Source organism: Triticum aestivum, chromosome 3D, assembly GCF_018294505.1.
Source record: "Triticum aestivum cultivar Chinese Spring chromosome 3D, IWGSC CS RefSeq v2.1, whole genome shotgun sequence".
In the NCBI taxonomy this organism is placed as follows: Eukaryota; Viridiplantae; Streptophyta; class Magnoliopsida; order Poales; family Poaceae; genus Triticum; species Triticum aestivum.
In genome coordinates, this window is record NC_057802.1 from 597214552 (window position 1) to 597286640 (window position 72089).

A 72089-nucleotide genomic window follows, 5' to 3' on the forward strand; every position below is an offset into this window, starting at 1 on the left:
CAACTAGGAGCCCAATGATCAGGATCCCCACACACATGACAAACACCTTTCTTTTTGTCACTCTTCTTCTTGAAGTTCGTGTGTTGTACAACCTTGTTCTTCCCATCAAACTTTGCTTTACCATGAAACTTGCCCTTGTTCTTGAACTTGTGGGACTGGAAGTTTTTCTTCTGTACCAGATTGGCACTAGATCCTCCCTCAATACCTCGAGCACGTGTGTCCTTTCCTCTCGCCTTTTCTTCCACATCAAGAGTACCAATGAGATCCGGAACGGAAAACTCCTGTCTCTTATGCTTCAGTAAGGTAGCAAAGTTCCTCCACGAAGGAGGAAGCTTAGTGATGATACCCCCGGCAACAAACTTGTCCGATAGCATGCAATTGAAGTGCTCAAGTTCTCTAGCAAATGACTGTATCTCATGAGCCTGCTCCACCACGGAGCGCTCTTCAGTCATCCTGTAATCATAGAATTGCTCCATGATGTACAGCTCAGTGCCGGCATCCGAGACCCCAAACATGGCCTCGAGTGCGTCCCACATATCTTTTCCATTATCAATTGACGCATACGCATCAACTATGTTCTCACAAAGAACACTCAAGAGAGCAGCCTTAAACAGAGTATCCATTTTCTGAAAAGCTTGTTCCTGCTGGGAATTAAGCTCCCCTTCAGGTTTGCCAAGAGTGGCGTCATAGCAACTCATGGTTTGAAACCATAAGACTGCTCTCACGCGCCACCTCTTTTAGTGGATACCCTCAAACATAGGAGGTCTCATGGAAGCAGCAAAACCACTTGGGGTAAAATTGCCTATTATAAGGTTTTTGGATTGTTGGAAATATGAGCAATTTACCAAATGATTTTATTAACAGAAATATTAGACAAAGCATTACTAATATAACAGTGACAAAACTAGTCATGCGATCTGACTGAGAGAAGGTAAATAACATCTGCATATAGGAACTGTAACCAAGTTTCTCTAGAGAAGACAATAGGACAAGTTTCATATATGAACCTAACAAATCTAGGCCAAACAACAGAACAAGGAACTGTAGCAGGACCTAATAGAAAGGGGAAGAACACATACGGGGCAGCAACAGCAGAAACACTGGACTTGGGGTCGGTGTCCTCGCCTGCCATGTCGTCGAGGAAGTCGTGGACGTCGGGGAAGAAGTCGTCATCGGGGAAGTAGTCGTCGGCGACCGGATCGTCCGTGATGAAGCAGCCAGTAGTCGCGCTGAGCGCTCCCCAAAAACCTTATCACCCTTCTCCCGTACAGGACTCAAAAGATGCGGTTTCGGAGGCCTACTGTCCCAACGTGCGGCGCACGCTGCAAGTCGGGATAGGGAAGATCGTAGCAGCAGCGCAATGCTCGGGAACTTTGTGGCGAGAGGAAGAGGATCTTCTGGTGTGTCTCTCTGGAGAGGAGCGACCTCTCTTATATAGGCACAGGAGAAGGACGCGAACAGGCTGCGATGGGAGGTGAAGCAACGGAGGGAGACGAAGCGAAGAGGCAGCACGCGAAGAGGTGCGCCGTTCATATTTAGTCTCCACTACAGCAAAATGTTTCAGCTCCCGTGCGCCGTATACCCGTTGTGCGTGGCAAAAATTTAGACATCGGCTCGGCTCATTCCCGCAACCCGGGGCGCGTCGTGATGAGGCGAGGCATGGCGTGGCGTGGCGTGGCGTGGCGTGGCGTGGCGTGCCGTGGCGAGGCGGGCGGCGGCGGAGGAGCGCGCGTGGATGTCCCTCTTGTTCTCATGCTCATACATGTGGGGAAAGAACCTCCCTTATAAAGAGGTCCAACTCCCTCTAAACTAGCAATGTGGGACTAAACTTTTGTAGTGTCCCTTGCCTTGCACGAATGGGCTAAGTGGGCCTGTAGGATTTATTAGGAATTTCTGAAATTGTTATTGGGCTAGCTCATAAATAGATAAAATTCCAGCAATCCCCCACCAGATCCTAGAGGCACATAGAATTTGCCTTTAGTTCCAAAACACTGTTTTATATACCGGTACTGCAGTGGAGACTGTTAAGTTGAACTTCCACCTAGAACTCTATGCTACACTAGTAAGCAACTTGAACAGTGGAATGGGCCTTGAACTGCAAGTTTTCTGCGAATCTAGCTTCACACAAAGCCTTGACCGATACTAGGCTACCGTGTGTCTTCCCCGCGGGTGGAGCTTATGCGTCATACTCCGAGACCTGTCATGAGTTTACTAGAGAGAACCCTACTCTCATAGATTGCGACGTTTAACAATTAGACTCATATAGGTGCGTTCTTCAAAAGATGTTCTGCAGGACAACATCCCTGCTTAAATGAGCCACTTAGGACACATTAAGATATACATCAACCTGACTGTTGGAAATATGCCCTAGAGGCAATAATAAAATGGTTATTATTGCATTTCCTTGTTCATGATAATTGTCTATTTTTCATGCTATAATTGTATTAACTGGAAACTGTATTACATGTGTGAATACATAGACCACAACATGTCCCCAGTAAGCCTCTAGTTGACTAGCTCGTTGATCAATAGATGGTTATGGTTTCCTGACCATGGACATTGGATGTCATTGATAACGGGATCACATCATTAGGAGAATGATGTGATGGACAAGACCCAATCCTAAGCATAGCACAAGATCGTGTAGTTCGTTTGCTAAGAGCTTTTCTAATGTCAAGTATCATTTCCTTAGACCATGAGATTGTGCAACTCCCGGATACCGTAGGAGTGCTTTGGGTGTACCAAACGTCACAACGTAACTGGATGGCTATAAAGGTGCACTACAGGTATCTCCGAAAGTGTCTGTTGGGTTGGCACGAATCGAGACTGGGATTTGTCACTCCGTATGACGGAGAGGTATCTCTGGGCCCACTCGGTAATGCATCATCATAATGAGCTCAATGTGACTAAGGAGTTAGCCACGGGATCATGCGTTATGGAACGAGTAAAAAGACTTGCCGGTAACGAGATTGAATGAGGTATTGGGATACCTATGATCGAATCTCAGGCAAGTAACATACCGATAGACAAAGGGAATTGTATACGGGATTGATTGAATCCCCGACATCGTGGTTCATCCGATGAGATCATCGTGGAACATGTGGAAGCCAACATGGGTATCCAGATCCCACTGTTGGTTATTGGCCGGAGAACGTCTCGGTCATGTCTGCATGGTTCCCGAACCCGTAGGGTCTACACACTTAAGGTTCGGTGATGCTAGAGTTGTTATGGGAAATAGTATGTGGATACCGAAGGTTGTTCGGAGTCCCGGATGAGATCCCGGACATGACGAGGAGCTCCAGAATGGTCCGGAGGTGAAGATCCGTATATTGGACGAAGGGTATTGGAGTCCGGAATTGTTCCGGGGGTACCAGGCTATGGCCAGCATGTCCGAAAGGGGTTTCAGAGGCCCCGACAAGCGTTGGGGGGCCCTATGGGCCAAGGGGAAGGGGCAAACCAGCCCACTAAGGGGCTGTGCGCCCCTCCCAACCCCTCTCACGTAACCAGGAGAGGTGGGGCGCCACCCCTAGGGCAGCCGCCCCTCCCGGCTTGGGGGGCAAGTTTCCTAGGGGGTGGGGGCGCCCAAACCCATCTAGGGTTTCCCCTGGCCGCCTCCTCCTCCTCTAGATCCATCTAGAGGGGCCGGCCCCCTCTCCCCTTCCCCTTATATATAGTGAGGGGGTGGGAGGGCAGCCGCAACCCCTGGCAAGGCGCAGCCCTCTCCTCCTCCAATCCTCCTCCTCCTCCGTAGTGCTTAGCGAAGCTCTGCCGGAGAACCACGAGCTCCATCGCCACCATGCCGTCGTGCTGCTGGAGTTCTCCCTCAGCTTCTCCTCTCCCCTTGCTGGATCAAGAAGGAGGAGACGTCCCCGGGCTGTACGTGTGTTGAACGCGGAGGCGCCGTCCGTTCGGCGCTAGATCGGATCTTCCGCGATTTGAATCGCCGCGAGTACGACTCCATCAACCGCATTCTTGTAACGCTTCCGCTTAGCGATCTTCAAGGGTATGAAGATGCACTCCCTCTCTCTCGTTGCTAGCATCTCCTAGATTGATCTTGGTGACACATAGGAAAATTTTGAATTATTGCTACGTTCCCCAACAGTGGCATCATGAGCTAGGTCTATGCGTAGATTCTATGCATGAGTAGAACACAAAGTAGTTGTGGGCGATGATTTGTTAAATTTGCTTACCGTTACTTGTCTTATCTTGATTCGGCGGCATTGTGGGATGAAGCGGCCCGGACCGACCTTACACGTACACTTACGTGAGACAGGTTCCACCGACTGACATGCACTTGATGCATAAGGTGGCTAGCGGGTGTCTGTCTCTCCCACTTTAGTCGGATCGGATTCGATGAAGAGGGTCCTTACGAAGGGTAAATAGAAATTGGCATATCACCGTTGTGGCTTTTGCGTAGGTAAGAAACGTTCTCGCTAGAAACCCATATCAGCCACGTAAAACATGCAACAACAATTAGAGGACGGCTAACTTGTTTTTGCAGGGTATGCTATGTGATGTGATATGGCCAAAAGGATGTGATGAATTATATATATGTGATGTATGAGACTGATCATGTTCTTGTAATAGGAATCATGACTTGCATGTCGATGAGTATGACAACCGGCAGGAACCATAGGAGTTGTCTTAATTTATTGTATGACCTGCGTGTCAATGAAAAACGCCATGTAATTGCTTTACTTTATTGCTAACCGTTAGCCATATTAGTAGAAGTAATAGTTGGCGAGACAACTTCATGAAGACACGATGATGTAGATCATGATGATGGAGATCATGGTGTCATGCCGGTGACGAAGGTGATCATGCCGCGCCTCGAAGATGGAGATCAAAGGCGCAAGATGATATTGGCCATATCATGTCACTTTATGATTTGCATGTGATGTTTGTCATGTTTACATCTTATTTTCTTAGAACGATGGTAGCATAAATAAGAAGATCCCTCACTAAAATTTCAAGAGATGTGTTCCCCCTAACTGTGCACCGTTGCAAAGGTTCGTTGTTTCGAAGCACCACGTGATGATCGGGTGTGATAGATTCTAACGTTCGCATACAACGGGTGTAAGCCAGATTTACACATGCGAAACACTTAGGTTGACTTGACCAGCCTAGCATGTACAGACATGGCCTCGGAACACATGAGACCGAAAGGTCGAACATGAGTCGTATTGTAGATACGATCAACATGGAGATGTTCACCGTTGATGACTAGTCCGTCTCACGTGATGATCGGACACGGTCTAGTCGATTCGGATCATGTATCACTTAGATGACTAGAGGGATGTCTATCTAAGTGGGAGTTCATTAAATAATCAGATGAACTTAATTATCATGAACATAGTCAAAAGGTCTTTGCAAATTATGTCATAGCTTACGCTTTAGTTCTACTGTTTAAGATATGTTCCTAGAGAAAATTTAGTTGAAAGTTGATAGTAGCAATTATGCGGACTGGGTCCGTATGCTGAGGATTGTCCTCATTGCTGCACAAAAGGCTTATGTCCTTAATGCACCGCTTGGTGTGTTGAACCTCGAGCGTCGTCTGTAGATGTTGCCAAACATCTGACATACACGTTTTGATGACTACGTGATAGTTCAATGCGTAATGCTAACGGTTTAAAATTGTGGCACCAAAGACGTTTTTGAAACGTCGCAGAACATATGAGATGTTCCAAAGACTGAAATTGGGATTTCAGACTAGTGCCCACGTCAAGAGGTATGAGACCTCTGACAAGTTTCTTAAGCCTGCAAACTAAGGGAGAAAAGCTCAATCGTTGAGCATGTGCTCAGATTGTCTGAGTACTACAATCTCTTGAATCGAGTGGGAGTTAATCTTCCAGATGAGACAGTGATGGTTCTCCATAGTCACTGCCACCAAGCTATTAGAGCTCCGTGATGAACTATAACATATCAGGGATAGACATGATGATCCTTGAGCAACTCGCGATGTTTGACACCGCGAAAGTAGAAATCAAGTAGGAGCATCAATTGTTGATGGTTAGTAAAACCACTAGTTTCAAGAAGGGCAAGGGAAAGAAGGGGTACTTCATGAAACGGCAAATCAGTTGCTGCTCTAGTGAAGAAACCCAAGGTTGAACCCAAACCCGAGACTAAGTGCTTCTGTAATGAGGGGAACGGTCACTGAAGCAGAACTACCCTAGATACTTGGTAGATGAGAAGGCAGGCAAGGTCGACATAAGTATTTTGGATATACGTTATATTAATGTGTACTTTACTAGTACTCCTAGTAGCACTAGGGTATTAGATACCGGTTCGGTTGCTAAGTGTTGGTAACTCGAAATAAAAAGCTACGGAATAAATGGAGACTAGCTAAAGGTGAGATGACGATATGTGTTGGAAGTGTTTCCAAGGTTGATGTGATCAAGCATCGCATGCTCCCTCTACCATCGAGATTGGTGTTAAACCTAAATAATTGTTATTTGGTGTTTGCGTTGAGCATAGACATGATTGGATTATGTTTATCGCAATACAGTTATTCATTTAAGGAGAATAATGGTTACTCTGTCTATTTGAATAATACCTTCAATGGTCTTGCACCTAAAATGAATGGTTTATTGAATCTCGATCGTAGTGATACACATGTTCATGCCAAAAGATATAAGATAGTAATGATAGTACCACATACTTGTGGCACTGGCACTTGAGTCATATTGGTATAAAATGCATGAAGAAGCTCCATGTTGATGGATCTTTGGACTCACTCGTTTTTGAAAAGATTGAGACATGCGAACCATGTCTATTAGTATATATGCATGAAGAAAGTCCATACAGATGGATTGTTTGGACTCACTTGATTTTGAATCACTTGAGACATGCAAATCATACCACATGGGCAAGATGATTGAAAGGCCTCGTTTTCAGTAAGATGGAACAAGAAAGCAACTTGTTGGAAGTAATACATTTTGATGTGTGCAGTCCAATGAGTGATGAGGCATGTAGTGTATATCGTTATGTTCTTACTTCACAGATGATTTGAGTAGATGCTGAGTATATTTACTTGATGAAACACAAGTCTGAATTATTGAAAGGTTCAAGTAATTTCAGAGTGAAGTTGAAGATCGTCGTGACAAGAGGATAAAATGTCTGTGATATAATCATAGAGATGAATATCTGAGTTACGAGTTTGGCACACAATTAAGACATTGTGGAAATTGTTTCACAATAATACTGCGTGGAACACCATAGTGTGATGGTGTGTCCGAACATCATAACTGCACCCTATTGGATATAGTGCATACCATGATGTCTCTTATCGAATACCACTATCGTTTATGGGCTAGGCATTAGAGACAACCGCATTCACTTTAAATAGGGCACCACGCAATTCCATTGAGACGACACCGTATGAACTATGGTTTAGAGAAACCTAAGCTGTCGTTTCTTAAAAGTTTGGGGCTGCGACGCTTATGTGAAAAAGTTTCAGGCTGATAAGCTCGAACCCAAAGCGGATAAATGCATCTTCATAGAATACCCAAAACAGTTGGGTATACCTCCTATTTCAGATCTGGAAGCAAAAGTGATTGTTTCTAGAAACGGGTCCTTTCTCGAGGAAAAGTTTCTCTCAAAAGAATTGAGTGGGAGGATGGTGGAGACTTGATGAGGTTATTAAACCATGACTTCAACTAGTGTGTAGCAGGGCACAGGAAGTTGTTCCTGTGGCACCTACACCAATTGAAGTGGAAGCTTATGATAGTGATCATGAAACTTCGGATCAAGTCACTACCAAACCTCGTAGGTCGACAAGGATGCGTACTACTTCAGAGTGGTACACAATCCTGTCTTGGAAGTCATGTTGCTAGACAACAATGAACCTACGAGCTATGGAGAAGCGATGGTGGGCCCGGACTTCGACGAATGGCTCGAGGCCATAAAATCCGAGAGAGGATCCATGTATAAAAACAAAGTATAGACTTTGGAAGAACTACTTGATGGTCGTAAGGCTGTTGGGTGCAGATGGATTTTAAAAGGAAGACAGACAATGATGGTAAGTGTCACCATTAAGAAAGCTCGACTTGTCGTTAAGATGTTTTCCGACAAGTTCAAGGAGTTGACTACGATGAGATTTTCTCACTCGTAGCGATGCTAAGAGTTTGTTGGAATTATATTAGCAGTTACTGCATTATTTATGAAATCTTGCAGATAGGATGTCAAAAACATTGTTTCCTCGACGATTTTCTTGAGGAAAGGTTGTATGTGATACAACCAGAAGGTTTTGTCAATCCTGAAAGATGCTAACAAGTATGCAAAGCTCCAGCAATCCTTCTAAGGACTGGAGTAAGCATCTTGGAGTTAGAATGTACGCTTTGATGAGATGATCAAAGATTTTGGGTTTTTACAAAGTTTATGAGAAACTTGTATTTCCAAAGAAGTGAGTGGGAGCACTATAGATTTTTGATGAGTATATGTTGTTAACATATTGTTGATCAGAAATGATGTAGAATTTCTGGAAAGCATACAGGGTTATTTGAAAAGTGTTTTTCAATAGAAAACCTGGATTAAGCTACTTGAACATTGAGCATCAAGATCTATAAGGATAGATAAAAAATGCTTAATAGTACTTTCAAATGAATACATACCGTGACAATATTTTGAAGGAGTTCAAAATAGATCAGCAAAGAAGGAGTTCTTGGCTGTGTTACAAGGTGTGAGTATTGAGTAAGACTCAAGGCCTGACCATGGCAGAAGAGAGAGAAAGGACGAAGGTCGTCCCCTATGCTTTGGACGTAGGCTCTACAGTATGCTATGCTGTGTACCGCACCTGAAGTGTGCCTTGCCATGAATTAGTCAAGGGGTACAAGAGTGATCCAGGAATGGATCACATGACAGCGGTCGAACTTATCCTTAGTAACTAGTGGACTAAGGAATTTTCTCGATTATGGAGGTGGTAAAAGAGTTTGTCGTAAAGGGTTACGTCGATGCAAACTTTGACATTAATCCGGATGACTCTGAGTAGTAAACCGGATTCGTATAGTAGAGAAGTTATTTGGAATAGCTCCAAGTAGCGCGTGGTAGCTGCATCTACAAGATGACATAGAGATTTGTAAAGCACACACGGACCTGAAAGGTTCAGACCCGTTGACTAATAACCTCTCTCACAAGCGAGATATGAACAAACCCCATGGGTGTTGGATTCATTACAATCACATAGTGATGTGAACTAGATTATTGACTCTAGTGCAAGTGGGAGACTGTTGGAAATATGCCCTAGAGGCAATAATAAAATGGTTATTATTGCATTTCCTTGTTCATGATAATTGTCTATTGTTCATGCTATAATTGTATTAACTGGAAACCGTATTACATGTGTGAATACATAGACCACAACATGTCCCTAGTAAGCCTCTAGTTGACTAGCTCATTGATCAATAGATGGTTATGGTTTCCTGACCATGGACATTGGATGTCATTGATAACGGGATCACATCATTAGGAGAATGATGTGACGGACAAGACCCAATCCTAAGCATATCACAAGATCGTGTAGTTCGTTTGCTAAGAGCTTTTCTAATGTCAAGTATCATTTCCTTAGACCATGAGATTGTGCAACTCCCGGATACCGTAGGAGTGCTTTGGGTGTATCAAACGTCACAACGTAACTGGGTGGCTATAAAGGTGCACTACAGGTATCTCCGAAAGTGTCTGTTGGGTTGACACGAATCGAGACTGGGATTTGTCACTCCGTATGACGGAGAGGTATCTCTGAGCCCACTCGGTAATGCATCATCATAATGATCTCAATGTGGCTAAGGAGTTAGCTACGGGATCATGCGTTACGGAACAAGTAAAGAGACTTGCCGGTAACGAGATTGAACGAGGTATTGGGATACCGACGATCGAATCTCGGGCAGGTAACATACCGATAGACAAAGGGAATTGTATACGGGATTGATTGAATCCCTGACATCGTGCTTCATCCGATGAGATCATCGTGGAACATGTGGGAGCCAACATGGGTATCCAGATCCCGCTGTTGGTCATTGGCCGGAGAACGTCTCGGTCATGTCTGCATGGTTCCCGAACCCGTAGGGCCTACACACTTAAGGTTCAGTGACGCTAGAGTTGTTATGGGAAATAGTATGTGGTTACCGAAGGTTGTTCGGAGTCCCGGATGAGATCCCGGACATGACGAGGAGCTCCAGAATGGTCTGGAGGTGAAGATCGGTATATTGGACGAAGGGTATTGGAGTCCGGAATTGTTCCGGGGGTACCAGGCTATGGCCAGCATGTCCGAAAGGGGTTTCGGAGGCCCCGGCAAGCGTTGGGGGGCCTTATGGGCCAAGGGGAAGGGGCAAACCAGCCCACTAAGGGGCTGTGCGCCCCTCCCAACCCCTCTCACGTAACCAGGAGAGGTGGGGGCGCCACCCCTAGGGCAGCCGCCCCTCCCGGCTTGGGGGGCAAGTTTCCTAGGGGGTGGGGGCGCCCAAACCCATATGGGGTTTCCCCTGGCCGCCGCCTCCTCCTCTAGATCCATCTAGAGGGGCCGACCCCCTCTCCCCTTCCCCTTATATATAGTGAGGGTGGGAGGGCAGCCGCAACCCCTGGAAAGGCGCAGCCCTCTCCTCCTCCGTAGTGCTTAGCGAAGCTCTGCCGGAGAACCACGAGCTCCATCACCACCATGTCGTCGTGCTGCTGGAGTTCTCCCTCAACTTCTCCTCTCCCCTCGCTGGATCAAGAAGGAGGAGACGTTCCCGGGCTGTACGTGTGTTGAACGCGGAGGCGCCGTCCGTTCGGCGCTAGATCGGATCTTCCGCGATTTGAACCGCCGCGAGTACGACTCCATCAACCGCGTTCTTGTAACGCTTCCGCTTAGCGATCTTCAAGGGTATGAAGATGCACTCCCTCTCTCTTGTTGCTAGCATCTCCTAGATTGATCTTGATGACACGTAGGAAAATTTTGAATTATTGCTGCGATCCCCAACACCGACTTCATGTTATCCTTTGAGCTGCTCACTTTCGTGATCACAGTTTGATTGTAGAAATTCATAAGGACACCCGGTACAAGTTTCTCAACAACCGGCAAGTCATTCAAGAGCCGGCGAAGCCAATCTGCTTCGACCGTAGCTATATCTAGTGTTGTGAGTTCTGCTTCCGTTGTTGACCTCGTTAAGATGGTCTGCTTGCAAGACTTCCAAGAAACAGCGCCACCTCCATGACTGAATACATAACCGCTCGTGGCCTTTATCTCATCAGCATCTGAGATCCAGTTTGAGTCACTATACCCCAAGCACCTTTGGGTGCCCGGTGTAGTGAATTCCATAATTTGCAGTGCCTTTCAAATAACGCAAAACTCTCTCTAGAGCTTTCCAATGCACATCTCCTGGTTTTGAGACAAACCGGCTCAGTTTGCTAACAGCAAAAGAGATGTCAGGTCTTGTAGCACTGACTAAGTACATAAGCGAGCCAATGATGTGAGAATATTTCAATTGGTCTCTAGCAATTCTTCGATTCATTCGAAGCAACACACTAGCATCATATGGTGTTGGAGAGGGCTTGCAGTCACTATAGCCAAAGCGACTCAACATCTTTTCCACATAGTGAGATTGAAGCAATGTAATCCCACCATCATCGTCTCTCAACAACTTGATGTTCAGAATGACATCAGCCACTCCTTGACCTCCTTAATAACATTCAGATTTGTTCCGAAAATCAGTATGTCATCAACATACAAGCAAAGGATAACTCCCTCGCCCCCACCATGGCGATAGTACACACATTTGTCAGCCTCGTTTACAACAAAGCCTGCAGCTGTTAAAGTTCTTTTAAACTTCTCATGCCACTGTTTAGGTGCTTGCTTGAGTCCATACAAAGACTTCAGCAACTTGCACACTTTTCCTTCCTGACCATCTAGTACAAACCCATCTGGTTGTTCCATATAAATTTCCTCGTCCAACTCTCCATTTAGGAAAGCAGTCTTAACATCCATTTGATGAACGAGAAGACCATGTGAGGCAGCTAGTGAAAGTAGAACTCGAATAGTGGTCAGTCGAGCCACGGGTGAGTAAGTATCAAAGAAGTCTTCACCTTCCTTTTGGGTATAACCCTTAGCCACGAGCCGAGCCTTTTACTTTTCAATAGTACCATCAGGCCTAAGCTTCTTCTTGAATACCATTTTCATCCTATAGGTTTGCACCCATAAGGACGATCAGTTATCTCCCAAGTTTCATTCGCCAAGATGGAATCCATCTCGCTACGAACCGCTTCCTTCCAGTAGTCAGCATCTTCAGATGCATAGGCCTCTGAAATAGAACTGGGAGTGTCATCTATGAGATACACAAGAAAATCATCACCAAAGGACTTTGCAGTCCTCTGTCTCTTGCTCCTAGTAGGAACTTCATTGTTCTCCTCCACAGGACTTTCAAAGTGTTCCATCGAAATGACAGGTTTGGTAATTGTAACTGGTTCCTGATTCGATGAACTAGGCATCTCCTGATTAGACGAGGTAGCCATATCCTTCATGGGAAAGATATCTTCAAAGAAAGTCGCATCATTCGACTCTATGATCGTACCGACATGCATGTCAGGTACCTCTTATTTTACAACCAAGAATCTATAACCAATGCTATGAAAAGCATATCCCAGGAAAACACAATCCACGGTCTTTGGTCCAAGCTTGCGCTTCTTTGGAATTTGGGACATTGACTTTCGCCAAACAACCCTAGGTTCATAGATAAGAGAGTTTTAATATTTTCTTCTCCCATCCTCGAATGGAGTTATCTCTTTATTCTTTGTGGGAACTCAGTTTAGGACATGACATGCAGTCAATATCGCCTCCCCCACCATGCCTTGGAGAGACCCGATGTGTCTAACATGGCGTTAACCAAATCAGTTAGAGTACGGTTCTTTCTTTCGGCCACCCCATTTGACTGAGGTGAATAGGGAGACGTCCTCTCATGGATTATACCATGTTCCGCACAAAAAGCATCAAATTCATTGGAAAAATACCCTCCACCACGGTCGGACCTATGCCTCTTGATTTTCCGATCAAGTTGGTTTTCCAATCCAGCTTTATAGATCTTGAAAAAGTTCAAAGCCTCATCCATAGATTTCAGAAGATACACACGACAGTATCTAGTGGAGTCATCAATTAACGTCATGAAATATTTCTTTTCACCTTTTGTCAAAGCACCATTCATTTCACATAGATCTGAATGTATGAGCTCTAGTGGTGCAAGGTTTCTCGTTTCCGCAGTCGTGTGAGACTTACGAGGTTGCTTAGCTTGCACACAAACTTGACACTTAGATCCCTTGACAGTGGTGAAACTAGGGATTAAGTTCAACTATGCTAGTCGCGACATGCAACCAAAATTAACATGACAAAGACGTGAATGCCACACATTTGATTCACTATTGTTGCAAACATGATTATCAACTTTATTGCAAACGTCTGATAAGGATAAACGAAGCAGGCCTCCTGACTCATAGCCTTTACCAACAAAAGTTCCATACTTGGATATTACAAATTTATTCGACTCAAAGACAAGCTTGCAGCCATCTCTACACAGAAGAGATCCGCTAACAAGATTTTTATTGACGGAGGGGACATAATGCACGTTCTTCAGCCGCACGATCTTCCCCGAAGTAAACTTCAGATCGACCGTGCCAACACCACGAACAGAAACACTTGAACTGTTGCCCATCAGCACGGTTGAAGTCCCTGTGGTCTGATAAGACGAAAACATGGAAATATCACCGCATACATGCACATTAGCACCCGTGTCAATCAACCAATCAGGAGAATGACATACTGAAAGAATAGTGGGAAATATACCATACCCAGCATCCTTCATGTCAGTGTCTCCAATGACAACATTAGCGGTCTTGCCGCCTTTCCCAGGATGATGCTTGTCATAGCGATTAGGGCAACTAGGAGCCCAATGATCAGGATCCCCACACACATGACAAACACCTTTCTTTTTGTCACTCTTCTTCTTGAAGTTCGTGTGTTGTACAGCCTTGTTCTTCCCATCAAACTTTGCTTTACCATCAAACTTGCCCTTGTTCTTGAACTTGTGGGACTGGAAGTTTTTCTTCTGTACCAGATTGGCACTAGATCCTCCCTCAATACCTCGAGCACGTATGTCCTTTCCTCTCGCCTTTTCTTCCACATCAAGAGTACCAATGAGATCCGGAACGGAAAACTCCTGTCTCTTATGCTTCAGTAAGGTAGCAAAGTTCCTCCACGAAGGAGGAAGCTTAGTGATGATACCCCGGCAACAAACTTGTCCGGTAGCATGCAATTGAAGTGCTCGTGTTCTCTAGCAAATGACTGTAATTCATGAGCCCGCTCAACCACGGAGCGCTCTTCAGTCATGCCGCAATCATAGAATTGCTCCATGATGTACAACTCAGTGCCGGCATCCGAGACCCCAAACTTGGCCTCGAGTGCGTCCCACATATCTTTTCCATTATCAATTGACGCATACGCATCAACTATGTTCTCACCAAGAACACTCAAGAGAGCAGCCTTAAATAGAGTATCCATTTTCTGAAAAGCTTGTTCCTGTTGGGCATCAAGCTCCCCTTCAGGTTTGCCAAGAGTGGCGTCATAGCAACTCATGATTTGAAACCATAAGACTGCTCTCACGCACCATCTCTTATAGTGGATACCCTCAAACATAGGAGGTCTCATGGAAGCAGCAAAACCACTTGGGGTAAAATTGCCTATTATAAGGTTTTTGGATTGTTGGAAATATGAGCAATTTACCAAATGATTTTATTAACAGAAATATTAGATAAAGCATGACTAATATAACAGTGACAAAACTAATCATGCGATCTGACTGAGAGAAGGTAAATAACATCTGCATATAGGAACTGTAACCAAGTTTCTGTAGAGCAGACAGTAGGACGAGTTTCATATATGAAGTAGGACCTAACAAATCTAGGCCAAACAACAGAACAAGGAACTGTAGCAGGACCTCTAATAGAAAGGGGAAGAACACGTACGGGGCAGCAACAACAGAAGCGTTGGACTTGGGGTCGGTGTCCTCGCCTGCCATGTCGTCGAGGAAGTCGTGGACGTCGGGGAAGAAGTCGTCGGCGACCGGATCGTCCGTGATGAAGCAGCCAGTAGTCGCACTGAGCGCTCCCCAAAAACCTTATCACCCTTCTCCCGTACAGGACTTAAAAGATGCGGTTTCGGAGGCCTACTGTCCCAACGTGCGGTGCACGCCGCAAGTCGGGATAGGGAAGATCGTAGCAGCAGCGCAATGCTCAGGAACTTTGTGGCAAGAGGAAGAGGATCTTCTAGTGTGTCTCTCTGGAGAGGAGCGACCTCTCTTATATAGGCACAACGGAGGGAGACAAAGTGAACAGGCAGCAAAACGTTTCAGCTCCCGTGTGACCGTTCGTATACCCGTCGTGCGTGGCAAAAAATTTAGACATCGGCTCATTCCCGCAACCCGCGTCGTGGCGAGGCGGGCGACAGAGGAGGAGCGCGCGCGGATGTCCTTGTTTTCATGCTCATACATGTGGGGAAAGAACCTCCCTTATAAAGAGGTCCAACTCCCTCTAAACTAGCAATGTGGGACTAAACTTTTGTAGTGTCCCTTGCCTTGCACGAATGGGCTAAGTGGGCCTCTAGAATTTATTAGGAATTTCTGAAATTGTTATTGGGCTGGCCCATAAATAGATAAAATTCCATCATCAACTCATATGTAAATTTCTTTCATATTTTGCATGCGGTGATGTTGAGCGAGTTGCAGGTTGTCTTACGTATATAAATATTTCGTACCATGCCTATAGGTGTTATTTTCCTACACATGTGAAATTTTTACACCATTGCAAAAAAAAAGAGCCACATCATGCATTCATGCTCTTTTATCTTTTATTCTATAGTGCAAAAAACATTTCACCGAAGTTAAAAAGTCACTGAAGGTACCTAAATAGTCGATCGCCACTAACTCTAATTCTTCCAACATGCATCGTTCTATATTATCAAATGTGCCATGTCATCATTCACTGAATCTATTTTGTAGCACATGCATACCCCAATTTAATTTTCCCATCTTCAATAGTCTAGGGTACATGCATACTCTTTCTTCACACATAACTACTTTTGAACATAACAGTTTTTGATTTAGATTATTTCATTTGTACAAAATTACAAAAATTAATCTTTAACATCCGCAACAACGCGCACGAAAGTCACCTAGTCACTATAAATTTTCTATCTTTTGCGTAAAGGATCAAATCTATTATAGAAGTTTATCGGGTGTACAGAACATCTCAAATATAATAAAAATTATACAGTGATTCCCACGACTGGATGATCACTATTGCCGCCAGAACGAGCCGTCGACGCTTCGCTGTCCCCGCTTCCCTACCGGAGCCGACTTGACCTTGTCGATGATAGCCACGAAGTCTTCGTGCATGTTCCTCTAAGGACCATCGCCCTGGATCCGTAGTCATCGCCGTTGAACCCTTGCATAGATCTGAACCACCTGACACCAAATCTCGTCACATGACGAGAAACCCAAACCTCACCGTCCCAACAAGACGACAGGAATCTACGTCGGAGCTCCGTCGACTACGTCCAAATGGACGAACTCGAGAATGATCGAAATCCGAAAGACAAACTCAAAGAAGAAGCGCTGTCATCTCACTTTCTTCTCAGTTCTTGTGCTCTATTCTATAGCAGATCTGGCATTCGGCTTCTACTCCCTCCGTTTGAGAATGTAGATTTTTTTTTAACACTATACTAATGTCAAAAAACATCGTAGACGGAGGGAGTATTCTATAGCAGATCTGGACCACGAAACTTTGATCGGATGGTTCACAATCACTTCCTTCGCGGTTCGAACAATTCGCCCGAGACGAGACGGGGATGCCTCCGCGGGCGCCGCCGCCGGCGGCGTTCCCGTCCCTGGACGCCTACTACCTCCACCACCTCCGCTCCTGCTCGACGCCGCGCCACGCCGCCGCCGTCCACGCCCACGTCGTCCGTGCCCACCCCTTCCCTTCCCTCTTCCTCCGCAACACGCTCCTCGCCGCGTACTGCCGCCTCGGCGGCCCCGCGCGCCGCCTGCTCGACGAAATGCCCCGCGCCAACGCCGTCTCCTTCAACCTCCTCATCGACGCCTACTCCCGCTCCGGACAGGCAGACGCCTCTCTCGAGACCTTCACGCGCGCTCGCCATTCCGTGGGCGTCAAGGCCGACCGGTTCACGTACGCGGCCGCGCTCGCCGCGTGCTCGCGGGCCGGGCGCCTGAGGGAGGGCAAGGCCGTGCACGCGCTGGCCGTCCTCGAGGGGCTCACCGGGGGCGTGTTCGTCTCCAACTCGCTCGTTAGCATGTACGCCAGGTGTGGCGACATGGGCCAGGCGAGGCGGGTGTTTGACGCCGCCCAGGAGCGGGACGACGTCTCGTGGAACGCGCTGGTCTCTGGCTACGTGCGTGCTGGCGCGCATGATGACATGCTCAGGGTGTTTGCTCTGATGCGCCGTTCTGGGATTGGCTTGAATTCTTTCGCTCTTGGCAGTGTCATCAAGTGCTGCGCTGGCAGCGATGACTCTGTGAGGGATATTGCCGCGGCCGTTCATGGGTGCGTGGTGAAGGCTGGGTTGGACTCCGACGTGTTTCTTGCGAGCGCGATGGTTGACATGTATGCCAAGAAGGGCGCATTGAGTGAAGCTGTTGCGCTCTTCAAGTCGGTGCATGATCCCAATGTGGTTGTGTTCAATGCCATGATTGCGGGGCTGTGTCGTGATGGGGCTGCTGTCGGTATGGATGTCCTGAGAGAAGCGCTATGTCTGTATTCCGAGGTGCAGAGTCAAGGAATGGAGCCTACCGAGTTCACATTCTCCAGCGTCATAAGAGCTTGTAACTTGGCAGGTGACCTTGAATTCGGAAAACAGATACACGGGCAAGTGATCAAGTACTGTTTCCAGGGAGATGACTTCATTGGGAGCCCACTCATTGACCTGTACTTCAACTCTGGCTGCATGGAAGATGGGTTCAGGTGTTTCAGATCTCTTCCGAAGCAAGATGTCGTCACGTGGACAGCGATGATTTCTGGGTGTGTTCAGAATGAGCTTTTCGAGAGGGCACTGACCCTGTTCCATGAATTATTAGCTGCTGGACTGAAACCTGACCCTTTCACTATATCGACAGTGATGAATGCTTGTGCCAGTTTGGCTGTTGCAAGGACTGGTGAGCAGATTCAGTGCTTTGCCACAAAATCTGGATTTGGTCGGTTCACTGCCATTGGAAACTCCTGCATACATATGTATGCTAGATCAGGGGATGTTGATGCTGCAGTCCGGAGGTTTCAGGAGATGGAATTACACGATGTTGTGTCTTGGTCTGCTATAATATCAAGCCATGCACAGCATGGCTGTGCTAGGGAGGCTTTACGGTTTTTCAGTGAAATGGTAGATGCAAAGGTGGTGCCAAATGAGATTACTTTTCTCGGTGTCCTTACTGCATGTAGCCATGGAGGATTGGTTGATGAGGGACTCAGGTATGTCTCTGTAATTTTCAATGATTCATACAGACATCTTGATCTGAAAAAGAATAACTGTACATGGGTCGAACTTTGAGATCTTTTGTGTTGCTGGAGTGCGTCTTACTGTCTTGTAGTAGAGTTATACTTGTTCGGTTGTTCCTCATTTGTCCATTCCTTTCATGGTCTCATGCAGGTATTACGAAATCATGCAAGAGGAATACGCGTTGAGCCCAACCATCAAGCATTGCACATGTGTTGTCGACCTTCTTGGTCGAGCTGGGAGACTAGGTGATGCTGAGGCTTTTATAAGGGATTCAATCTTCCATGATGAACCTGTCATCTGGCGGTCTTTGCTAGCATCATGTCGTATCCATCGAGACATGGAGAGAGGTCAACTTGTTGCAGATAGGATAATGGAACTACAACCCAGTTCCTCAGCATCCTATGTAAATCTCTACAACATTTACCTGGATGCTGGGGAGCTCTCCCTAGCTTCAAAAATTAGAGATGTGATGAAAGAGCGAGGCGTGAAGAAAGAACCTGGTCTGAGTTGGATTGAACTAAGGTCTGGGGTTCACTCTTTTGTTGCCGGTGACAAGTCCCATCCAGAGAGCAACACAATATACTCGAAACTGGCAGAGATGCTTTCCAAGATTGATAAACTGACAGCCACTGATACTTCCGGCACAAAGTCAGATGACATCACTAGAAACGAGCAAAGTTGGATGAATTGGCACAGTGAGAAACTAGCTGTGGCATTAGGATTAATTCATTTACCGCAGCCAGCACCTATACGAGTAATGAAGAACTTGAGAGTCTGCCGTGACTGCCATTTAGCTATGAAATTGATATCGAAGAGTGAAAACAGAGAAATAATCTTGAGAGATGCGATTCGCTTCCACCACTTCAGAGATGGCTCATGTTCTTGTGCGGATTACTGGTAGTGGCTACTATGCTAGTGCAGTGGTTCCGAAGGTGAATCCTTGAAGATAAACCTGACACGTTGGCATACCTATTGAGTTACCACAGTTAGGAGTGAAAAAACATTTTTCAGCAGAGGCCCAGGGAACGTAAACTTCTGAAGCTTTATAGCCTATAAGTTATTCAGGGTGTACGGTGCCAGTGTGGTGTTCTGATTCTTTAAAAAATAGTTCTCTGTATTGCTTTGCTCCCATTTAGGATTAAAATCTGTAGGTGCTTGCGATGATTTAATCCTATTACATTTCTGCCAGCAGGAAGAAAGGCGCCTTCAACTCCTCAAAAGCGGCCTCCTCCAAACTGAATGGTTGAGTCCACTGAACCATCTCCAAGGAATCGGGCTGATTCTCCAATTCGTCATTGACCAGATCCATCCCCTGCTAGGCATGTTGACAGAAGACCAGTATCTCCAATCAGAAGATGTTCTCTCCTTCACCGCCTACAAGGCATACGTCGCCAATGCGGTGAGTTTTAGAAATTTCATTCTTGTATCTAGGGTATTGTAATATACGGAGGACTTGCTGACAGTAGTCTCGCAATTGCCACCTAGGTGGGTTTGTGGCAGCTCACCACCTCGTAGATACTCACCTGGGCCTCTTAGAAGGTGGTAAGTCAATATAAGCTTGTTTTATTACTTGAGTTTCTTGTATAGATCGCTTATGTGCAATCTGTGTACCTTGTCCAGGAATACAATAAGTATGCTATACATGGTTTGAGACCTCTGTATACTACAGTATAATTTACTCTGGTCTGATGTGTGCCATGTGGCAGGAAGCATTACCTTCAGTTACGGACAGCATTGCCTTGCCATGTTTTTACTTCACTATACAATTTTGCTCATGATCATGTCATTATTGTGTAAGAGCTTATTGCTAATACCTGGACATTTGGATGGGCAAGTCCATTACCATGTGCCAGTTATCTTGGTTTGCTAATTGTTTCACAGTTTTCTGTGTGTTGGCCAATTGGTGCTGTTCTTGTGTTGTGTCAGAAGGGCGTAGTTAACTTATCTTGCTTTTTCTTGCGGGTGGAACTTATCTTGCTTTTATTAGCTGGTTAAGGAGATTGACGAGCCCTTCGAGAAGGTCACCACCACCACCTCCTCCAAGTCGTCATAGTCGCTCCCCTCCTCTTCACTCGCACCAGATCAATTTCTCCATATAGGTAATGAAATTGTTGCTGCCTCTCTGCCTTGTAATTTTTTTGTTTTTGAACAGACTCTGCCTTGTAAATCTTCCAACGGAGCCCATCTCCTTTTGTAAATGATATACCTAATTCTCTCCATGGTAGCAGAACCAGAGGACTTCCTACACTGGGGCTGGCGTGGAATGTGAGATTCATCCAAGTCTGCATCACCCAGTCCTCCGAGGAAGGTGAGTGCAACATGTGTAGCGGTTTGTCTGGGAAAACAGGAGTATTGAATGCTTGCTTGTGTTTTGTTGGTCATGCGATGCGACCTTAGAGAGCATCAAGGAGCCGCAATCCTAGAAGGCCAGTGACTCTTTCTGGTTTTCTCGTGTTTTACAAGAATAAAATAAAACACACCAATGTATGTATCTACGGATCTTGAAAGAATTGTTTTTCTTCTGAAACTAGAAGGAGCATCTCAAGCGACAGTGGGAGTAGCAGCGCCCACCTTCCCGGAGGCATAGGTACTCGAAGGAAACTTGGGGCAAACTGGGGATATCCCGGCCCAAAACAGGCCTGCTAAATGGCTCCGTGGGGATATTTTTACAGTCTTGTTGAAGTTACTAACAGCAAAGTACTCAAAATAAATGATGCAAACTTATGGAAGTCGTAGACCAGCTGACATGCAATGAATACAACTACTGGTTTCTTCAGCAACAAAGAGTTGATGGAGGGGTTAATACTGCATGACACAAGCATGGTATAGGCTGCATAATGGCAAGATATCATGTCCTTATAAATTCAACCGCCCAGGACAAAACTTTGTATCCAAGTCCCAAATGGTTACTATAGGAACAGAGCAAAATAGGACTCTTAAATGACAGAAAATGGACATTGCCAAACTTGTACAAAGTATACAACGCACAAAATAATCCAAGGATCAACGACAAATGCACAGAACTGGGAAAGAAACTGGACGTGAATGCATTGTTTAGTGAGCAAGTGGAAAAATATAATAAAGAAAATAGTTCATGACAGCAAATCTAGTTGTTCTGACGCCATACTAAAGAGCACATTATATACAGTATCGCTTAATAATTAGTAGTTGTCATTCACCAGAAAGTTTGGAAACAGTAAACAACTAAGAATGTGAAATGGAAAGTATGATAAGAATACAGAGGCAAAAGAGTCGTGTTCAATCGTGACATATATAAATAAGCAGCAGGATGAGTGTAACATAGACATGTTAATTGGTAAGTACTCATGAGAATTACCCAGTGGTGCTAATTACGGTTCAGTATACTACTCCTTCAGGACACCATGCAGAAAATTTAGCACAGACTAAACAACATCAATGAGCACATTCTTCTTCTCAAAGAAAAGTGTGAATTGTTATAGCATAGATCATAACTGTTTCCAAACAACAATGAGGGCCATAAAAGGTCCAACCTAGTGTAGCTTATACATGTAAATAGAAAAAGAAGAAAGCATCACAGCGACTACATACCTTATTCTTCGTGTTTTTTGATAGTTGATCCCGGACATCTCGTTCTTCCAAATAAAATGTGAAACCAAACAAAAACAATTCAGCTTCAGTGTTCATCGATGTGGCGGTGGCTATATTGTTTGTATGCCATAATTAAGTGAATCTCGGCAAACAATCATCTAATTAGCTAACAAAAAATGTCCAAAAAACTAGCAAGCAAAATTACATGGCTATATGTTCTTAGCAACAGGAGGGGAGCATTTAAAATCTAGAAATGAAGTGAATGTTTGCACCTAGTCAGAAAAGGAGCATCCCACTTTTCTCTAATCTCGTAACTAAATAACATCAATGTAGCTATATGGATTGAGCTCCTCAAAGTTCAATCCATAACAATTTAGTTTAAACATGGATCGGTTCAATTCTATCAGTCATCCAAATTGCTTAGGACATTGTTATTCTAATTGTTGATGAAGAATTCTGCGAGATACTATAAAACAAAGAAGTATTCTAACTGTTGATGAAGAATTTTGCGAAATACTATAAAACAAAGAAGCTAGCATAGAGCTTTGGAAGGGCCATATCCATGCTCTCAACTATAGTAACTTCATTTACCGAATGGGACCATGATAATGGAAGGATGGGACCGTGCTCTTTACAAATGGACCTCATAACAACAGCAAGACCAAAGCAAAAGCGCACTCAAAGTGCCTTGCACTAGTATTCAGAATATGACCCTGGAGAAATCATATGCATGGATGTTAGAGCTGGTATGGCATGATATCCAGGAAGCAAACTAACTCAAATAGCAACAAATAAAGATTAATAAATGCTACCGGCATGTTTCCAACCTAAGTGCGCTTCCGAGATTCTAGGAAAGATAAAACATCAAAATCGAAACCACTACTGATGAGATTTTATCAGATGCAACACCCCAAACACACTGTACTAAGCACACAAAAAGACAACTACATCAGGAAATTGGCGAGCAAATACATCTTGAGCAGAAAAATTAACTGTAAATTGAGTCGAATATGTCAGCGACCTGCAAGCTATGTGACAAACTGTCCGGAAACCTCGTCCAGCTGATGCTGGTGTATTCTTATATGTTAGCAAATGCATAAAAAAAGTTGCTCATCCATTGCAGACGTGCAACAAAAATTAAATACTTCACCAGGCACTTCACGAGCATAGAAAAAAAAGAATATGTAGCTCAATCACTCCAGAAACTACTGGACTCCTGATCATAATATTCAACAAAGATGCAGACAAAAAAAATAAGAACCTTGTTGGAGTTACACACATGATTAAACAAAGTAAGGGGAGGAAGAGATTAGAACTCACCTTGCCCCGAGGAAGGGGAGGGACACCAAGGACCGCTGGAGGTGGAAGATGTGGTTGAAGAGGAGGACGCTTGTGCCTTCCCCAGTTGCTTTCCTCATTATTTACGAAGCTAGCAAGCGAAATCTTGACAGTCACCAACGTGTCACCATGAAGGAAGAACAAGAAGGATGACTCAAAAACATAATAACAACCATGAACTCCACTGCGCACCAATGGAAGATATGCTTCAACAAGTAAATATTGACCATTCTTTTCCAATAACATAGTACTCAATCAACTCTCCTCCAGAAAAGTACTTCAAAGAGAACAAACCAATGATGACCAAGAACTAAATGATGATAAATTAATTTATGGAAAGTGTGAACCTTCGTTCTATAAACATGAGACGGGTGCCATTGAACCCCTAGGATGCAAGAAACATAAATCAATAACTATACATACAGTTCTTATTCTTTTTTTTATTTTTGCCAGAACATACAGCTCTTTTCAATAACCATATATACAGTACACACATAATTGTTTAAAGACCCACACCATAATTCAAACACATTTTTCTTTCCTTCGTCTGATCATGCTACTATAACGAATGAAAGAGGGGACAGGTCCCCAGGGGAAATAGCAATACAGCTATAGGAAATAAAGTAACACAATGGAGAAAGCAAGCTTTGTGAGAGAATTTACCCTAACATCTTAATACTTCAAGGTTTTAACAAAAGAAAAACATATAGTCTAGGAATAAATGGACTAAAGGAGTATAGGAGGGGAGTGAAGCGATCATATCAATTTAAGTGCTTCAGAATCACCAGTATAAGAAAACATTGATGCCCATTACTACATACTGATCGTGGACAGCTCCTTGCCTTCTCTTATCGGATCACCAACATCTAGATTTTGAGCTGCAACATCATATACAGGGCACGAGCAGAAGCAAAAACAAAAGGAGATATGATGCTTCTTCTGATCTTCTCTACCACTTTCAAGCCCTTAGTATATATTTAACACACTTGACAACTCATTTGGAATATTCTGTTCACATATCGAATGTTCCAAATAGATATGATCAACAGAATATTCAGAAAATAAAGAGATTACCTGTGGATATTCTGACAATGGTCTACAGCTCTGGGTTCAGATTAACATATTGATACTGCTGGAAATGTTAAAACTGGCATTAAAAGGTGGAACTAAGGTTGACTTTGTCTCACATTGGCTAAAACCTCTCACGTACTATGAGTTGGGTTAGGAATAGAGAAGACAACGGATACCACGCTTGCAAATTGTTGCCTGCTAGTACCTAAACTCTGAAACCTATAGCACATATATAGATTCTGAATGCTCATGAGATGATCTTTTCCCATTCTGCATGTGTCAAGTGTTCCCCCAACTAACCGTGTGACGATCTATTGTCTGACATAACCTCACAGCTGTTGGTGTCAACTTAATTTGGATAGTTATACAATTGCCACCGTTCATCTGTGAAGGTAAATAACTGTTTTTTCTCTTATGATGCTTCAGATAAACACCATGGTCAGCTTTCTAGCAAACGAAGATTACCTACAAAAGGACATCAGGGTAAAGCCAGACCTTGATGGCCTGGGTGCTTGGGGATATCGGTTGTTGACTATGAGCTGCCCAAGAACGTGGTTGCTCTCGGTCACCCTGTCAAGAACCAAGCTGGCATGAATCCGCCTCCTGTTGAGCGATGGCGAAGAGGAAAAGGCGAAGGGCAAGCAAGGGGCTGAGCCTTTGGCATGGAAGAAAGAGAGAGATCTCACCACCTCAAACTCTTATGCTCGTCGATGAGCCGTCCTCTGCTGCTCCGCCTTGAGCACCTCGAGCTCCCCTTTTGTCTCTGTCCTCTCACCTTCCCGAGCAGATCCATCTCATCCCACCATCTCTCGTCCTCCCTTGTTTGGCCATCAAGGTCACCATCTGCTTCTCTATCATCCCACGCCGGCATCGAGGGTGGGTGGCTGAATCAGGAAGCGGAGATGAGGCGGGAGGGGAGGCGACCGCCACCACCGCTCCTCCCCTTCGCGTTTTTCCTCCTCCCGCATAGGATCCTTGGCTTCATGACGGTGTTTGGCTCGAGATGGGGGAGCGGCGGCTCCATGGCGGCGGCTGGCTCGAGGTGGGGGAGCGGAGGCTGGCTCGAGGCGGGGGAGCGGTGGACGCGGCGTCTGTAGCGGTGAGCAGAGGGGAGAAGCGGGCGCGGCGGCGGTAGGGGAGGGGGTTGGGTCGCGGGGAAGATGCGGGTTAGGTCATGGGGAGACGCAGGCACTTTTTTCCTGTCGTGAGCGGAGGACGCGGCGAGCAGAGGGGAGAAGAGGGCGCGGCGGCGGCAAGGGAGGAGGCGGGGTCACGGGGGAGATGCGTGAAGGAAATATGCCCTAGAGGCAATAATAAAGTTGTTATTTTATATTTCCTTATATCATGATAAATGTTTATTATTCATGCTAGAATTGTATTAACCGGAAACTTGATACATGTGTGGATACGTAGACAAAACAGTGTCCGTAGTAAGCCTCTACTAGACTAGCTCGTTAATCAAAGATGGTTAAGTTTCCTAACCATAGGCATGTGTTGTCATTTGATGAACGGGATCACATCATTAGGAGAATGATGTGATGGACAAGACCCATCCGTGAGCTTAGCATAATGATCGTTAAGTTTTATTGCTATTGCTTTCTTCATGACTTATACATGTTCCTTTGACTATGAGATTATGCAACTCCCGGATACCGGAGGAATACCTTGTGTGCTATCAAACATCAAATGTAACTGGGTGATTATAAAGATGCTCTACAGGTATCTCCGAAGGTGTTTGTTGGGTTGGCATAGATCGAGATTAGGATTTGTTACTCCGAGTATCGGAGAGGTATCTCTGGGCCCTCTCGGTAATACACATCATGATAAGCCTTGCAAGCAATGTGACTAATGAGTTAGTTACGAGATGATGTATTACGGAACGAGTAAAGAGACTTGCTAGTAACGAGATTGAACTAGGTATGAAGATACCGACAATCGAATCTTGGGCAAGTAACATACCGATGACAAAGGGAATAACGTATGCTGTCATTGCAGTTCGACCGATAAAGATCTTCGTAGAATATGTGGGAGCCAATATGAGCATCCAGGTTCCGCTATTGGTTATTGACCGGAGAGGTGTCTCGGTCATGTCTACATAGTTCTCGAACCCGTAGGGTCCGCACGCTTAACGTTCGATAATGATTTGTATTATGAGTTATGTGTTTTGGTGACCGAAGATTGTTCGGAGTCCCAGACGAGATCACGGACATGACGAGGAGTCTCGAAATGGTTGAGAGGTAAAGATTGATATATTGATGATAGTATTCGGACACCGGAAGTGTTCCGGAATGTATCGGGTATGTATCGGAGTACCGGGGGAGTAGTGGGCCATAGGTGGGAGGCAAGGCAGCCCACAAGGGGTGGCGTGCACCCCCCAAGGGAGGAGTCTAAATTGGACTAGGGGAGGGGGCGACCCCCCTTTCCTTCTCCTTCTCCCTCTCCTTCCCCCTTTCCCCTCCGATAAAAGGAAGGGGGGGGGGGGCGAATTGGACTAGGAGTCCAAGTGGGACTCCCCCCACTTGGCACGCCCCTAGGCCAGCCTCCTCCCCTCTCCCTCCTTTATATACGGGGGCGAGGGGGCACCTCTAAGGCACATCAATTGTTCTTAGTCGTGTGCGGTGCCCCCTCCACTGTTTACTCCTCCGGTCATATTATCATAGTGCTTAGGCGAAGCCCTGCATGGATAACTTCACCATCACCGTCACCACGCTGTCGTGCTGACGGAACTCTCCCTCGACACTTTGCTGGATCAAGAGTTCGAGGGACGTCATCGAGCTGAACGTGTGCAAAACTCGGAGGTGCCATAAGTTCGGTACTTGATCGGTTGAATCGAGAAGATGTTCGACTACATCAACCGCGTTAAACTAATGCTTCCGCTTTCGGTCTACGAGGGTACGTGGACACACTCTTCCCCTCTCTTTGCTATGCATCTCCTAGATAGATCTTGCGTGAGCGTAGGATTTTTTTTTGAAATTGCATGCTACGTTTCCCAACAGTGGCATCCGAGCCAGGTCTATGCGTAGATGATATGCATGAGTAGAACACAAAGAGTTGTGGGCGGTGATAGTCATACTGCTTACCACCAACGTCTTATTTTGATTCGGCGGTATTGTTGGATGAAGCGGCCCGTATCAACCTTACATGACCATGTTCATGAGACCGGTTCCACCGACAGACATGCAACTAGTTTTGCATAAAGGTGGCTAGCGGGTGTCTGTTTCTTCAACTTTAGTTGAATCGGATTTGACTACGGCCGGTCCTTGTCGAAGGTTAAAACAACAAACTTGACGAAACACCGTTGTGGTTTTGATGCGTAGGTAAGAACGGTTCTTACTAGAAGCCCGTAGCAGCCACGTAAAACTTGCAACAACAAAGTAGAGGACGTCTAACTTGTTTTTGCAGGGCATGTTGTGATGTGATATGGTCAAGACATGATGTGATATACGTTGTTGTATGAGATGATCATGTTTTGTAAAAGTTATCGGCAACTGGCAGGAGCCTTATGGTTGTCGCTTTATTGTATGAAATGCAAACGCCATGTAATTGTTTTACTTTATCATTATGCGTTAGCGATAGTTGTAGAAGCAATAGTTGGCGAGACGACCACGACGCTATGATGGAGATCAAGGTGTCAAGCCGGTGACGATGGAGATCATGACGGTGCTTTGGAGATGGAGATCAAAGGCACAAGATGATGATGTCCATATCATGTCACATATTTTTGATTGCATGTGATGTTTATCTTTTATCCATCTTATTTTGCTTAGTACAGCAGTAGCATTATAATATGACCCCTTACTAAAATTTCAAGGTATAAGTGTTCTCCCTGAGTATGCACCGTTGCGACAGTTCATCGTGCCGAGACACCACGTGATGATCGGGTGTGATAAGCTCTACATTCACATACAATGGGTGCAAGACAGTTTTGCAGATGCTGAATACTCAGGTTAAACTTGACGAGCCTAGCATGTACAAACATGGCCTCGAAACACTGGAGACCGAAAGGTCGAGCGTGAATCATATAGTAGATATGATCAACATAGAGATGTTCACCATTGAAAACTACTCCATCTCACGTGATGATCAGACATGGTTTAGTTGATTTGGATCACGTGATCATTTAGATGACTCGAGGAATGTCTATCTAAGTGGGAGTTCTTAAGTAATATGGTTAATTGCAATGTAGCTCCCCGTTTATTTTTTGATATGTTCCTAGAGAAAAATAAGTTGAAAGATGATAGTAGCAATGATGCGGACTGGATCCGTGATCTGAGAATTATCCTCATTGCTGCACAAAAGAATTATGTCCTTGATGCACCACTAGGCGACAGACCTATTGCAGGAGCAGATGCAGACGTTATGAATGTTTGACAAGCTCGGTATGATGACTACTTGATAGTTTAGTGCGCCATGATTTACGGCTTAGAGCCGGGACTTCAAAAATGTTTTGAACGCCACGGAGCATATAAGATGTTCCAAGAGTTGAAATTGGTATTTCAGACTCATGCCTGTGTCGAGAGGTATGAGACCTCTGACAAATACTTTGCCTACAAGATGGAGGAGAATAGCTCAACCAGTGAGCATGTGCTCAGAATGTCTGGGGTACTACAATCGCTTGAATCAAGTGGGAGTTAATCTTCCAGATAAGATAGTGATTGACAAATTTCTCTAGTCATTATCACCAAGCTACTAGAACTTCGTGATGAACTATAATATGCAAGGGATGACGAAAATGATTCCCGAGCTCTTGGCGATGCTGAAATCGGCGAAGGTAGAAATCAAGAATGAGCATCAAGTGTTGATGGCTGACAAGAAAGAAAGGGAACTTCTAGAAGAATAGCAAGCAAGTTGCCACTCCCGTAAAGAAGCCCAAAGCTGGACCCAAGCCTGAAACTGAGTGCTTATATTGCAAAGGAAATGGTCACTGGAAGTGGAACTGCCCCAAACATTTGGCGGATAAGAAGGATGGCAAAGTGAACAAAGGTATATTTGATATACAGAGTATTTTGTACCTTACTAGTTTTCGTAGTAGCCCCTAGGTATTTGATACTAGTTCAGTTGCTAAGATTAGTAACTCGAAACAGGAGTTACAGAATGAACAGAGACTAGTTAAGGGTGAGGTGACGATGTGTGTTGGAAGTGATTCCAAGGTTGATAAGATCACCATCGCACACTCCCTCTACCTTCTGGATTAGTGTTGAACCTAAATAAATGTTATTTGGTGTTTGCGTTGAGCATGAATATGATTGGATCATGTTTATTGCAATACGGTTATTCATTTAAGTCAGAGAATAATTGTTGTTCTGTTTACATGAATAAAACCTTCTATGGTCATACACCCAATGTAAATGGTTTATTGAATATCGATCGTAGTGATACACATATTCATAATATTGATGCCAAAAGATGCAAAGTTGATAATGATAGTGCAACATATTTGTGGCACTGCCGTTTAGGTCATATTGGTGTAAAGCGCATGAAGAAACTCCATGCGGATGAACTTTTGGAATCACTTGATTATGAATCATTTGATGCTTGCGAACCATGCTTCATGGGCAAGATGACTAAAACTCCGTTCTCCGGAACAATGGAGCGAGCTACTGACTTACTGGAAATAATACATACCGATGTATGCGGTCCAATGAGTGTTGAGGCTTGTGGTGGGTATCGTTATTTTCTGACCTTCACAGATGATTTGAGCAGATATGGGTATATCTACTTAATGAAACACAAGTCTGAAACATTTGAAAAGTTCAAAGAATTTTAGAGTGAAGTGGAGAATCATCGTAACAAGAAAATAAAGTTTCTACGATCTGATCGCGGAGGCGAATATTTGAGTTATGATTTTGGCCATCATTTGAAACAATGTGGAATAATTTCACAACTCACGCCACCTGGAACACCACAGCGTAATGGTGTGTCCGAATGTCGTAACCGTACTTCATTAGATATGGTGCGATCTATGATGTCTCTTACCGTTTTATCACTATGGTTTTGGGGTTATGCATTAGAGACAATTGCATTCACTTTAAATAGGGCACCGTCTAAATCCGTTGAGACGACACTGTATGAACTGTGGTTTGACAAGAAACCTAAGCCGTCGTTTCTTAAAGTTTGGGGTTGTGATGCTTATGTGAAAAAGCTTCAACCTGATAAGCTCGAACCCAAATCAGAGAAGTGCGTCTTCATAGGATACCCAAAAGAGACTGCTGGGTACACCTTCCATCACAGATCCGAAGGCAAGATCTTTGTTGCTAAGAATGGATCCTTTCTAGAGAAGGAGTTTCTCTCGAAAGAAGTAAGTGGGAGGAAAGTAGAACTTGATGAGGTAATTGTACCTTCTCTCGAATTGGAAAGTAGCTCATCACAGAAAACCGTTCCTGTTGGGGATATAACTATTTGATATGACCCGCCCAAGAGGGGCCGGGTTATATCTATGAATATTCTTGAAGCCCAAGACCAAGGTTGAAGATGGCGGTTCAGTAAGGGCCCAAAGACCAGAGGCGACTTAAGGCCCGTAGAGATAAACTGCCATATGTACATGACTTGTATTGTAAGGCAAGAATAGTTAGAGACCGAGCCGGACACTGTTTATGAGCCGGCCGGGACTCTGTGAGCCGCTGGGCGTCGACCTCTGTATATAAAGGGACGACCCGACGGCGGTTCAGGGCAGGTAACATCAGATCGAGAGCTAGGTCAAGCGATCCTGCTCCCTGGTAATCGAGTCATAAGCAATCCCACTCAAAGCTGGATCGTAGGCTTTTACCTTGACCGTAAGGGGCCGAACCAGTATAAACCCCGTGTCCTTTGTCCGGACTAACCCCTTTAAGCTTCCTAGTTGCGATGGCTCCACGACTAAGTCCTTTCACTAGGACATCTGACGTGAAAATTCCATGATAGTTGGCACCCACCGTGGGGCCAGCGCACGGTGGATTTGAGTTCTTGAAGGGAAGCTTCGAAGGGCTCAAGGGATACGCTGTGGGCCGGATGACCAAGAGTCGTCGCGGCAAGCTCTACATCGACGATGCAGGCTGGGGCCCCGACGCCGGCTCAATTGAGTACGGGTACCGGGTCCCCTTCGGCGGAATTCACGTTTTCGTCGGCAAGATCGGCGAGCCGGGCCCTGAGCCGGACATCTGCACCGACCTCGTCGAGATGGCTCAGTGTGCGAGACCCACCCGGGCTCTGCCTGCCGTGAAGCATGCCTTCGTGGGATGCATCCACGGAGGACTCTCTGAAGGATCTGCATCCGGCGGTGAGACGGCCATCTATTCTGATGGTGAGTCGTCCACGGGTGAGACGGATTCGTTGTATCAACTGCAAGACGGCGGGCTTGGGGGCTGTTCCGATGGCAGCAGTATTCCGGATCTCCTTGAGCCGCCGAACAGGGTCGGGATCTTCATGGCTGGCACGCAACCTATTCAAGACTCCACAACTGCGGCAGCAATAATCTCCGGGTCAGCAGCAGCCAGGGCAGGAGGCCCTGTGCGCTCACCGGCTCAGGTACTGATGGATCTCACGGATAAGATGACCGCTCTGTTGACTGCCGCGGTCAACCCGGCGGATCAAGCTCAACATGATGCGGAAGTGGCGCAGTTAAAACTAGATATAGTGCAGGCTAAGGAAGATCTGGCGGCGGAAGATGTCAGGATGACCGCAGAGCAGGCAGCTCTGGACGCTCAGGCTCAGCGGATTCAGGCGCAGACTTTCCGGCTCACGATGGATCAGAACGCGTCCAATGAGGTCATGAGGAGAAGATACCAGAAGACTCAGTCTCGGCTCCCTCCGGTTTATGATCCTCGAAACCTCTTCCATACACCCGGTGCAGGGCCCAGTAACCCGCCGGAGACAGACCGGGTTGCGGCACCCAGGGCTGGAACGCCGGTTCAACCACGTATGATGGAGCCTCCCCGGATGAATACTGCTCCACCTCAGTATGTACCAACACCACCAGGTCATTTTTCTAACCCGTTGGAGAACATGATCGCTGCGGCGGCACGATTGGTGGCTCTCCCAGTGGAGGGCGACTCTCCGACGGCGGTTGAAACCCGCAGGGTCAGAGAACTTCTTCAGACGGCTTTAGCACAGCAAGAGGCGTACTCATATAGCTGGGAAAGAATTCATTCAACCCCTCGTCCAAGCCGGAGCCCGAGTTATAGCAGGCACATGGACTCAGTGGCCGTTTCAAGCAACGCCCGGCGCCGTAACCAGCCAGACGGGCATGACCCAGCGCGCGGTGGAGCTCTTAATTTGGTTGATCAGGACAGAATACGTCAAGAGGCTCAGCGGGCGGCTAAGCAGGCGGCTTACCAACCTTTTCCGGTTTATCCGACGACTTCTATTGAGGCAGGCGCGACCACCAGGACCGGAGGTGTCCCCTGTCTGGTGCCAGCTCTGCGTAACGAGCGTTTACCCAAGGATTTCAAAGGGCCCAGAAAAGTGCCTAATTATACGGCCGACTTACAGCCGGGGGCGTGGATTGAAAGCTACGAGATGGCTATGGAGTTACTGGAGGTCAGTGACGCTGTGATGGCCAAGTACTTCACCATGATGTTGGATGGGACTGCCCGCACTTGGTTGAAGGGGCTGCCGCCTAATTCCATCGGTTCATGGGCAGAGTTAAAAACCCGGTTCCTTCAGAACTTCAAAGATACATGCAAGCAGCCCATGTCAATTGTGGATTTGACTAATTGCAAGCAGGAAGAGGGTGAGTCCACGACCCATTGGGTGCGCCGGGTCAAGGCTATAATACATTCGTCTGATAAGATGGATGCCGGCTCTGCAGTCTTAATGTTGGAGAAAAATTGCCGTTTTTACCTCTGAAGATGAAGTTAGGGCGGCTCAAGCGCGATTGTAATGACATGGGTCAGCTGATGGCGGCTCTGGTCAAGTATGCCGACTCTGATAGTACCAAGGATCCCGAGTCTGATGATGAAAAGACAGGGAAGGGAAAAAAGAATGGCAACGGCAAGGGCCCTCAGCATAACTCGGCAAATCAAGGAGGTAATAAACGTAAGGCTGATGGTAGCTTGGAATTTGTGGCTAACACCAATGCGCAGGGCAACAATCAACGACGTAAGGGGAGACCACCTCCCCGGTCCGGCGGGTCGATCCCCACGCTTGAGCAGTTACTGAATGAGCCCTGTCCAAGGCATGGCACTCAGCAGAAGCCGGCCAGTCATCTATGGAAGGACTGTATGATCATGAAGGCTTTCAAGAATTCCAACATGTTCGACGGTAATCATGGGCAGGGCGGCGGCTCTGGTGGCAGCGGTTTTCATGGCCCGGGCGGTGGTTTAAATTCCAATTTTCAAAATTCTCAAGGTAATCAAGGTGGTCATAACCAGCAATCTGGACAGGGAGGTCAGCAACAGCAGCAGGGTGGATACCAGAGTCATCCAAAGCAGCTGAATAGTGGACAATATCATGTGTTTACCACTAGTTTGTGCAAACGAGATCAGAAGCCTCATAAGAGGGCTGTAAATGCTGTTGAGCCGGCAGGTCCGCGTTATTTAAGATGGTCTGAGCAGCCTATTCTATGGAGTAGGGAAGGTCACCCTCCCCGGGTTGACAATCCGGGTCACTTGGCCTTGGTGGTGGCCCCTCAGGTTGGTGGATATAAGTTCACTAAAGTACTCATGGATGGAGGCAGTAGCATCAACATCCTCTATTATGAGACTTTCCGCCGCATGGGTTTGACTGATAAAAATCTCAAGACTTCTAACACTGTTTTTCATGGAGTGGTTCCCGGTAAGTCGGCATACCCAATGGGTAAGATTGAGCTGGAAGTAGCTTTTGGAGATGAACATGATTCCAGGGCTGAGAAGTTAACCTTTGAGGTGGTCAAAATCAGGAGTCCGTATCACGCCTTGTTTGGACGGCCGGCTTATGCCAAGTTCATGGCGCGACCGTGTTATGTTTATTTGTAGCTCAAGATGCCAGGTCATAAGGGTACTATCACAGTGCATGGGAGCCGGAAGATAGCCTTGGAATGTGAGGAAGGCGATGCTGCTTATGCTGAATCTGTTTGTGCGACAGAAGAGTTGAAGTTCTACAAGGACAATGTTGACCCGACAGATATGACGTCTTTGAAAAAGCCAACCACAGAGCATGAGCCGGTAATGAAGTTTAAGTCGGCCGATGATACTAAGCTTTTTGACTTTGTTCCAGGCGATTCATCTAAACAGTTCAGTATCAGTGCCAATCTGGATCCCAAATAGGAAAACACGCTCATCGAGTTCATCCGTGAGAACCTGGACATCTTTGCATGGAAGCCTTCTGACATGCCGGGTGTATCGAGAGAACTCGCTGAGCACACTCTTAATATTGATCCGAAATTTAAGCCGGTCAAGCAGTTTCTTCGGCGGTTCAATGAGGAGAGGCGTAAGGCCATTGGTGAGGAAGTAGCCCGGCTCTTGGCGGCCGGGTTCATTGTTGAAGTTTTTCATCCAGAGTGGTTGGCTAACCCGGTGCTTGTGCTTAAGAAGAACGACACTTGCGTATGTGTGTGGATTATATGGACTTAAACAAAGCTTGTCCGGCTGATCCCTTCGCTCTCCCTCGTATTGATCAAATTATTGATGCTACAGCGGGTTGTGAGCGTTTGAGATTTTTGGATGCTTACTCTGGTTATCATCAGATCAAGATGGCAGTTAAGGACCAGGAGAAGACGGCGTTCATTACTCCGTTTGGAGCCTTCTGCCATGTGTCTATGCCTTTTGGGCTCAAGAGTGCCCAGGCGACTTACCAGCGGTGCGTGCAGAATTGTCTTCATAATCAGATTGGGCGCAATGTTCATGCTTATGTGGACGACATTGTGGTGAAATCCAAAGAGAAGGAGACCTTGATAGATGATCTGAAGGAGACCTTTGATAATCTTCAGGTCTACAAGATGATGCTTAACCCAGCCAAGTGTGTTTTTGGCGTGCCTGCAGGCAAGCTTTTGGGTTTTCTGGTTTCTAACAGGGGCATCGAGGCTAACCCAGAGAAGATCAAGGCAATCACCTCTCTGGCCAAGCCGGCGTGCATCAATGATGTTCAGCGTTTGGCGGGTCGTATCGCTGCTCTAAGCCGGTTAGGTGAGAAGGCTATACCACTGTATCAAATGATGAAGAAAACAGATAATTTCGTCTGGAGTGATGCTGCTAACGCTGCCTTTGAAGATTTGATGAGACAACTAGATGAGCCCCCGGTCCTTGCTGCTCCCATTGATAAGGAGCCATTATTATTATATGTGGCTGCTAACACGCAGGCTGTCTGTGTGGCCATCGTGGTGGAGCGCAAGGAGGCTGGCAAAGAGCATCCGGTTCAACGGCCGGTTTATTATATCAGTGAGGTGCTTATAGAGTCCAAGCAAAGGTATCCACATTGGTAGAAACTCGTTTATGGGGTATTCATGGCAAGCCGGAAGCTTAAGCAATATTTCCAGGGTCATCCCATCACCGTGGTCAGTTCTGCTCCTTTAGGAGATATCATTCAAAACAGAGAAGCCACAGGACGAGTCGCCAAGTGGGCCATTGAACTTGGGCCTCATGGTTTAGAGTATGTACCACGCACTGCTATCAAGTCTCAAGCACTGGTGGACTTCATCAACGATTGGACGGAACTGCAGATGCCTGAAGAGAAGCTAGACAACACGTATTGGACTATTCACTTTGATGGGTCCAGGCAATTGGAGGGCTCGGGGGCTGGAGTTGTTTTAGCTTCCCCTCGACGTGATAAATTTTGTTATGTGCTACGGTTGATATTTCCTTGTACTAACAATGCAGCTAAGTATGAGGCCTTACTCCATGGTCTTCGGATGGCTAAGGAGATGAGCTTAAGCCGGGTAAGGTGCTTTGGTGACTCAGATTTGGTGGCTCAACAAGTATCATGCAAGTGGGATTCCAAGGATCCTCTCATGGCGGCTTATCACCGTGAAGTTGATGCCATTGCTGGACATTTCAAGGGTTACCAGGTGGAGCATATTGACCGCAGAAAGAACGAGGCGGCTGATGCCTTAAGCCGGCTGGGCTCTCAGCGTAAGCCGGTGCCGCCTAATACTTTCTTGGATATTTTGCATAACCCTTCTGTCAAGTTACCTACAGAGGAAGACTTGGCTGTGCCTGACCAGGAAGCACAATTGGTGGCGGCTCTTCACGTTATCCCAGATTGGACAGTGCCATACTTGGCTTACATGACCCGGGGAGAATTGCCTGAGGATGAAACCTTGGCCAGGCAGATAACCCGACGGTCTAAGTCAATGACAATTGCCAATGGCGAGTTACACCATCGCAGTGTCCACTACAAAAAAAATACACTTCCGTGATGATACGTGTTTGTCACAGTAGGTCACGTTTTTTGTCATGCATGTACATCCATGACAAATTTATGACAGAATCAAGATAGTCATACCTGTGCTGTCGTAGAAGTGTTCCATGACATTACCAAAATTATCATCACGGAAGTGTTCACTTCCATGACGATAAATCGCGCGTCACAGAAGTGCTTTCGTCAAGGGTGACCGACACGTGGCATCCACCATAACGGAACGCCGTTAAGCTATCGGGTCGGGTTTTGGATCCGATAACCCGTTAACAGCCCCGACCAATGGGGATTTTCCACGTGTAAAATCATCATTGGCTGGAGGAAACACGTGTCGGCTCATCGTTGGGACAGATGTCATCCACCCATTGGACAGAAGGCGCATATGATACGTCAACACGTGGCACGGCCCAACAGAGGCCCATTCCTGTGAAAGGCCGGTCCGTTTGACTTGGTCAAAAGGTGGCGAGCCGGCCCATGGAAAGCCTGTTAACGGCCTGTTCGCATATAGCCCATTTACAGCCCGCTAACCCAAGGCCCGTTACGCCCTATCCGAATTAGGCCCAATAGCGTCATCTGGGCCATCCAATATGATTCCAGCCCGTTTTCACTTCTGGCCCATGTATGGCCCATGACGTCTTTCGGCCCATATGAGGTCCTATGTAACTCTTGGCCTATTAACGGCCCGTGGTGAAACTGGCCCGTAATGAACAGTGTATCACTTTACACCCATTAACGGCCCGTGGTGAAACTGGCCCGTAATGAACAGTGTATCACTTTATACCCATTAATGGCCCGTTATTCTGTTGGGCCATTTCCAGCCCATGTTATCTTTCGGCCTTCTTAGAGCCCATTTATTCTTGGGCTATTTTCCAGCATTCGTTTACTTACGACCCGTTACTGTCATTTTCTGCTTGTGGGCCAAATTCAGCCCGTGGTTACAGTCGGCCCGTTTGTGGTCCGTTAATACGCTGGGCCGTTTTCATAGCGTCATCAAATACGGCCTATTAACAATGGCCCGTTATGGTCGGCCCATGAATGGACGATTCCAACTCTAGCCCGTTTACGGCCATAATGCGGCCTGTTATTGGCCCATGTTTGGCCAATCGATCATACGGCCCGTATAAGGCCCATTGAAGATACGACCCGTAGAAGGCCCATTGTTTCTACGACCCGTAGAAGGCCCATTGTTTCTACGGCCCGTAGAAGGCCTACTGTTTCTACGGCCCGTAGAAGGCCCACTGGTTCTACGGCCCGTAGGGGGCCCAATGTCACTACAGTAAATATTAGCCCATGGTTATTGTGGCCTAGTTTTAAAAAATACGTTATTGCAGCCACTAGCAAACCGCGGAAAAAGAACTGCACTGACTACAAGCAAACAAATAAACAGGACAACAAGGAAATAAATAAGCAAGCAACTTATGCTAGGCTATCACGGCTATTACACATATTACATCCACTGGGCATCAAAGTTCGCCACCAGTGCAAATATAGGGAACAAAGCAGCATATAAACGCCGCAGCAAAACAAGTCCAGAACTGAAACCACTTCAGAAGAGTTCAAGAAACAATATCCATGGTACCCATAATGCTGGCAAGATGCTTAGCAAGCTTATTAACTTTCTCTTGTTTGGCGCTTAAATCCTCCAGCGCTTGCTGTTGCACAAGAAAGTATGCATCTAAATTCTGCAGGGACTTCCTCAGTCCTTCGGCTTCTTGCCGCAGCACAGCTGACTGATGCCTTTCAGCTTGTAGCTGAGACTGAAGAAGCCGAAGTGATTCAGACAGCGAGTTCGAAGAGCTTGTGCCAGCGGTACTGGCCAGTAACTCGAACACTACATCAATGCAGGACTGTGGGGTTTTCTCACTGTCTACAAGATCGTTTTTATCACCTTTCTTGGAGACCAACAGGGTTGTCTCACTATCTTGAACCTTATCTGCATTACTTTCTCTACCATTGCATAGTGGGGTGCTCTTCTCCAATATTCTGTTTGCATACTACAAGAGAAACAAGCAGACACATCACAGGTTTATCTTGTAGTATACGAAACTCATTTTGGTAAACCGGTTCAGTAGTAAGGTGGACAGGATAACAGCATGAAACAAACATATATATATGTACTATGGTCACTGTATTGTCCATATCATTCTAGTTTATGTTCCCTAATCAAGATAGAGACACAGTTCAACTCATATATTTTTAAGACACAACAGCATAGACAGAATATAAGTGTGAGAAACTACACAGCATTGGCAGCACTTGTAATGTGCATCACATGAGAACATACCTGTTTATACAACTTAAACTGAAATCAACATAGAGCAACAAGTTAGAACAACAATCCAGTTAAACAAATAGGTTTAAAACATACCTGTTGCGCCATTGGAGTTTCAATTGGATCCGTCAAATTCGAATGTAGTTGGTATGAGTAAATACAGTGATGCAACAACAAAGGAGTATGGACCATAGCTACGGAATCTGACCTGAGAACAGTTGCTCTTCTGCTTTAAACGTGGAGTTTGGGTTAGCTGTGGTGGTCTTCGTGCTTTGGGCACTGCAGTAGCTTTACAAACTGCTCGTGTGGGGGTACTCTGTGGTGGACATGGTGCTTTGTCAACTATAAGTGGGTTACTATCCGCTGGGGTTGCGGTTAGATGGGTTGTAGCTGGTTCTCTGCCCAACGGTGTAAGTGTGCAATCTGGAAGAGTCTCGATTATGTGTGGTGGGGCTAGTTTGTGGGTCAGTACAACCATGGTTCTATCTGCATCGAAGGGTAGCACTGTCTTTTGTGAAGAACGGGTTTTTGCTCCCTTAGATACTGCCATCACCCCCTCCAATTCAAATGGCTGATAAACAAGAAAATAAATTGAACGTACATACAGTGTATGATAGACAGATGTGGTAATTCACATATATGTTGTCTAACCAAACAGGACAGCATGACACAATTTCACATATATGATGCGTAACTAAACAGGATAGCATGACACAGTTTCAGATATATGATGGATAACTTAACAGGATATAATGGCATAATTCAACATATGATGAGTACCTAAACAGGATGACATGAGAAAACTATATGATGTCTTTCTAAAATAGGTTGGGATGAAATAATTCACATACATGTTGTCTAAGTATACAGGATGGCATGATATAATTGACATAATTGATTCATATACTAAGCAGCTGGCACTCGCATGTATGATCTCTAAACTAAGCAGATAGAATTCAATATTGTGCATATGATGTCTAAACTAAGCAATGCAAGACAACATATGCATCATATGAGAAATATAAACATTGCAACTTAGAGCATACACCTCAGGTGGGATATAGGACTGGTCATCTGTCTCTGAATCCTCCTCTGAGGAGCTCCCTGTAACCATCGAGATATATGCTTCAACAGGTACCATTGCCTGCTCTGAAGACCTTGTTTTCACTCCAGATTTTTCCATAACCGACTCAAATGGCTAATACACATGAAGAGTAGTTCAATATACACAGATTGTCGACAAATGGAATACGCAATGAAAAAAAGATGGCATGAGATAATTCACATATATGATGCCTGGCTCCATGGCGGTGCATAATTCACATATATGATAACTGGCTGAAAAACATGGCATTGCATAATTCACATATCTGATATAGAAAGCAAATAGGAGGCATTCACACAAAGCATGTCTAATCTAAGCAGATGGCATGGCAATGCAAGACACCATATGCATGATATGAGCAATATAACCCAGCCAAGTTAGAGCATGCACCTCGGGGGGGGGGGGATATGACTGGTCATCTCTCTCGGAATCCTCCTCTGAGAAGCTATCTGTAACCAGCAAGAAATCTGCATCGACAGGTAGCACTGACTGCTCAGAAGACCTTGTTTTCACTCCAGATTTTCCCATGACCGACTCAAATGGCTGATGCACAGGAAGAGTAGATGAATGTATAAACATTGTTGACAAATGGAATACATTATGGAAAAAAATATGGCACAATACAATTCACATATACGATGACTGGCTAAACAGGATGGCATTGCATGATTCAAGTATATGATGCCTGGCTAAAGAAGATGGCATTGCATAATTCCCATATACTCCCTCCGTTCCTAAATATTTGTCTTTTTAGAGATTTCAAATGGACTACCACATATGGATGCATATAGACATATTTTAGAGTGTAGATTCACTCATTTTGGTCCGTATGTAGTCACTTGTTGAAATATCTAAAAAGACAAATATTTAGGAATGGTGGGAGTATGATATAGAAACCAAACAGGTGGCATTCACACAAAGCAAATCTAAACTAAGCTGATGACATATAAGATGTATAATGTAAGCAATGCAAGGCGCCATATGCATGCTATGACCAACATCAGCATGCCAGGTTAGAGCAAACACCTCAGGTGGTAAACAGGCGTGGTCGGCTCCTTCTGAATCTCCATCTGAACAGTTATCTTCCTCTGAAATACAATCTGGAAATGCAGGAGGAGGGGGGGGCACTTCGCCCACCATGGAGCGGCGTCTGCATGACATTATATTCGCACGCAACGGTCTTCTCTTTTTCTCTACATGTTCAGTACGATTGTGTACAATATCTGACATGCATAATAAAAAAATAGTTAGATTTTGTAAGGCCGAAGGGGTGCATGCAAAATCAAGACTGATGGTAGCAAACGAGTGGATGGATCCAAAACTAATGATAGCAGGTAGATTATAGCTTCAGTTTAAAAAGATAGACAATGGATCATCTATTGTTTGTTGCCCACCCAACATGAACCACATAGAAGACCCCAGATGAACCAGATAGTAGATAGATACTATTCGTTGCTGGCTCGATATGAGACCCATGGGCAATTCAAAACTCAAGGTTGAACGATAAAGTAGCAGGTAATAATAACCGATGTATAACGTAAGCAAACACGAAAGACTACGACCTCTCTTCCGGAACTGTGTAGTCCTCAGGTTCATCTGCTCAGTCGATGATGGTAATGCAGTTGGCGTGGCTGCCGACAACGGGGAAGATGATCTGAGGCGACGAAAGGAAGTCTGCAGGGGGGATCTCTGCTGGAGTGAACGCTTCTGTCGATGGTGCACCTCAGGTGGGGTGGATGACAGCACGGCAGGAGCAGGACATAACACACAGAGTTTTCTTTGACGCCTATCTGAAAATGAAGTAAATCTGTAAGGGCTCCTTAGAATTGGAGGATTCTATAAACGCAGGGACAGGAAAAACACAGGAATAGGATAGGAATGCACGTGCAAAACAGAGCATTTGGAAACATAGGATTTCAGTCAACCTGGGTGTTTGGCTCACATGAATTGGAAGAACAGAGGAATGGAGAAACAAAGTGATGCGACGAGTGTACAACCTCTTTGGCATAGCCTTGTGGACCTCAGCATCATTGGGTTGGACGTGGAGGATGGTGATGATGCTGGTGTGACTGTCGGAGGCGGGGAAGAAGATCCGAGGCCTCTGGAAACGGCGCCGAGGGTACTGCTCCGCTGTGATGGACGGTTCCGTCATTGGAGCAGCTCTGCTAAGGTGTACGACGATGAGGCTGAAGCATGACAAGACAGACAATGTTAATCTAAAGTGGGACCCTAATATCATCTGCAATAGATGATGTAAAATACATCACAAAAAAGTGCTAGATGTAAAACGCATCAGCCGCGCCACGGCCGCTCCGACAGATGCTGTAAGTACTATTCACTCTGAACTTAACTGAAGAAAATGAACTTCATAGTCGAAACTGAATTTTACTGTCGAAACTGATTGAACTAGTAACAGAGCATTGCAATAGATGTTTAGGGCGTTCGAGCACTAGTAGCAGAGAAGCAGTGATCTAAATCAGCAGACGCTCGAGCAGGGAGCGCACTAGCAGAGCAAGTCATGCAGTAGCACCGCGAGCGAGTGCTAAAGCAGCAACTCCTGTAGCCGCCGGAGGTCGTGCAGTAGCAGCAGTAGCGCAAGCGAGAGCAAGAGCAGAGCAGTAGCACGAACGAAAGCAGGAGCAGTGCAGCAGTGCGGCCGACATCAAGAACAGAGCCGCAGCGCGAGCGAGAGCCGGAGCAGCTGCAACTAGTGCCGTTGTGGAAGTCGCCGCCAAGGAAGCAACGGCATGGGGGAGAGACGCCGTGGATGATGTGGCCGGCGACGGCGCCGTCGATGGAGACACGCCATGTCTGCTCGGTATCGAGCACCGACAGCCCCGTGAGATCGAATAAAAGATAAAATGCAGCGGTGAGTGCAGAACCTCCTTGGTGACGCCGAGTTGGCCTCGGCTTCATCGAAGGAATTGGTGAGGGTGCTGCGGTTCCGGTGGGGCAGGTCAAGACGGCGCTGTGGGGATTGAGGTGGCGCGATAGACGAGGCGAACGTCGGGGCAGCTCCTTGGAGGTGGAGGACGGGGCGGCTGATCCGGCGGGATGACGAGATCGACAACGGATCCTCATCCGGTGCGGTGGATGAGGGACGGCGAGCTGTTGCGGTGGACGACGTAGTCGGGGAAGAGTCTCCGGCTGGGCGGCTGTCGGGAGGCCGACGGAGGAGTGTGGGGTTTCGCGGGTTTTGGCGGCCTCGGTGTACGAATGGGGGGGGGGCGAAGGGGGAGGGGGAGCCAAGCTTAGGGACGCGCTTGTCCGAAATGTAGGGTAAGTTACCAGCGTACCCCCATCGGTTTTGACACCGCGACGTGGAGCTTCATTTCCGGCTGAGGGGTAGAAGGGGGATTTCGCGTGTCTGGGCTGCGGGAGCGATTTCGGATGAGGAGGGAGTTCTCGCGCGCGTCCAAATGTCGGGATAACAAGGCACGGCGCGGGTTGAAGAAGCGGGAGTTTCAAAGCAGGTGAGACAAAAGATACTCGAGCTTGAAAATTTCGGGATAACAAGGTGCGGATTCCTTGTTCGGCAGAACAAACTTAACGTGTAAAAAAACAATTCATACAAGACACAAGAGAGTCATGTCCCCTTTTACTATATTGCTATAGATGCCATTGAAAAAACTACAAGAAAAATGTAAAAAAAATCAGGAGAACAAGATTACCCTGCACAGTACCAAATCGATTCGCACTTCCCTCAATGACAACAAAAAACAAATCAATTCCCACCAAAGAAAGAGTAATGTCCCTTTTTATATGATTACAGATGCCATGATCTCGAATTTCAATTTTTGAATCCACGTTATGTTGAATTCAAATATATCGTTAGGTGACCTTGCGGTTTATAATTGATGTAGTCGTACATTTTGATCTTCCATCATATATGAACATTTTACTCCACCATGTGAACATATATATTGTCGTCTACCATATGGACTAAATTTGAATCAATTTTCCTTATTTGAATACGATTGTTGTCAAGTTATACAATAATTTAAATATTATCTTGATAACAAAAAACATACATATAGCAGTAATCATATTTCACTATGAACTACATGTACCATATGCTCTCCAATTCAAAGATTTGTATCCATTTTATGTTGAATTCAAATCATAGTACATTATTGGTCTAGGTAGCGAGATGTTTTGGATAATCTAAACCCTGTTTTCATACGTATAATTTTTGGCTGAATTGGGACAAGTTTTGGTATAAGCCTCTTGCAAAACCGGAGATTCTCTCAACAAGCCTCATGGTTCCGAGAGGGAACGTGTCACCTTTGTGTGCGAAACGATATACGCTGCCTCCCCCCTGATTTTATTTACAGAGGCAACATAGAACTATATGAGTGCCCTGTTAATTTTGGAATTATTTCGGGTTCATTTGGCCTTTTTATACATTAATTGAGTTTCTGGACTTTTAATGTGCATAATCTAAATAGGAATGGCATGCACATGCTCCGGTGCACCAAAGTGGGTTGAAAAATCACATGTGTGTCCTTGGTTGAATTTCTAGGTCCCATGGAAGAAATGAGAATGAAATTCAAACATCTGGGCGTCATGACTCGGCCGAGAACATCGAGAAACTTTGATTTTAAATTCATGTAAATCCAAAACTCGCCTGGAAATCATGAAACTTGGCATGGTGTCATGTCATGGCACTAACATGTTGTGGTAAAAAATTGGGCCGATTTGGAAGCTCGTGGTTCTAAGAGGGAATGTGCCACCTTTGAGTGTGAAACGATATACGCTGCCCCCCCTTGAGTTTCTTAACAAAGGCAACATAGAACTACATTAGTGCCCTGTTAAATTTTGGAATTATTCTGGGTTTGTTTGTCGTTTTTTATACATTAATTGAGTTTCTGGTCATTTAATGTGCATAAGTCAAATTTGAACTACAAGCACATGCTCTCGTGCACCAAAGTTGGTTCAAAATTCACATTTGTGTCCTCGGGTGAATTTCTAGGTCCCATGCAAGAAATGAGAATAAAATTAAAACATCTGGGTATCGTGGCTCGGCCGAGAACATTGAGAAACTTGGTTTTAAAATTCTTGTAAATCCAAAACACGTCTAAAAATCATGAAACTTGGCATGGATGTCATGTCATGGTACTACCATGTTGGGGTAAAAAAATTGGCCGAACAGGAACAGATTTTGGTATAAGCTTCTTGCAAACCGAAGCTTCTCTCAAGAAGGCTCGTGGTTCTGAGAGGGAACGTGCCACCTTTGAGTGCGAAATGATATACATTGTCCCCCTTGAGTTTATTTACAAAGGCAACATAGAACTACATGAGTGCCCTGTTAAATTTTGGAATTATTCCGGCTTCGTTTGGCCTTATTTACACATTAATTGAGTTTTTGGTCATTTAATGTGCATAATTCAAATTTGAACTACAAACACATGCTCCCGTGCACCAAAGTTGGTTGAAAAATCACATTTGTGTCCTCGGGTGAATTTCTACTCCCTCCTTCCATCTATATAGGTCCTAATGCATTTTTCGAGGCTAACTTTGACCAAACGTTAGAGCAATAATATATGACATGCAACTTACACAAAGCATACCTTCAAATTTGTATGTCAAAGGAGCTTCCAATAATATAATTTTCATAGTATACATCTCATGTGCTATTAATCTTGTCAATAGTCAAAGGCTGTCTTGAAAAACACATTAGGCCCTATATAGATGGAAGGAGGGAGTAGGTCCCATGCAAAAAATGAGAATAAAATTCAAACATCTGGGCATCGTGGCTCGGTCGAGAACATTGAGAAACTTGGTTTTAAAATCATGAAACTTGGCATGGTGACATGTCATGGTAGTACCATGCCGTGGTAAAAAAAATTGGCCGAATAGGAACAAATTTTGGTATAAGCTTCTTGCAAATCGGAGCTTCTCTCAAGAAGGCTCGTGGTTCTGGGAGGGAACGTGTCACCTTTGTGTGCATAATTCAAATTTGAAATACAAGCACATGTTCCAGTGCACCAAAGTTGGTTGAAAAATCACATGTGTGTCCTCGGGTAAATTTCTAGGTTCCATGCAAGAAATGGGAATGAAATTCAAAATTCTGGGCGTCGTGGCTGGGTTGGAAACATTGAGAAACTTAGTTTTTTAATTCCCGTAAATCCAAAACACGCATGAAAATAATGAAACTTGGCTTGGTGCCATGACATGGCACCAACATCCTGTGGTAAATTTGCAGTCCGATTTGCGAAGGCGCACACATTAACAATCAACAAAGTCATTTTGGAACAAGTGCTGTCACGTTACAATCGGAAACACAAGTATTATTGAAACCGTGGGCATTCTACTTACTAGTACCATTTATGTGCCGCCACGCGTCCCCATTTTTGATTAGCTAGGAGGCGCCGTGCAGGGTAGCTATTTGAGTACGAGAGGCGTGCGATCAGACCCCTGCGCGTGCTTATCGGGAGGAGAGCCCTTTGACCTCCATCTGCCGTCCACCTCTCTCCCAAGGTCTCCACTAATGGCACCCGAGCCTCTGTTTAATGGCGTGGCTATGTCTCACTCAACTGAGATTTAAGAGAGAAAAAAGAAAATCTGAAAGCACGGCTCTTGATGTAAGATCCGACAGACCTATATAGCATCTACTGCGACTTATAGCAAGACTGATGAATATATAAGGACGATTAATTTTTTTTGATCAAAGAAGGGCTTGCCCCTTCTGATTTTCATTACTGAAAACCACCATAATTCACAAGAAGTTCAGCACAACTCATTGAGAAACCACAATTCAAGGGGCGGAGGCACAAGGGGCAGTGGAGCACGGTGAGGTCCAACGAGACCTTAGAGAGCTCCATCGTCGGGTCCTGTTTGGTCTGCATGATCTCGCCCTCCTCGTGCACAACCATCTCTCGACTTGGGCCGGGGTATTACGAAGCTTTACCGTCACATATTTTATACTACTTCAAGGTGCATTAAATCAACACATGCAAGTATCAAAAGGAGAGTCACGGCATGCATGCATGCGTTGTAATTAATGCATCTGTAAACGCAAATTATTGAAATATATCGAGTGCAGTGCTTTGATGTGTCGCGTCAACTCGTACATCAACGAGAAGTTTGATTATCCTCTCCCTCGCAGACTTAACTGCACCTGCCTTTGGCTGTATGACAGGTTGGCCACACACCTGTCGGGCCCACCTGTCATACACGCAAAGGCAGGAGCGTCCCTCCCTCGCCCATGAGCGTGGTGGCTAGCAAGACTAGGAGAAGCTTTCGCTACACGCTCTCCCTCCCGCACGCGGTGGACATGCAGCAGTTCAATCGGTGTCAGATGGCCAGAAGCGTACTGTAGTACTCCTCTAGTGCAGTAGTACTCCATCATTGTTCAACTTCCCGAAGAGGCGAAGAGCCAAGCGCAGCCCGGACGCTCGTGTGGCAGTTTCATGTGTAGAGTAGTCTAGGATAGCGTGTACCATGCCTGTAAGCTTAAAATCGTTCGGGTCGGCTCCATGCTATGTGGCCGTCTTGAAGTTTAATTTTTTTAAAATAGTCTTCTGGCCCTACCTGACACCCTGGTGATTGTAGTTTGCACGCTCATCTGGTCAAGACAGGAATATATATTTTAATTTGTTTTTTTTTTGAAAAGGGGGGACTCCCCGGCCTCTGCATCAGAACGATGCATACGGCCACATATATTTTAATTTGTGGTGGGTAAATGTTACAGGTTGCAGCAAATATATTGTACACTGCGGGTCTTTCAGCCAAGTTTAGAGGCAAGCATGTGGGGCCAGTGCTATGATGTGTCGCGTCAACTCGTACAACGAGGAGAAGCTTGATTTTACTACACGGCTTATCCCTCACCCATGCGCGCGGTTGCTCGCAAACGAGGACATGCTTTTGCTTAGTAGTACTTCTACAACAAGCTATCCGTCCCGCTCGCGGTGGACGGACATGCAGCAGTGGATCCGACACTGTAGAAGCAGTAGTAGTAACATCATTGTTCGTCTTCTCGAAGAGGCGAAGAGCCAAGCGCAAACCGAACGTTGCAGTTGCGAACATTGGAGCACGCATATAGCCAGGCTCTTGCATGAGACAAAATTGCTATGTGAGCCCACTATTGTACTAGTACGTACAACTACTTGCTAGTATAGCCCTGTAAACCAGAAAGGAGTATTTGCCCTTCTAGAGATTTTAACAAGTGACTAGACTACACCGAGATGGAGTACATATGGAGCAAAATGAGTGAATCTGCACCGTAAATAAATACGTACTAGTTGCGTTTTCCTCTCCGAGGTGCACAATATTGAGTATACTGACTAGTCTCTTTTTGACACGCATTTACGTTTTTTTACACAGTACAGACGCAAGCGCTCATATACACGCGCATACACTCACCCCTATGAACGCACACACGCACGACACTATCATCTTGAAAGTTAGGAAGTCACCATAGGCACCTCGTCGTCAATAATGTAGGAAAATTATGAGGGGGGTCTCTCCAACAGTGTTCCTTGGCTCGCACCTAGCATCACAGTGGTCGAACTTGGAGTCATTCATCTGGTACACGTGGCATCTCAGATCTGGACACAAGGTGACGCGACCTCTCACTTCCTCCGCCATTTGAAGCGGCGCGCCGGTGGAGGGCTAGCATACTCCAATATTAGGTTGGCTCTATGTGATGTGGCAACTTCATATACTAACCGGATGCTGGCTATACTCCCTCTGTAAATAAATACATGGTGTATTCTTTTATTCCTATCGGCGAGGTAACTTAATGTCTTTTTGCTACTTAATAGGACTACATGCAATGAACTAACCACCGCATGTGATGTTTGGTAGTCTCAAGTCACTGAAAGCATGCACGGGCACGGAGGGGAACGCAGCTTCATTGACTTACTGCACCTGCCTTTGGGTGTATGACACGTGGGTCCAACGGGTGGCTGGCCAACCTGTCATACAGCCAAAGGCAGGTGCAGTAGAGGGGCGAGGAGTAGATGGTTAACACGCACGTGAATTCAACGCAGTTTGCACTTCTCATATAAAGGCTCCCGCCAGTCCAATCTACGAAATCCTACACACCTACACACCTAAGGGCAAGAGTGATCACTCCAATCGCAAGATCAGTTGACTAGAAGCTAGACCCATGGAGGCGATGAGCGCGAGCATTAGCCGGCTGTGCCAGATGGTCCACGAAGCCGGCCTGCATCCTGGCACCGAGGAATGTCTCCAGGTAGTGCTTGAGGCCGCTAGGGCGAGGGGCCGCTTGGACGACAGCTTCGTCTCCTTGTTCGACGAGGTCCTCGCCGGCTTCCTCGACAAGTTCACCGTCGTCAAGAAGCTCGCGGACGACCTTGACGTACGCCTCCAGCCCACGCGCCCAGGCTCTGCGATGCCTGCCACCCTCAACAACCTCTATGGTGACAACCTCTTCGACGCACTGGTGGCCCTGCGACTGCCTGCCGTCGCGCCAGAGAATGTCCACCTCGAGGTCGCGCTCGCCGCGCAGCGCCTGGCGCAACAAGACACCATCGACATAATCACCCACGTCCACGCGCAAATCGTCCACAAGGACTACTACAGGCAAGAGGAGGACGATAGGACGCTGGCCTTCTTGGACTGCAGGGCAACCTTGGACGACATTGTTTAGAAGCACGTTGAGCTTGCCGCCAACGCCGCTGCTCCTCACACGTCGGTTGGTGACCCGGTGCACTAGGGCGTGAGGATGTTGTTGATGGATCCGTATGTATCTTTATCTTTCCGTCAAATCCATGTAGTAGTATATGGTACTACTAGTAATTATCTTACCTTTCACATCAACTTCATAATTTTCCTACGTACTCCATGCATGAACCGTGCCAGAACCAAACTTCTCATTACTCTAGGGAAAATCGTTATTTCTATCTATCGGTCACCCCATGGAGCAGAACCAAATTTTACAAGTTACAAGTTCAAAAGGAAAAGCGTGCCGTGTTCGCGTCGCACCCCCACACGGTTTGTCCGGCACGCCGCTCAAGGGGGAATGCGTGCTGTGTTGCATTTTCACTTACAAGTGGGACCGCAGTTGAGCAAACTGACTATCGGCAAACCCCCACCCCGCCCACCGCGCGATGGCTGAGAAAACAGGAGGGAGAAGAGATGGCTGTAGCTAGCACGGACTCCAAGAAAATTGGTGTCGGATGGGACTCGTGTGGGTGGCGTGTGCCGTACTGCTAGACATGAATGCTAGTTATGGCCCATGCCACCCCACTATATCAAGGTGCTGGTTACTCCACTATATCGAGTACGTAGAACAAATTTCCTAGAGTCCGTGCTCGGCCCTCCTCTATCTCTCTTCTCATCCAGCCAGCAGACGCGCGGAGCCCATCGTCTGTTTGCTCATATGCGGTCCCACATGTCAGTGAAAACGCAAGAGGACCCACTGAACCTGCACATCTTTCACCTCGACGTGCTGGTGATGAAAAACAAATCCGATAAAGATCTTCGGTGGCCGCTTTTGGAGTTACTCAGGAGTAGTAAGATTCTATTTACAGTTTAACCGAAGATGCACATCACGTGGCTTCACCTACCACTCTATTTTCTTGCATGACACGACCTGGATGCTGGATGTCCCACGTATCGGCAAAAGGAGGAAGAACTCGACCAAATCTTCGGTTGTGCTCTCGGATTAGACTAGTTGTGCTAACTTAAAATTTTATTGTGTAGAATGGATGCAAGTTTTGGTATTGGGAAGAAGAGTACAATGATATATTGATAGATCACAATTTAGTAGATGTTCTAGCACTTTTAGCTAGCATAGAGGCTAGAGATGAGACTAGTGCACTTGTTGATAGAATAGAGGCTAGACACGTCTACTTCTTTACACTCGAAGAAGAAAGATCAACAATGAATGCATCGAGAAGGCACTAATCCAACTTACAGGAGCAGTTATGGAAGTTGGATATCTTCTAAAATGTATTATTGTGGTTCTTGTTTTCTTTGGTCTTGCTTTTCTAGTCAAAATTTTGGTGATGTATTTCCATGTACCAAAAAATCAATGATGAAAAAAAGATATGTGTTTGCAAAGAAAAATGTACGCGGCCGGGATGCGGTCGCGCGTTCGGCACACGACCACCGCATCCGAGAAATGGCCCAGACACGACCCCATTGCCCTACCCAAACGGACAGAATCCGGGCAAAACAGAGGTCCGTTTGGGGTCGTGCGTTGGAGTTGGCCTTACAAGTGGAACCACAGTTGAGGAAACCGACTATCGGCAAACCCCCACCTCGCCCGCCGCGCGATGGCTGAGTTAGAGAAACGACTAGGTTGAAGAGATTGCTGTAGCACGGACTCCAAGAAATATGGTGTCAGATGGAAGTCGTGTTGGTGGTGTGTGCCGTACTCCTGGACGTGAATGCTTGTTCTGGCCCATGCCACCCTACTACTCCTAGTACTACTTATAGTAGTAGTATCGAGGATTCAAGGTGCTGGTTACGTACAGCGAACACATTAACATATGGCCCACCTCACACTGTGGCCAAATTTCCTGGAGTCTATGCTAGGTTAAAAAGTGTTCTTTGTGAGGATGGGTGGCTGGTCTCAAGTTTAAAAATTATTGTATTACGTACGTAGACGTAGAGATAGTGCAGCATGTGAAGCTAGTACAAATAGTGTACTATTGTTGATTGGCCTCATCCGATAACCTGTTGCAATGCACATACAATTATGTATTCGGAAAATATTTTTTGCCTCGTCGCAGCACCCACTCAGAGAAGCGACTCGATAGCCATTCATAAATTTAGTAAGTTTATCACAGGCATATCATTTTATTACATAGAACAGGTCATCAACCCACAACAACAACGAGGATAGATTATAAATACTAAAGTTTTCATCACACAACAAATAACAAGCAATGAAATGAACTTCAACTCAACCAATCCTCGGCGTTGGAAACGCTTGCTTTGAACCACAAGTGATTCTCTGGGAAGGGCCAGCTATTGTAAATCTCGAGGCCAACGCATGACTGATCATCTAGGCTGAAGCAGCCTACTATATCACGACCAGGGTAGGTAACCACCGAAATGTCCGACATATAGATACAGTTGCTTCTCATAAATGGTAGTAACGTTGTGTCAACAGCAGCTGGATCGGCTTTCACCATCATTGGATAGTTTTGTCCAAGGAAGAGCGAGTTTACTCCAAGAGTACTAATAAATAACTTTGATGTGTCCCGTCAACTCACAGAACGACGAGAAGCTTGCTTACTACGCCTTCTCCCTCGCCAACGCGTGCGCGGTGGCTCGCAGCACGAGGAGAAACTTTTGCTTACAAGCGGTGGACGTGCAGCAGTTCATTTGGTGTCAGATTGCCAGAAGTACCACTGTAGTACCATCATTATTATTCGACTTCCGGAAGAGGAGAAGAGCCAAGCGCAAGGTCACCTACTAACCTAGTACAGTACTACTATAGCCAAAGCTGGTCCACCTTTTTAGAGCATGGTTAATAAATATAGGCGGCTCTTGCAGCGGCACATCATTTAGAGCAAGTACTCTCTTCGTAGGAACAAAGGAAGTGAAACAAAAGTTGAAGTGGATGCTAGATTGCCAATTAAAAGATGATTACATAGGAAAAAAAATCCTATAGCATTCTATCCTATGAATCAAACGACCAATGTAGGAAAATTATGAGGGGGGGGTCTCTCCAACAGTGTTCCTGGGCTCGCACCTAACATCACGGTGGTCGAACTTGGTGTCATTCATCTGGTACACGTGGCATCTCAAATCTGGACACAAGGTGACGCGACCTCTCACTGATTTTTGAGCAATATCCATCCAGTAGAACCACGAAGGACGGCAACAAGCTTGTCGAAGATAGCAACAACTTGAGAGTTCTTGTAATTCCAGGAGCGGTTGGGAACTCGACAAATTGCTATCTTCAGTAGACGACAGTCACCATGATCGTATTTGAACGTACGTAGATCATGTGTGTGCTCAACCTCAGGGCACTCGGAGATTTTTGGAAGTGGAATCCGCTGACGAGTGTACACATTCACAAGTTCCCACTCGCAATTGTACCCAATATAAACAACCCAATCTCCATTTGTGCCAGCCCAGGACTTACCCTTAAGCGGTGGCATCTTGACATCACATGTATCATTATCAAGCGGCATCAACTTGCACAAGGCGAGGCCTCCGTTGTCCGCGCCCATGCGAACAGGCTTATAGCGAAGAAGATAAGGGAGATCAAACCGCTCCTGGACCCTTGGGTTCCTTGTAATGATGTTATTAGTTGAGTCGAGAATGGGCTTGAACGAACCTGCCATGCTAGCCGAGGTGATGACGTCGCACCGATCAATGAGTTCCCCCACCACGTCATCTTTCAGATCGGGGCAAGAATAACAGGGTCGTTTCCGGCTTGTTCCCTCCATGAAGAAGACGATTGAACAATGGCAGAAGGAAGGGTGAAGGCAAATGGAGGAGGGAGGAAGAGCGTGCGACAGCAGTTCCAAATCGAGAGGGAAAGGCGAAGAGTTGGTGGACGGTTGCCAGTTTGCCACGGTACACGAAGAGGCGCCCCGGCCTACACGTCCTTTCGGAAATTGTACAAAAGGACTCTCCGTCGTCTCACTGACATGTTGGAACGGGACCACATGTCAACGAAACATCGTGTGTAATTTCTCATGCAAAATGCGATCTGGCCGCGTTGGCCCGAGGTGCCGCATTATTTCTCGACTTTATTTTTTTAATGGCGTGCCGTTCAGTTTTGAAGCACGACTAACTGGTACTGTTTGCAGAGAAAACATAAACTACTCTACCACTACTCCACCTCTAGTACTAGTAGTATAAAAAAGATATATAGGCTGGAGCTTCAGAGCCTTCTTGCTAAGGGCTGCCCACTTGCTTCTCACACTATCACCCCTCTCCATATCTAAAAAAGACGGCGTCTCTCTCCCTCCTCACCGGTGGTCACAGATCCGCCGGGGAAGAAAAGGACGTGTAGTGTTGATGCACTTGTCGTCGGCGAGCGAGGTCACGCACTGACGACAAGGCCATCCTCTCAAACCTAGAGCCTGCGCGGGATGGGCTCCGTCCCCAAGCTCGCTGTCGTAGTGCGTGTGGAGGACGATGACCACGAGCGAAGCCACTTCCCGCCGACCCTCAGGTATGCTACCTCTTTTCGAACCATACCCTTGTTCTATTGCCCCATCTGCCATGTCACAGCATGTGGATATTTTTCCACTCCACCATCTTCCCAATTTGCTATCCTCTGCTCTGCTGGTCACGCAGACGAAAACCTTAATTTGCACTATTAAAGGAAACCCTACTTCATGCAGACTAATACATGTCTGGGTTGAATAAGGAAAGGAAGGGAGACTGTACTGTCCAAGAGAGTAGGCATCGAACCCGCATCTAGGTTGAGAAGGGGAAAATCAGTAGCTAAGGAACGAGTCTCGTGTCTCTTGGTTGAAGAAGGGTAGAAAGGCATGACAACGCAATAGAGAATGACCAGGTTGATCGGTTTGTTGTCCTCACATAGGAAAAAGGTGGCTAAACATAACAAAAAGGGAACATAATCCACATATGCTTCCTGGATATTTGTTGCTCTGGGCAACCATACCTCTCTCACCACTCTATGCGTCCGTGGAGGTACATCGTACTGGTGCGCCCACTGTCCGAATGGGCCACGCATGCTCTTAGTCTAACTTTTTTGCTGTTAGTATAATGCCAGCAGTCAAGTCAAGCAATGCTACTGCTAAAGTGATGCCACATTTAACTAATGCCGCACTCAGTCTAATGCCACCGATAAATATAAGCAATGCCATTTAATGTCACTGGATTATTTCAGGGTTAGCTATTGATTGTGGATGTATTAAAGATTTTTCAATTAAGGCATTCTAATGATGTTGCACAGCCAGTATACCAACGATGAAACTTGTTACTACCTTCAGATTTTTGCACTGTTAATGCTTATAGATTACATACCTCACTTTCATGAGATAATTTAATTTTTTTTGTATAGTGTCACCAAAATGCCAAGGCGCTAATGTCATTTTATTTTGGTTAAACTGCACAAAAAATTATGAAGACAAGAGGAAAGGTTAAGAGTGGGCACCTCCTCCTCCGGCTGTTCTCTTGATTCGTTCGATCAAGCTTTTATGTTTGATCGATTATCAAGATTGGGATAGCAATTTTTAAGGTCCCCCTGAGTTCGAAATGATATTTACCTTGGAGGTACATGCTTTGCAATTTTTTTATATTGTCATTAGTTAATAATGCTAGTTACCTTCAGACTTTTGTATTTGGTTTAATGCTCATGCACAACTAGTATACCAATGCTGAAATGTGTTACCTTTACATTTTGTATTGTTAATTCTTATAGAAATCTTCCAGTGCTAGAGTTTATTGAAATCTGTTCAGTAAAACCATTGTACTGTACCCTGTAATAAAATAACTACTCTACTGTTGCACTAGCCACTGGATTAGTGTATATTTGTAGTATTCAAAATTTCGAATGGTGTTGCATTAGCGTATGGACATAAATAAAGGGTGGCAACCTTTCCCAGATATGTGCTCAAGAAAACTACTACCTGTTTTTCTAAATACTAGTAGACATTTGGGTACTTTAAACTGAACCGCAAAAACCTCTTATATTAAGGAACAGAGGGTGTAGAGTTCACTCAAATTATCCCGGTAAAGCTAGTCACACCTTTGTTAAAATTAATGTTCATTATGTTATCGGAGGAGGTCTGTAAGTTTGTCTCTAATGCCTGTCGACTACATACCTGACATCATGATGTAATGTTAAGTCATTTCCTTTTGTACAGTGTCACTGAATTGTCAAGGCGGCGATGGCATTTTATTTTAGTTGAACTGCACAAAATATGCTTAAAAGAAGAGGAAAGGTCAGGAATCGATCATTCTTTCAGAAAGAACTATATATGCCTTTCTGACATCAGCCTCTGTTGCCTTATTTATTCCTTCAAAAAGGTGGTTAGAAACAGTCTTGCTACCTTTTCCCATTAAGAAATTGGAATGCTTATATTTGTGAGTCTATGCTTCAACTAGTGCCACTTTTATAGTAATCACACTTTCAATATCTATGCAAACAGGGATGCTCGAGTTTAGTGGAACTGCACAAAAAGTCCAACTGGTTCAACATTAGGAGCATGTTTTCTCCCAAACCTTTATATCCAATTGGTGGCACTATGAGCTGTTCATTAAGAAGGTACATGGTTTGCTACTATCTTGCGACTCTTTTTGTACTGTCATTAGATAGTAATACTAGTGGTTTGCATGTGAATTTATTGGCAGGGTGGACCTACATTGGAGGTGCAGGACATGATTCAATGACTGGATGCTCAATTTCGGTTGTATTGATTTCACCTCTTCCATCACTGCGAACATGGATATCCTTGGTCTGATGAAGAATAGGTGCTATATTTTTGCTCTGAACAAGCAAATCAATTCAGTATGAAATTGTCCAGGGCAAAACATGACTGTATCAAATTGTCTAGTGCAAAACATGACAGATCTAAGCGGAAGAGACATGTTTAAACCGAAAATACAAGGTGGGGTATATGTTTACTAGCTGCTTGATATTTGTGCAGACAGAGATGTCTGCCCGTTGCTATTTAGCAAACACACAAAGTGACCGCAATTTTTGTTGAACTGCACAAGAGAATAGTATAGTCACTGCATGCAGTGCCATTTGAAAATAGACACAGAAAGATTGGATAGTCACTTCATGGACTGTAGAAAAGTAGTACTGTACTATTTATTAGCCAACACTAGGTGCTTCATTGCTTTGGTCTGATTATACAATGGGCATCATTTTGCCTAAGTTAAATTTTGTATTCCAAAAATAGTCTCGCCGTGTGATCAAGAGAAGACCAAATCATATTGTAGTGGATGTTCCTCCATCATGTGTGGTTCATTCCCATGGTTCCAGCTATTGGTGAAACCACTTACGTTTGCAAGAGGAATTGTAGACTTCACAAACAAATTTGTCATTCAGCCTGTACTGAATGTTGGCCAAGAGAAGCATCCATGTTAGTAGGAAGAACATATGTTTTTTCTAGATCTTTGCTTTTGGAGCTACATATTTGTATATGATCTGTGAATCATTGAGATGCATTAACATGTTGATCTTATGTATGGGAATCGTACTAGTTGGTTTTAGTTGTGGCTGATCTTTGCTTTTGGAGCTACATATTTGTATATGATCTGTGAATCATTGAGATGCATTAACAATTCCTTATATCTGTTCGCTCAGTGTTTACAAGTTACCGATCGATCACTAGCTAGCCTACAAATGCGCTCCTGGCTGTTTTAGTTGCGACGCAAGATCCGAAGTGGCAGTTTTTTGAATAGAAATGCCTACCTCTGAAGAAACTGACAAGTTGCTCTAAAGAAAATGCCATGCGAATCTGAAGAAACTGCTAGCAAAAACGTTCGCAAATGCCTTATCTCCCAGCTAAAGTTCATCAATTAATGCCCTCGGCTGCGACTCGTTGCATGCTGCTCCGTGTACTGGCTGCGAGCGATTTTGAGTGCCCGCATGCAGCCGGCCGTAATTAAGGCAGCTAACTGATGTGAAAAAAGATGCGCTTTAATTTTTGCGGGCCTTTTAAATCCGTGGAATCATTATTGACAAGGAGGGAGATGATTCGAGTGCACTCGTTTGACTGTAAGGCCGGCGTGCGACCCAGCACGGACGGGACGGGACGGCACAGGCAGAATTTCAGTTTCTCTAGTTTTCCACGGGACGGGACTCGTTGCATTGAATTCCGATGACCGTCTCGCTACCTTCCGCTTATAAGTACTGTTTCTCGGCCTTCTATGGTGGCACTGTGACCCAACTCGCCCTATCCTCATAAGCCCCCACCGGCCTGACGTTGCTCGCCACTTATCCTCGCTCTCTCCACGTCCGCCATGCCCCCGCCCGTCCGCGATAGGCGTGGCCGGAGGCGGTCACTGCCGGAACTAGTGTTTGGTTTTTCACCGGAAGGCAGACGGAGGGAGGAGGCATTCTATCGGTCTTTAGATGGCAATGCGGAGATCGAGGACTTGTTGGAGCGCGACCGCCTGGCGGAGGAGCAGGAGTTGTTGGAGCGCGACCACTTGGCGGATGAGCAGCATATCGCTGATTTGCGCCGCCAGCGGGACATGGAGCAATAGCGCACCGACGCTCTGAGTCGCGAGCAGAGCGCTCGCACGTGGGCCGACTACGTGGAGGCCAGCGCCCGGCAAATAGCCCTGGAGTCTGTCAGGCACGCACGCGTTCGCGACGCCGATTTTTACTACCAGCTCGTCAAGTGGGTTTCCCGCTTAGAAGCCGAAGCTTCGGTGGACCACGCCGGCATGGAAAGGGCCAACGCGCGCGAGCAACGCGCCCTATCGCACCTCTGGCAAGTCCGAGGCGAGGCGGAGGACGCCGGTGCCGGCGTTTAGCGTGTACCGCAGATGGCGGCCGACATCGTCTAGTTAGCTAAGAGTAAGTTAGTACTTGTACGCTACTAGAGTATTAGTGGAAGTAGATAGTTAACTTGGCTATGATGGTTGTCAACGTGGAAGTTCAGTACTCTATATGTGGATCAGACCTGTTACTTTGCTCTGAATGTTGGACTTTCCATTTGAACATATGGAATGGGCTGTTATTTTTTTAAATGGGTTGTATTTGTCCTCCACGGGTTTAGAGGCTGACTTGTGGGCCTACCAAGTTGACGCGTACACAACCAGGAGATGATTGTACGTGGAGAGGATGACAGCAGGGACCCGCCAAGGTCATGGTAGTACGCAAGCAAAGTGCCTCCTTATTTCAATCCAATAAAAAATGGCTCCTCGTAATGGATTTCTGACATCTGGGTCCCATGCCATTGTCAACGTAGTCAATAAACGAGAGAGTTGCACAACGAGCGGCTGACATCAGGGACCCAGCAGCTCGCCTAGTTATTTTTATTTTGGGTTAATTGATAAATGCCACTCCAAATCTGGTGTTTCTAAGAAATGCCATTGCAATTTCCAAACTTTGAAAAATGCCATTTCATGCCATTCCCAGTGGCATTTTTCGAAGTCTGGAGTGGCGTTTTTCAAAGTTTGCAAATTGTAGTGGCGTTTTCCAAAGTTTGCAAAAATTGCAGTGGCATTTTTCAAAGTTTGGAATTTGCAGTGGCATTTTTATGAATCGTCATATTTGTTGTGGCATTTATCTAATTTGTTTTTGAGATGGAAGCAGGGTGTCAACTGGGCTGTACGGGGCACTCTGGCATGTCTAGACAGCCTTCTCTTTTATGTTTACCACAGACCAGCCCAATAGTATTTTTCTTCTTTCTGAAAATGGCTAGCCCAGTTTTTTTTGTGATTTGCCAAGTAAGTCGCTTTGTCAGGCCTATTGGGCTGCAAATCTTTCAAGACGAGGAGAGCTTCATTCGGCTGGACGAGAAAATGGCCTATCAGTAATGAGAAATGAGATGTACATTTTTAAAACACATCAAACCGGCAATTACTTCCAAATTTCTTTTTTTTCATTTCAAGATTTTAAATTGCATTAATTTTTATGCATGGACAATTTGTTGGATTTTATATTGATATACATTTATTTTTAAAATCAGTTTGAATGTGACTCGAAATTTCGGGATTAAAAACAGTTCGGACCGCACCAAAATATGCAACATTTCGTATAATTTTTTAACCGTGGCCACAATATGGCCTGTAATGCTAACAAAAAGAATATGGGCTCCAAAAAAACCTTCAGAATTAGCAAATGGGCTGTAAATTATTAGAAATAATGGCAGATGGGTTGTATGCTATTTTCCACAGATTTGAGGCTTTCCTAAAGAAAAGGTTGACGCACAAGCAGTGACTGTTGGATGTCCATCCAACGGCCGTCGTGCTTCTTCAATCTCTGCTCTTCCTGCTCCAGCCGCTCAAACAAGCGCCAGCGGGACTGCCTGCTCCCTCCTCCCCGCGGCCGGCTATGCTGCCGCGCAGGCTTCACCGCCCCACCGTACTCCCATCGCTGGCCTAGCGATCCCTCTACTCACCCACACCTGTTGTTATTCTCCGGCGACGGCAGACGAACCAGTAAACCCTCGTATAGTCGTACTCCCCTTCGCGTGGGAAACAACTGCCGAGTCTTCCCTGCCTCCGTGTCATTCCCTTCCGAGGCCTCGCCGTCGTCCACCGCCCTGGTGCTCCCGGCGCGGCCTGGTCAACGTGGTCAACGACCGACATGCATCCGAAGTGGACTGTACGTGGAGAGGCTGACAGCTGGGTCCACGGCCGCACGCAAGGAAATGCCTCCTTATTAAGCGCAAAATAATGATTCCTCCACCTGACATCTGGGACCCACCGAAAGGGCCTCTGTATTTCGTGAAAAAACGTTACCGCCGCTGACAGCTCGGACCCACCAGCTATATCTTCGCACGCAAGGAAGTGCGTCCTTATTACGCACAAAAAAATGAATACTCCCCCTGCTAGCTGGGACCCAGTATAGTGGCAGGCTGACTTGTGGGCCTACTAAGTTGATGGGGACGGAGGGCTTTGTCAACTTAGTCAATATGCACGATTCTAGCTCCAGTGACCGTATGATGTCCATCCGACGGCCGCAGTGCTTCTTCAACCTCTGGTCTTGTTGCTCCAGCCGCCCAAAGCAGCGCCGGTCGTGCCGCATGCTCCTGCCTCCCGTGGCCGGCTTTGCTGCCATGGAGAACTCACCGCCCCTACTATTCCCACCGCTGGCCAGGCCCTGCGGCGACGGCAGCCTCACACCGTAGCCGAACCAGTGAACCCTCGTACTCCTCTCCGCGCGGGCTTCCACTGTCGCGTCTTCCTCGGCTCCGCGTCATCCCCTTCCTAGGCCTCGCCGTCGTCTACCGTCCTGGTGCTCTCGGTGCGGCGTGGTCAACGTGGTCAAGGAACGGCTTCCATCGGATGTGGACTGTACATGGAGAGGCTGACAGCTGGGTCCACAACCGCAGCAAGGAAGTGCCTCCTTATTACGCGGAAAATAATTATTCCTCCACCTGACAGCGGGGACCCACCGGACGGGCCACCGTATTTCGCGAAAAAAACGTTTCCCCCTGACTGCGGGGACCCACCAGCTACATCTTCGCACGCAAGGAAGTGCGTTCGGGCAAAAAAATGATTCGCCCCCCTGACTGCCGGGACCCACCAGCTACATCTTCGTAGGCAAGGAAGTGCGTGACAGTCGGGACCCACCTGGTTGAAGCGTACGTAGCATTGTCATTCTGATTGCGAATGTGTACGTACATACTGGTCGATGTAGAGACGCGCACGTGTCGTAGTAGAGGCGCGCACGTAGCATGTACACGTACGTACAGCGGCCAGTGTGCAAGAAAGAAAATACGGCCATGTACGTACATACGGGCAGGGTCTCAAACGCCTACTCGCGCATACGTACGGCCAGGGCTCGTGTACATGGCTGGGTCGGAACGGAGAAACAACGTCGTCGTCGTGTTCATGGGGAGCCAACCGGCTGGGTCGGAACGGAATGCGTCGTCGTGTTCATCGGGAGGGCTTGGACGGAACAGCCGATGAAAACGAGGCCTAGCGTACCGCAGAACGGAGGAAATGGCCTTGTGTTCGACCGGCCATGTTTGAAACGGGATCCTGTTCATCGGGAGGGGTCTGGCGTACCGCAAAACGGAGGAAACGGACCTCCTACGGTCGAAATGGGGGTCCTGTTGATCGGGAGGGGTGTGGCGTACTGCAAAATGGAGGAAACTGTAACAGCCCCAAAATTGGGTTATCAATTTTTGTGCTGTTATTCTCTCCTGGCACTCATTTTCAAAATTTTCTCCTGAGTTTGCTGGATGACCCTGAGAAAATTTTGTCATTTCCAACCTTTCAAAATCCTGCTCATGTCTTTTTCAGTGGGCAAGACCTCATTTGCATCAGCTCAATTCCCTTAGACCCAAATTCCAAATTTTTGGAATTTGGATATGCCCTTGTGATTACAAAGGAGCCACCATTTTCCTTGTTCTGGTGATCCTCCCAATTGATCCCAGAGATCATCCTATCTTTCTTAACCTTGGATATGCAAAAATATTGCTAAGTCCAATGCAATATTTTTGAATTATGATTTATTCCTTTTCTTGCCTTTCTGAGGAATAAAATCCAAAGGCATATCTAGCCATCTCCTAAATTCATGAGAATTGGTGGAGTTGATGCTTATGCCTAATCCAAGCTCTGGCAAGTATATTGGCCATAATTAAATAAGGAAAATTGCCTTTTCCTATTTAATGCCAATATTGTATTTCTGCCAATTTCCAAAGGAACTACTATTTTTATAGCAAAGAAAATTCCCACATAAATTGGTGGAGCTTGTCCTTGCTATATAATCACTAGTTCCATCCTAATATCATGATTCCATAGTTCAAAATTTGGCACATGATCCAATGCAAGTTTTTGCCTTCTTTGAAATTTTGCAAAGGAAGTGCTTTATTTCTAAGTCCAATTGAGCTGCAATTTGGCAGGGTGTTTAACATTGTTAAATAAGCCATGGATACCAAAGATGAGCTCAATCCATTCACCCTAGCTCCCTGTGCAATTTGTCAAAGTTTCTGACCAGAACACAAGTTTGTGAAGGAAGTACCTTCATAGTGTTTCCAAATGGGATGAAACTTTTCCATCCTCTCAAGTATCTCAAATCATTACCCTCCACCCAAATTCAGTTCATTTCATTGAACTATGTGAGCACAGGAGCAATTCTTGTTTTCCGTCAAAATTTTTAGTTTGTGAAGCAAGTGTATTTTATCTTGCTCCATTATGGCTGATAATGTTTCCAGTCCTTCTCCTACTCATATAACCTATCTCCACAAGATTGTGGCTCATTTCACTTTATCAATTGCCCTGAGGATTTTTCTGAAGTTTTTGGACAGAAATGATAGCTGTGAAGGAAGTACCATTTTGGTGAGTCCATTTGGTATGAACTTTTTACAGCATCATAGTATGTTCAAATCATCAGGCTTTGCCAAGTTATAGCCCAATCCATCACTCCTAGTGAGTGTTTCATCATGATTAAGTTTCTGGGTCAGTTTTGGTGGTTGTACAACAACTATGGTAAATAGTTGTCCATTTTACCTCAAAACTCCCAGCACCGTAGTCCTTTCTACCCCAAGCCTCCCGGACATCAAGTTTACCATTTACCCTCTCTGGTTTAATCTCTAGGATGTTGCCAAGTGTGCAACAGCAAACTTGTGGAGCTTGTTTCACTCATCTCCATTTGTCTCTGCCCGATCTTTCACCATGGTAACACTCCATGCTGGAAGGACTACGCGGTAGACATGAATTTACATCAATTAAAACCCCAGAGCGTGCCATGCCAGTGGTGACCACGCGTGTAACCAGCCAAAACGGTGGTCTAGCCACTGTGGTCGTCGGCATCGCTGCCCCGACCGCCTCTGGCCTCGCCATTAATGTCTAGTAGCCCCCCTCGTCGTCGTCTTCCCTCTGGACCGCTGTCCCCCTTCGTTTTCTTCTCCGGAGAGCCGTGCCAACGACCGGAATAGTTCGCTCCTGTGCATCGTCGTCTTCCTCGCCGATGTCTTCTTCCTCCGTTCGTCCGCACGCCTTCCTCGTCTCCGTGACCCTCTGGTGTTCGTCTTGATCCCCCTCGTCGCCTTCCCGTGCCTCCCCGTGAGCCTTGGCCGCGCCTGCGCCCTCGCCGGTGCACGGACACGTCGCACGCCGCGTGCCACCTCGCCCCCCTTCCCGAGCTCTCCCGCGGCTATAAGTAGAGCCCTCGAGCTCTTCCGCAGCCACAACGCCTCTCAAAGCCTCCCCACTCTCCTCGGAGCTCCACATCCCCCTCCATGGCCGAATGGCCGCCGCCGATCCCCCTCGGCCATTCTCTCTCTCCGGCCGTCCCCTGCCCAGTCTGAGCCCATGGATGGACGCGCCACTCCCCGTCGATCCTCCCTGGCTCGCCGCCCCTCCGCTTCCCCCACCAGAACCCCATGCCCACCAGAGCCCGAAGCCCCTCTCCGCCGCGTGCCCTGCTGCTTCTTCTCCCGCGCTCCTCGCCGGCAACCAAGCCCACCAGGAGATGTGCCTCGTTCTCCTGAGCTTGTGGGTAGGTCGGCCGTCGCGAGAGGTGGCCGGACGCGCCGGCGATCGCCGTCGGGGCGATCCCCTCCCGCTGCCTCGCTCGACCCCGAGCGTGAGGAAGAAGAAGGCCAGGCGGGCCCCGCCCGCGTTGACCCTGCCTCTGGGTCCCACCTGTCGGCGAGACGGGGAGCGCCACGTTGGATAAGTGGACGCGCCCCAGGCGCGAAGTCGTTTTCCCCACGCGAAAGCGTATTGCTGGATAACGCGCTTTCAATCACCGAAAGCGTATTCTTCCTCTTCTTCGGGTTAGAATGCGCTTTCCTTTCTGGAAAACGTATTTCTGAGAAAGACACGATCTGTTTTTCTGCTAGGGCCCCGTTTGTAATGGTTTTCTTTTCAGATTGGTCCCTGATAGTTAAACGGTCATATCTTTTTACCCACAACTCCAAATGAGGTGAATCCAAAGCCCACGTCTTCGTTTCGTCGAGCCCGTTCCGTTGATGTCATTTTCATAATATTTTCACACAGTGAAAATGACCTTTTTGCCCTTGCCCGTAAATAGCCCCCTCTGAGAAGGAACTGTTTCCGGCAAATCTTTTCGCGATCATTTCGCACTTCTTCCCGGAGTATTTGTCGACCCCCAGGCAAGCCAACCTCTTATCATGAGCCCCGAACTTGCATGTTGACTTTGCTTGCACCTTGTGTGTGTGTAGTTGCAGTTGTTTTATATCGTTTTCATCGGCAGTTATTTCTTTATGCCTATCTTGTATGCTTGTGTTTCATGATACCTTTGCCATGTTAATTAGAATGTTATTATTAATAATGCCATGCCACTACTCTACTTTATTTGCATGTCATCGTTATAAACTGTTATGAGGATTGTAATGCATCGTTGATATACTATTGTCGTGTCCTTTATGTTATAGTTGTGCACTTGAGGAGTTCAATATTTTGTTCGTGCATTTGTATGCGGCATGTTGCATTCATGTTAAATATGTTCATGATGATGGAGAAGGAAATAAAATGACTTAATAATAACAAACCTCCTCCGTCATCGATGGGATCGAGTCATAGTGCCGCCAAACCGAACTTTTTCAGTGCAGCCACATTTGCCTTATGGGAGGCCTTCATGCGAGCTATTGTCGTGACCTCTCGCCGGTGCCTCCCACTAGGGAAGGTTATGGGCGTGCTTACCCTGATCAGGTAAGCGGACATAACCTTGTGTGCTCGTTTTTGAGATTTTTGGTACCAGTCCCTGAGTGGGAGTTGACCACGACGGTGGTCGGGGTGTCTTTGGTAGACACGGGGCCACCCAGGACCAGCTCGTTGGGGATTGGGTCGGAGTGGCCGGGAGAGCGTCATGGCAGTAGGTTGGTTTCGTCGGAATGCCGTTGGTCCACCCGAATGGGATGATGAGGCCATGGGTTTCGTGGTGTGGGTACAGTGTGCTACCTCTGCAGAGTGTATAAAGTCTATCGATAGCAACAGTTCGTAGTAGGTCCCACTATCAGGTCTTGGTCGAAATGGAGGACAAACCGAAATAATTAAGTTGGTAAATAAATATGTGATAACAAGAATATGGTAACTTGAACTATGAGATAGTCGTGAGGAGTCACGACGATATTTTGATGATGAGATAAGTGGTTGTGATCGCCGTAAGGATCACGGGCCAAATATTGGTAGTGGTTGTGATCGCCGTAAGGATCACGGTTGGAGACCAAGTGTTGGTCATGGTTGTGATCGCCGTAAGGATCACGAGTTGTTCTTGAGAAAGACCACTTTGGTGGTGTGTTTGTGATCCAGAGATGATCACAGTTGATAAGAGAGTCCGAGGGACTCGGTGCACAAGTTTGGTTGCATTGCTGGAATAATATATCATTATTTGCATTTAAAGAACCATGATAGAACAGAAGATGATTGCATAATGTTAACATGCTATGTCTGCATTGGATATTATTGGTAGTTTATTTTCAGCATAGTTTCTTGATGCCATGCTATGCTTTGATTGACATGTTAAGTTATGCCATGATTGAGAGAAAATTCTATGTTTTGCTATTACAATGTTATAATCATGTTATGATATGCCATGTCATTGCCATGTTAGTAGATGTTATGATTTTGTTCATGCTTAGTTGATTTTTATCATGCCATGTTTAGTAATTGATATGAGATAGGGTGTTGCATGCGCTCGGTTCTTGCTTTGTCTGCAGCTTGTTTGGATGCTATGTATTTGGTTGTCTTGCAAGTACATTCAATGTACTGACCTGGCGTATCATGCCAGTTTTGTAGGTCGTACCCGTATTGCTCGCTTGATCCGTCGTGCTAGGCCGTAATCTTGTCGGTCCTGTGAGTTGTGGAGCCCAGCCAGAGTTGTTATGCTGCCAAACAAAGACTTCCGCCGCCATTTTTATCAGACTTCCGCTGTCATTTAATAGCCTTAGGGCTATGCCAGATAATTGTATTCATCAATGATGTAATCTCATATACATGTATTTGATGAATATTTTTGTACCTGGAATGCTGTATTATGGACATGTCGTGCGTCAGGTGTTATCCTGGGCTGACGTGAGAAGGCCCCCTGCTCCATGCGGATTGGGGTGCCATAGAAACATACTTGTGTTGGAGCGCTACGGTCGAAACGGGGGTCCTGTCCATCGGGAGGGGTGTGGCGTACCGCAAAACGGGACTCCACGGGACACTGTTCATCTCCACCGTCGACCCCCTCCAGCCTCCACGGGCTACTGTTCATCCACCGTCGACCTCCTCCAGCCTCCACCTGCGACTGTTCATCAACGGGCTCCTGTTCATCCAGCCTCCACCACACGCTACTCCACCGGCTACTGTTCAACCAGCCCTCTCCACGGGCTCCTGTTCAACCACCCCTCCACGGGCTACTGTTCATCCAGCCCTCCACCGTCTACTGTTCATTCTGCCCTCCACGGGGTGGTCCTGTTCATCCTGCCCTCCACGGGGTCCTATTCATCCAGCCCCAACCGGCTCGATCGATTGGGGTCCTGTTCATCCAGAGGCAACACCACGGGGTCTTGTTCATCCACCCCCACCGGGAACTGTTCATCCAAACCCCCCCAGCAACGCTCACTGTTCATCCAGAGGCAGCATCGATCGGCTTCAGTTAGCAGCAGTAGCGAAGGAATCGCTCGATCGGGTTCAGTTAACAGCCATCGATCGATCGCTCGGGTTCAGTAACGCGTAGCCTGCAGTGCAATCACTCGGGTTCAGTTAGAGCCCAACGCCTCGCTCGGGTTCAGTTAGAGCCAACGCCTCGCACACACGCGCGTACGTGTACGAGAGAAACGCGCATCGCTCGACCCCCGACCTCCCACCGTAACCGGGAACTCCCCGAAATTTTCCTCGCCCTCGCTTCTACCACGGTTTTTTCCGTCATAGACGGCCCAAAGAATGTCATGTTGCCGCGTCTCCGGCCCGCCCAGGACGAAAAGCCCATTTTCTGTCATGATTTTTTGTCATAGAAGTAGGAGCCCACCACATCTATGATGATACCGGGTTTTGTCACAATTATCGTCATAGAAGTGTCATATGTATGACAGAAAGTTTTTTCGTTCGGCCCAAAATGTCACGGATGTTTCTTTTTTTTTGTAGTGGTCACTGGGGCGTTTCAGCATTGTGTTTCTCCTAAAGAAGGCAAAGAAATTCTACGTGAGATTCATGAAGAGGATTGTGGTCATCATGCCGGGTCAAAATCCCTTGTGGCCAAGGCTTTCCGTCATGGATTTTATTGGTTGACGGCTCATGCTGATGCAGAGGACCTGGTCAGTAAATGTGCGGTTGTCAGAAGTTCTCGAGACGTGCTCACGTGCCGGCTCAAGAGTTGAGGATGATTCCAATTACTTGGCCGTTTGCAACCTGGGGGCTTGACATGGTTGGGCCTTTCAAAAGGTCCAAAGATAAAAAGACCCACCTTTTGGTGGCGGTTGACAAATTTACAAAGTGGGTTGAGGCAAAGCCAGTTAGTAAGTGTGATGCAGCGACGGTGGTTCAGTTCATGAAGAAGGTGATATTTCATTTTGGCTTTCCACATAGCATTATAACTGACAATGGTACTAATCTGTCTAAAGGCGCCATGGAAGAATTTTGTCAACGTGAGCATATTCGGCTTGATGTTTCAGCAGTGGCTCACCCCCAATCCAATGGTCAAGCTGAGAGAGCCAATTAGGAAATCTTGAAAGGCATCAAACCCCGGCTTTTGGTCCCCTTGCAACGGACGCCGGGTTGTTGGGTTGAGGAGTTACCCTCTGTAATATGGAGCATCAATACTACTCCCAACAGGTCTACGGGTTATACGCCTTTCTTCATGGTTTACGGAGCTGAGGCGGTTCTCCCTAGTGACATCCGTCATGACTCGCCCCGTGTGGCGGCTTATGTTGAGGCGGACAATGAACAAGCGCGTCAGGATGCCCTTGACCTGTTAGATGAAAAGCGTGACTTGGCAGCAGCTCGCTCGGCGATTTACCAACAGGACCTGCGCCGCTATCACAACCGCCGGGTTAAGTCTAGAACCTTTCAGGAAGGTGATTTGGTGCTCCAGCTCATCTAGGATCAAACCGATGCACACAAGTTATCCCCACCTTGGGAAGGGCCCTTTGTGGTCAGTAAGAACTTGAACAACGGGTCATACTACCTTATCGATGTTCGAGAGCACAAAGACTCACGTAAGTCGGAGGAGGAGACCCGCCGGCCGTGGAATATCGCTCATCTTCAGCCTTACTACACTTGAGCCACCGGCTCTCATGATGTACATATTTTGACGATGTATATATTATGATAAATAATAAAGCAGGACCTCTGTCCTTTTTTCATCCTCAAAGGTAATATGTCATTGTCATTATCATTGTCATCTCAAATGATCACTTGGGGGCTGATCGTATCCGAATCTAGCTTGACCCGTTTGATCCGGCTTATGATCGTATTCGAATCTAGCCGTTCAACCTTATGATCATTAGGGGGCTTCCTGTTCAAACATAGGTCGTATTCGAACCAAAGAGAACATAGCTGTCGGTACCCTCTTGATTGGCACACTGCCGAGCTCACTAGGGGGCTTCTTGATCGTATTCAAATCATAGCTCAACCCCTTTTGGGAACCGACTTTGATCGTATTCAAATCAGAGTCGTTAAAAAACTCTCAAGGTCATTAGGGGGCTTCCTGTTCAAACATAGGTCGTATTCGAACCAAAGAGAACATAGCTATCGGTACCATCTTGATCGGCGCAACGCCAAAGCCACTGGGGGGCTACATGATCGTATTCGAATCCTAGCTTAACCCCTTTAGAACGGTTTACTGATCGTATTCGAGTCAGAAGCCCTGAATTTTTTATTCTATTTGGTTTAAGTTGTCTTTGAAAGTAGCCTTTATTTGACTTGAGACTTTTTTGAGATTTAAAAGTACAAGTGTGGTTAATTTTAACCCGGCTTGATTTTGGCTGATAAGTCGGCAATATATAAGAATCATCATACCTTTGGAAGTGTTGGTTTCCAAAGATTGGGTTATCACCCTCACTGTCCAGGTCATATAAGCCGGCAGTGCAAATCAAAAGATCACAGGTATAAGATTATAGTTGTGTTTCAACATTATATGTTACAACAGGCTTATCTGTGATTCTTTTTCTATCTTAATATATCAAGCTATTATGACCCGCCTTGCGGTAAGCCGCCAAGGGATCTTGTGATCTATTTCTATGTGCAGGACAGTTCAAAGACTTGGTCAAGCATAAGGAAAGCAGATGAAAAGTATAACACGAGTGAATATAACATGGCGGCTTAATAGTATTAAGCACCAAAAACGTGCACGATGGCACGGCAAAAACAAAGTTATTTATATTCTATTACACAACTCCCCGAGTCCAAATGATTCATATTGTTTTTTAGCACATCACAGGTATGAGCCGCCACGGCGGATTAACTCTCGTGTTGGCCTGAAGCGTCCGGGTTAGCCCTCTCCGCTTCTGCGCCCTGTTCCCTTCCCTGGAAGGTTGACGATGACCAATCAATGCCATTCAAAGCTTCAAATTTAGCTTCATCATCAACTAGTCCGTCCAGGTCAACTTCAGGGGCGAAGGTATGCTTACGGAGTGGGGGGATAAGGCTGGTCACTTTGTAATGAGGCGTTGGAATTCTCCGGTTCTCCGCGTCATAGCCCGGCTGGTACTTGGAGAGATCTGCTTCATCAGCTATCAGGGTGGCCACGGGGCGTATCTCCTTCACACAAGTGGCAAAGTCTTACTGTTCAAAGGGAGTGCCATCCTCCTTAAAGCTTGGATAACTAGTGGCGAGGTCGGCCGGGTTTAGCTCCGGTAGCCAAGCTTTGGCCCGACTTAAGGCAGCCACAACTCTGGCTCTCACAGTCGATCGCCTCAATTCGGTGAATCGCTGGGGTAGCACAGAAAGTTTCTTGAGCACATCTACCAGGAGTGTGGGAACTTCATTGGACAGGGCCACCGAGGCTAGGGCACACTGAGATCCGGTGTATAGTTGTTCCACCAGCGTATGAACCGCCTTCAACTTGATCAGCATATCTTGGTTCAGATTTGAACTCCTGGGGCCTGCATAAACATTTTCAGGTGAGTCAATTCCAATTTATATGATCAATTGAAAGATTCAAGCATTTAACACTTGCAGGACGATTTACCAAAGATCGTTGAGACCATCTGAGAGACATGGCGTTTTAAGCCGGATAATTCACCGGTTGCCTCTTCAAGAGCCGCCTCTGCCTTCTCAGCTCGATTAATCAATGCAATTTTTTCATCAGCCCAGGCCTTTTTCTCCATTTCAAAGCTTTCTTCAGTTTTTCTTGTTCAGGAACACTGAATTTAAACTTGGAATAAGCTCTTTGGGTTTCCGTTTCTTGGGCCTCAAGGCGGTTCTTCAGACCAGACACTTATGATTCAAGTTGACTAGTGGTGGCCTATATAAATACTGGGTCAAAATCAGGACAATCATGATGCAATATTAAGTCCCAAGCCTTTTGCAAGCAACAACACTTGAAACTTGGGGGCTAATGTCTACTGAAGAGTTTTACTTACAGTGGCGGTTCATGACAATAAGTCCCAAGCGCTTTGCAAGCAACAGTACTTGGCACTTGGGGGCTAATGCATATTGCTGTTCAAGCTTTTTAAGTATTTTATTCTATACAACCATATGAATGACCGGCTCAACCATGCTGGTTAAGCCGCCCCTTGGGGACTACGGAGTAAGCCGGATTTCTTATATATGTTATCCAAATATGTTGCTAATGTCACTAAGTTTGTTTCTAAGTCTACAACGTATTCATCATAAGCAATAGACTTGGGGGCTGGCATAAGTAAGGATAAATGAGTACAGAGAAAGGATTGTACCTCAAATTTTTGGTGCATCTGTTTCACCATGTCAATCTCGATGTCACAACTGCTGTGCACTTGGCTCATGTAGCCAGAAAAGACTTCTCCAATACTCATATGAGTATAATCAGCGACATCAAGTTTGACCCCGCGGCGTTCCAGAAGCATCTCCTTGGCGGAACACTTGGCCAGCACGGTTGGCCTCCCCGGCTCAGCAAAGCCGGTTCTGGTGATCTCGACATCAGTGTCTTGAGGATCATCCGTCCTGACTGGGCTAGGAACTTTCGGGTTTTCCGATCCATCAACGGCTCGCTCAGCAGGCGGGTCAACAATTGGAGTTGGTGTGTCTTGAGCCGGTTCAGGTGGCGGCTCATGAGTTGAAGATTCAGGCACGGCTGTTCCAAGTTCCGGCTCTGTTAAGACCGTTTCTTCGGCCGACTTGTTCTTCTTGACCCTTTTGCTGGGTTTTGCTTTTCCACTGCATAAAATCAAAAGGTTAAGGGCAAATACAACAAATTGAAATGAATACAGGATAAG

General features: G+C 46.2%; 1 pseudogene; it reads left to right on the forward strand.

Annotated features, from left to right (window-relative positions):
- Positions 1-16811: 16811 nt before the first annotated feature.
- On the forward strand, positions 16812-21271 carry LOC123080805 (pentatricopeptide repeat-containing protein At3g13880-like; annotated as a pseudogene).
- The last annotated feature ends 50818 nt before the right edge of the window (positions 21272-72089 follow it).